This window comes from Thalia democratica, chromosome 5, assembly GCF_965202585.1.
Source record: "Thalia democratica chromosome 5, ktThaDemo2.hap1.1, whole genome shotgun sequence".
Taxonomy (NCBI): Eukaryota; Metazoa; Chordata; class Thaliacea; order Salpida; family Salpidae; genus Thalia; species Thalia democratica.
The window spans coordinates 36341839-36413927 of record NC_139169.1 but is presented as its reverse complement, the minus strand read 5'-3'; the positions used below and the strand labels follow the sequence as shown (position 1 = coordinate 36413927).

The following is a 72089-nucleotide window of genomic DNA, read 5'->3' as shown; positions in this document are numbered from 1 at the left end:
TCTTTTGATGAGATTGAGAAGTATTTACTATTGCCTAGTTGTTTTTGAATTATCTTACAACCTAACTAAGTCGACACATGCAGAAATCTTTATATTTTGTAACATAACTTAAAACAAATTTAATAATTTTAAAAATTCTACCTGATAAAACAGAAGAGTCAGTTTCTTCGGATAAGGTTGATTCGTGAGAGGAGTATCCTTCAGAGCTGATCTCATCCATAGAAGAAGCTTGCAATCCTAATCTCAAATCAACTTTTGACCTGTTAAATATAAACTTTTAAGTAATAGTACTTAGGTTGCTAAACTCCATAAACCTTAAAACAGATAGACATATGCAAAGTTTAACGGCTAAATTTTTTTTCAAACAAACTGGTTTTTAAAACAAACCAATTAATTTTTATCAAAATTTTGCTAAGATAATTTAAAAAACTTATGAAAAGCATTAACTTTAAATTTCGTTATAAAACTTTATCAGTAGCATATTATAAAAAATGAAAACAATAGAAATATATTTCAACAAATCGTAACAACAAACTTTTGTTCAGTTTTGGCGTCGACGGCCGTCTTCATTGCCGCGCAAACGCATCCGTTCACGACGAAGTCAACCGGAACGAGATCGGCGTTTATTAGGCGGTCGGCGTTGGCCAGCTTGCATATTCCCTTCATGCTGGCCGACACGAAGGCGGTTGGTCCGTACACGTTGGTTATCCAACCGGGCTGGGGGTGAAAGAGGGCCGGAGTTATCATCCCGGGTCGTACGATGCAGGTGGGAATCTGTCCGCATTCAGCCACTATCGCGTCCTCCGCCCAAGCTTTTGTTAAAGTGTACGTGTTGGGTCTAATGAACGAAAAAACGTTTTTTTTACTGTTACTTGTAAAATTATTAAAGCTGGTTTAAAAACAAACTATAAATAAAATACATTTTAAAACAATAATCTTCCAGGGTTTTAAGTGATATTGAATATTTATTTTTTTTTAATTTAAACAAAATATTAAATTAAACTGACAATCCATCGAGTATTTCGTTCAGCATTCCAGCCAGCTGCTTGTCACTCAAAAACTTCAATGACTTTTCCACGTCCCTGTAGTCGATCTTCCTCTTGTATATTTTCTCCTCTATGACGTCACAGTGGTTTTGCGAGTTGACGAAGGCGGTGCTGACGTGAACAAACGATTCCAACTGCCTACTCCTTCTCAAGATTTTCAGAATTCTCCTGGTACACTGGACATTCATCTCGTATGCAGTTCTGTTTGAAAACATAATAGTTTTTATTACTTTAGACTACTTTCTATACAATATTTTATATCATTCGGTGACCAGAAGTTTAATTCGTATGCTATCATTCTAGTTATTCTTTGCAAACATTTATAGTGATATAAAGTTTTCTAGATAAAATGTTAATACGCCAGTTATCTCGTGTTGTTGCTAAAATTTTTTACCTAATATTACTAAAATTAGTTTTTAAAATAACATATTTCAAAAAAATTATTCTATGTGTATTTGGACTGTAAAAACAAATCAAAACATAAAATTAAAACAATAATCATTTAATAAAAATTAGATATTACAAAAAAAAAATCTATCAAGTTAAAACTTTAAAAACACTAATTAATTAAAATAAATACCTGATAATTTCGTTGAACTTCAAAGTAGCAGCACAGTGAATGAAAATGTTGACTTCGTTTCTTAATAATTTTTTCGATTGGCGACTTACACCAAGATCTTCAGCCTCCAAATCGCAATTGACATATGCAAGTTTTTCCATGAAATTCGGGTAGACCTTCCTCACTCTATCAAAACACTGTAAAAAAATATTTTATTGTGAAAAACTAATACTTATGTATTTTTAAAATAATATTAATTCACTGAGTAAAAAATATTTTTTTTTTAATTTTCTTTTAATGATTGTATTCACAAAAAATGGACAATAAAAACACTTTAAACTATTTCTTACTTATTTAAACACAATATCTACGTTTTATAAATAAAGTTGTTTGCCAGAACAAAAACTTTTTGTCCCAGCATTTATTTCTTTCAATTTAAAACAACAAATTATTTTGTTTTTAAATTATCTATAAGTAGCAACTTAAAAACAAACAGGTTTATCAGCGAGCGACTTGAGGCGATCTTCAGGACTCACTCCTCTCTTGTTCCTGATCAACAAAATTATCTTTTTTACATCCGGGCAACTGTACAGCAATTTCTCAATAATCCCCTGACCCAGGAATCCGGTGCCTCCCGTCAGCGCCACGGTTTTTCCCGCGTAAAATTCAGCGATCGACGGATACGTTGTAGTTTGGTTCTGTTTAAAATAAGTACATGATATTAATGGCATTGTGTCAACATTTAGTAACTATTAAAGAAAAAATGAGCAGCTGTTAATACTTTTTAAAACTCATAAAAAGTTAAAAGAAAAATTGAAAAACTAACAATTAAATAAATTTTCATAAAAGTATTAAATGCAGACACACTAATTAGTTTAAAACTAATTAAAAACTTAACACTATCAAATTTCATATCCAAAAGCTAGTATTTATCATATGTTTTCACAGATATTCATAACATAAAAAACGTTATTCGTTTTTCAAAATTTGATTATTTTTAGTTTTAAAATGTTCGGAAGTAGTAGTGAATATTTTTACTTCTCTAAATTGTAATTAAAAAAATACTAAATTAGTAATTTTTTCTATTAAATATACCTTATATTTATTCTCCAATAAAAATTAAATTACCTTTGCAAGCATCTTTTTTTTTTGTGACTTACTTCTGTTCAAGCTTTATTAACAACTAACAAAAATATTATGTTTTAAATTTAAAGCTTGTTGACCCATTATATATACTCTCTGTTGGGAGAGAAAAAAAATCAGCGCTTTACTGAAAACTTTACAGCTAGTAAACAATTCACGTCAGTTGTTTTTTAAGTATTTTTAATTTTTAAACTGGCCACAAAGCAGCAAACATTTAAAGTAAATAAAGTTTATTAATTATAAACACGCAAAATAAATTAACTCGATTTGTTGCCACATTTTAGTAAAATTTAACTCTTTAATTCTTTAATGCATTAAAAATTAGCTGTTATAAAATTTTCTCAGTTTATTTTCTTCCATGTAGTACTAAAATTTTTCTCAAAAATTATATGAACTACCTTTTTTATAAAACAAAAAGCTAAAGCATTAAAAAAAAATAGTGTAGTTTAAATCAATATACAATTGCAATTCAAGCTTAAATTTCATATAATTTTGTTGTTTTATAACTTTCAAACTTAACCATGAGTTTTTGTTTATTCTAACTTAGGTATAAATAAAATATGCATAGTAGATTAAGAAAAGTGTTTCCTTTTTTTTGTTGCCTTTATCATAAAATTTATAACTTTAAGTTTAGGTATTAACTTCTTATATACAGTATATAAACTAGTAGTCTGGCACATATTTAAGCGTAGTAATTATAATTACATAAAAATATCTTACTAAAAGCTGAATAGACAGTTTGTATTGTAATTTTAAACAATGAATTATCTAACGATTTATTTGACGCGCTATAACGTTAAAATCATGTTAACACTAAGTTAGAGCATTTTTTTTTTCAAAGTTAAGTTTTAATAGGTTTAAGATTTTTGTTTATATCTAAAACTAATTATTGTCTTTATAAACTAAAAGTTAAAAGATTATTACTACACTTAGATTAAGGTATGTAATTAATAGTTAATAAATGTATTACAGTTTTCCCTTTTTTTTTTTTTATAATTCTTTTTAGCTTTCTTCGTTATAATTTAAATAAATAGTTTGTAAAGTTAACTTAAGCCTTAATACATTTATGAACTTTTTATCTTTGAAACTTTTTTTTATTTAACAAGCCGATTAGGGAGCAACGTTGTATTAGATTAAACTTCTGATTATCAAAATAATTATAAGTCAGTAAAGGATAAACTGAAATTGAAGTATAACAATTTGGTAATGCTAAATATTTATGTTTCAAAACTTTATAGCCAATATTTTAATAAATACATAGTTTTAAGGTGAAGTTTAATTTCATAAAAAACATACTTAATCTGTATTTTATATTTAAGTGCTTAAGTATTAAAAAAACAAAAATTAAAAGTTTGTACTTAGGTTTGTACAACTATTTCTATTTAAAAAAAATGTTATAGTACTTTTTTTAATCAGTATTTTCTATTTTAAATAAATAATTGAGAAAAAATTGTAACTTCATAGTAAACTTTCTTAAAAAGATTTTTATGATTAATTACAAACATTAAAGTGTTAAGTCCAAAAGTAAAAGTTTTACGACGTTCGTTTTTCAGAGATTTCCTGAAGTAATAAAACATTACGTAATAACAAAGCTGAATGTATAAATTATAACTTTTATATCAAGGTTAGTATTAAATTTAATAAAATAAATATATAACAAAACAAGGTTTATTGAACTTAAATTATAAAGTATTATAAAATATATATCATAAAGAAATACAGCAAAAAAAAAATTAAATTAAAAGTTTTAAAATTCACATCTGCTAAAGCACAATTTTACATCAAAATTGTTCTATTCTCTATTTTCTTTTGATACTTTAATGTTTTTTTGCTTCTAAAAAATCAATTAAAATGTTTTAAGTGCTTTTTAAAATAGTTTGTTTCTTTGTAATTGAATTCTAAACATGTTCAATATACTGATAAGTTACATTTTTTTTTTATTTGTGGTTCCAATGATTACAAATTAGTCTTAAAAGGTTGATTCATTATCTATGTCGAGTTTAGGCAACAAACACTGAAACTTAAAATAATTGTTATAAAATTACCATTATTGTTTGTTTAAACAGTAAACTTAGTAAATTAATATTAATTAAAAATTAAAATTCATTGTAAAAACTTATCATTTTTATAAGAAATCCATATTCAACGTAATGTTTCGTTTATTTTATAAACATAACACATATATACTACTTTATTCTATCGAAAATTTAAATTTTGAAACTAGTTAAATTAGGTGTGGTCAACAATTTTTATGCGCGGGCAAGACTAAATAAATAAGTACATTACTGGCCGTTTACTTGAAAATAAGCATAGTTAAATATAAAATAAAGGCAAAGTTGAAATGAAATAGAAATTTTTTAAGCACTTTTAAACTTTTTTATTTTAACTGTTCTTATGACGTATGCATGTAATTAAATAATCAAGTTCTATAAAAAGTTAAGCGTAAAATCCGAAATTATAAAGTTTACAACGTTAATTTTTAAGTGAAAAAATTGAAATAAAAGATTACATAGTTGGAAAGTTAATTTGTCTGAAGTCTGATTTATCTATAATTTAGCTATTCCAAGGTTGATTTTATTTTTTTAAATGTTATACATCTAATAGTATTATTTATTTAATTAATAAAAATCTTAGTTTTTAAATTAACTCTTGCTACAATGGTTTTTGTATAATGACGTACTTTATTTTAAAAGTCCTTCAAGTAATTTTTGTTTGAAAAGTTATTTAGTTTAAACTTTATTGTTTTTTGTTTATAAGCACTTATACAGTTTAAGTTTATTGCTCAAATTTACACTATCTAGCTATTATTTTTATAAATGTTTACCTGCAGTACTCACATATATATCGATAACTGCATGATTTATTATCAATACCAAGTTTAAGCAAACACTAGAAATTTATAGTAATTTTAGAAGTTTGCACTAATTGTTTGCTTAAAGAGAAGCAATTAATTTTAATAAACCTATATCTAAATATAGATTGTGATAATCCAATCTGTTTTACAAGAATTTAATACTTTGTTTACATTAGTACTCTAGTTATTTGTTTAAGATGTTTATGTTAGAAATAATGCAACCATAATCTGTTGCAGCTTTTTTAGAAATTAATACCAAAAAATGCGTTTACAACATTTCTAGAACAGTTGTAAAATAAATAAAAATGATTAAGAATATATTTTATTAAAATAAATAAACTTTTGATATAAAGGTTGCAGATGATACTAGCAAATTAAGTAAATTAAAATTGTTCAAAGTGTTACTAAATTAGTTTTTCTATGTTCTAACCACTTATTTTTTCTACGTTGACGTTGTATGGTTTTAGTAAAGATTAAGTTTTACAATTTAGATATCTAACACAAGATAAGACAACTTTTTTTCTCCATAACCCAATTAAATTTTGAATTTTTTTTTATAGTTTTGTACAATTCAAATAATAAATAAACTTTGACTTAAATTGCTTTCTAATACAATTAACACCAAAAAATAGTCAAAGTTAAATCAAGAGTAAACTATTAAATAATTAAGTAAATAGTTGATTGTATAAGAAAGCATCAAATGTTGAAATTCATTTACTTATTATTGAAATTAAGCAAAATTGGAATAAAAAACTGTAAAAATATAATTGTGTTTTTGGTAATAAAATTTGTTGTTCTGTATTTTACCAATAAATATAAATAACAGATGTCTGTTCAAAAAAATTAAAAAACTTTAAGAACATATTTAACATTTAGTACAGTAATCTGTGAACTAGGTACGAAGTTTCTAGGCACGCATTCTCAGCAGAAAAACGCTGTATTGAAAATACAATTTGATCATACTTTGAAATAAAAAACAAACCAAAAGTAATAATACAACAACACTATATTTGAAAATAAATCATACAGTATTAAATTTGTACTAGTAAAAATTAACACAGCCAGAAAATAAACTATAAACTGACAAATTGTGAATCAATTCTAATATTTAAAACAAACACATTATATATTTTTTTATTTAAAGTAAATATCGAACAATACAATTGAAATTTGATTAAGACTAAAACATAGGAATAAACATAATTAAAATCATAGTAATTACATACAAAATTTAGATAGAAATAAATATTGAAAATGTCATTCAAATTTATGCGACCTGAGATTATGGCAATTGTGTAAAATATGTTATAAAATAACTCATAAAATTAATAAAATTGTTAGAAACTTTTTGTTAAATCCATTACTGCCAATATTGCCTATATAAACTACAGTCTACCATGAGAACCACACCATTTTCTTCTAAGAGTATAACACCATTTAATACTTAACTGTTCTATTTTAAACCAATAAACTATTTTAGATACAATAATTTCTAAAAAATAAGTAAGCAGTAGTAAAATTCTAATCCCTTAAATAACTTTTTTTTGATTAAACAAAGTTTAATAAAAGCTTGAAAATAAGTTATTAAAAAATAATTACTATGTACAATTTTTTACAGAAAAGGAAATACAAGGTAGACTAAAAAATGTTGTTGTTTGAATATAAACGAAACATATACAAGAGTATACTTACATATCGATACATATACATTAATTTAATACTCAAAAATTATAAGAAACATTTTTACCATGAAAACAAATATGTATTGCTTTTATACTGGAAACATTTTGCTTTTGGGTATTTTGTTTTAAAATAATTTGTAAATTTTAGTGGTTTTAAACATTTTTGTGTGTACTAAATATAAGTAATTAAAGACCAAGGGTGGCAGGTCATTATATTACGTAGTATACAAGCGTTTAACACGAATAAAATTGCTTTTGAAAAGTAAAATACTTACATATGCACTACTATGCACATATTTTGATCAAGGAAGTTTACTAAAAGTGTCTACAAAATGATAAAACATACACATTTTATTATTGATCTTGATTTTGTACTTTAAGTTATTTATGTTTTTAATACAACTTCCAAATTTAAGCTATCAAAATAACTATTTTTAATAGAAAATAGTATTTTTAATACTTACAAAAACAAAACTATGATCGTATGATTCAAAATCATTCTGTGTTCGTAACGAGGTGTAAAATAACTGTATAAGCTTGTACGGTATTACAAGAAATAATTTTTGCAATGTTTATTTACATTGACAGATTATTTTGCTTTGTTAGTTATTTAGCATAAAATTAGATCTAAAGCTTAAATTGTTAATTTTATTTAGTCATAATTGCTAGCCGAAATATGTTTAAAAAAGTTTTCAAACTAAAGTCTTCAACACGAAATATGAGGAAAATATATAAGTTTTCTGGGCATGACGTTAAACTGTTCTGGTGTATGACTCGATAACCGAAAGGTTATTGTACACCAGGTCCTCAGACCAAACCTTTTGAGCGTATTTTTTTGTCGTTCAATAAACAATAATAATGTTCTATTTAGAGAAATAAAAAGTGCTCGAAGTACTTTTCTAACCTTATTTTTGAACTTTTTTACTTTTTATGATAAAATTACTTTTCGATTACACCACTTTAGAAGAAAGTTTTATTTATGCTTCTTAGTTAAGTTTCAGTTTTAAGCTATAATACAATTGTCCTTATAGAAAGTTGTTATGTTTTGTAGTAATTTATATGAAAAAAAATTGTGTTTGGTTAATTGAAAATACTGTTTGAATAAATAAGACTAACTTTAACTGCATCGTTTGTGTGAAATAGTATCACATAATAAACTATAATATAGTTTTGTTTAATTATAAATAATTAATCTTTTAACAGGCAAAACTTTCAATTATTATTTTAACAATTTTGTATGATTACAAGTAGTAATTTGATATTAAAGTAAGTAACAAGATAATTTTTGATTTTCAAAGTTTTTATATAATACTAGAAACTTAAGAAAACTCTACTTAAAAATGTTAAATTAGTTTAATTTATTGTTATTGAAATGTAGCAGTGCTAATAATGAAAAACAGAAACACGACATTTGTTTAAAATTAGAAAACAAATCTAATAATTGAGTAAATTTAGACAAATATATTTTTGATATAGGAATAATTAGTTTTGAAAATAGAAAAATTGTTCTCGAAAATTGTTTTGAATGAGCAGCATAAGTAGTAATAGAAATAATTTTAAAAGTGTATTTAGAAAAACTGTATTTTGAGTTAAAAATAATTAGAATCTTAGTAGAATTCTGATATTCTTTTGTAGCTTTTATTAGTAATAAAATACGTATATTTTCCGAAAACGACATATTTTAGCTTTTGAAACAGACACATCTACAAATTCTGCAGAATTTTCTTTTTAACAGCTCACAATTTTTATTTACCTTCAAAACATGTTTTTTATTTGATTTTTTTTTTGTTTTAATCTATCTAAAGACGAACTTTAAATACGTAATTCTAAAACTCACTTAGGATGGCCATAAGCTCTTTAATTTATGACTAGCTAAGCGTTATAAATAAGACAGAACTAAGACAACAATCAAATTAAACAACAATAAGTTCCGTTATTGCACTTATTGTTATGTAGGAACTTATTATTGTTTTATTTGATCGTTGTTTTAGTTTTGTCTTGTTTATAACGCTTAAATAGTCACCAATTACAAAGTTTATGGCCATAAATAATTCATAGAAATGCGTTTTTAAAGTTCGTTTATAGGTAACTTTAAAAACTTTTCTTTTTATTTCGATAGTTAACTTACCCTTGAGCCTTTTAGAAAATTTGTTTGTTTTTTAAATTTAACAATGTAAACATTTCTAACTTTTTACGAGCGATGCGTCTATTTATTTTAAGTCTTTTGCCGGTAATGATAAATATTATGTAAACAAGAAGCGTGTAAATTTTGCACCAAAGGTTTTAAAAACTATTTAACTCTTCTTTTTATGAAAAACATACAGTTTTAGTATTTAGAGCTAGTTTTCTTTTTGATGAATTGTTTTAAACCACTAAATTAATCATTATTTATTTGTTGTTGTTTTCTTTTATTCTCTCTAACAGTGGCGATGCATGGTATTTTTTTTCTAGTGCAAAAACTTTTACTTATATAAAAGATATTTAAAGATAACACTTATGTTGGTATTTAAAATAAAATACTTTTTGACAAAAGTCTGTACATAGAGTATAGATTTTTATGGTGTGTAAAATTGTTAAAAAAAAATTTTTAGGTAGAATATTTGCTCCAATGCTCTACTCCACGCTAGCCATTATTTAATAAACAAAATTTTAAACATCTTGTTTAACTTTTACGAGTTTGGACTTTTTTTCCATTGCCGATAATTGGCTAATCAAGTTGGTTTTGCGAATATGACATCATCACTTGACCTTTATGAAATCATCAATTGTCGACTATAGGACAACAGCTATTAACATAGTTGCCATTTGCGGATAAAATAGACTCTCAGGTTACTTTTTTATGCATGTTCGTTTGAACCTTTTAAACTCTAGAGCAGGGTTTCCCAAAGTGGACGATATCGCCCCCCTGGGGGCGATTTTAGTAAGTCGGGGGGCGATAATTAGTAAGGGGGCGAAAGGGTGGGCGATAACTAGTAAGGGGGCGAAAAGGGGGCAATTTTAAAGTTTTGGGCTGTCATAAAATTTTTACTTTTTATATTGCTATTTTACTAATTTTAGCTTGCTATTAAGTATTTGACCCTGAGGTAAAACTTAAACATAAAAAAGTTTATTTTGTTTATGTAAAATAAAGAGAAAAAAATCAGGTACTTATAACTCCTACTTTTAAGTAAATTACATATTTTCGTTCATATGTTTTCTTATTTAACAATTACATAGATCATAGACGATCGGAATCCCTCTCACCATTTTATAACCTGACATAAATGCTATTTGGGATCATAAAGTGTTTGTAAAAATCTATGTTATATATTATTAAATTTCTAGGTAAACTGGCAACCCTGTATACTTTTATTTCCAATTGTTTTTTTGAAGAGTCACTAAGTTAGACTAAGAAATAAAACTATACAGGGTTGCTTATTTACCTAGAAACCTGGAAAAACCTTGAATTTGACAGATTAGGCAAAAAAAAAAAACCTAAAAAATCTGGAATCTTTAACAATTTTAACATATTAAGAAGTAAAATTTCGATTTGACACAAAAAAGCTATCATATAGATAAAAATATAGATCTCTTCGAGGCAGATCTTTTTGAAGTAAATGACTTACAGGAAACCTTCTCAGACTTACAAACTGACCTTGAACTTAAAGTAAATTTTTCCAAATAACGATATTAAAGCTTTTGGACTCAACAAAAATTAAGGCAAAAGTATCCAATCATTTGAGAGAAATTTAGATTGCTGTTTATAGTTTTTCCTTCTAGCTATGTTGTTGAGAAAGCTTTCAGTTCAGTTATCAACATCTTGAGCAAAAGATCTAATCTAGATATTTGTAAAGGAGACTTTATTTTACGGATTAAGAATCAGATTAGAAAAACTTGCAAGCAGTCTTAAAACTCATCCTTCACATTATATTAGACTTCAGTAGCAGACATTATTTTTGGAAAGTTTATTTTGTTTTATTCGATCTTTTAAAATACTTCTTATTTAACCTGGTTTGTATTGTATTTAAGTAGTCTTTTTATAATAAAAGTTTTATTAAGTTATTAATTTTACAACAGGTTTGCATAATGCCTTATAAATATAAATTACGGTAGAGTTCCTCTTGAGTTCGCACTTTTTACCCAAAAAAAAGTGCAAATTTATATTTTCTAAAATTTAACTTAAATAAAGTCTATTACTAACTAAGTATTAATAAAACAAAAAATACATAATATTTAATAGCTTATATAGATCTGTTTTTTAATGAATGTTTGTTTTATGTTTTAGTTGATTTCATGTTTATGCATAACGTTATTGCATATAACATATTTAAAATTATCATTTTGTAAAAAAAATGGTAGTAATTTTTGAGTTTGCACTTTTTGATTTTGTTCAAAGTGTGAACTCAAGCGGAAGTCTACTGTATTTATTAAATGGTTTATGTTTTAAATCTGTTAATAGTTTTATTTTGACCTGTATAACTTTTTAGTTTATATTTGTCGTTAAACATTACACTAAAATTTTTATAGCATAGTGATTAAAGTATTTGTTTTAAATAAATTTATTTGACATATTTTTTTTTTATTACTTGTTTAATCTGTATAAATAAAAAAAAAGATAACTATTAAAGTCTTTATTTCAAAATTTTATTTTTTGGTTTTAAAAGAGTATAGATTTGAGGTCTCTGTTTGAAATGACTTCAAATTTTTCATTTAAAAGATTCTTAAACTCAATTTTATTTTCTTACTTGATTTATTATTGTTAAAAAATCTATATATTAAGGAATTTTAAACTATTAATACAACTGTTTTTTGTTTTATCTTAATTTTTAATATATTAGCAATTAGATTGTGTTGTTTATTTTAATAGTTCTAAACTAGCTTTTAGTTTTTCACTATTTTCTTCTTGTAAATTATTATTGGCTAATAACTAGAGAAAAAATAAATTTAAACAGTATTAAATAAGCCATCAAAAAGAATGCTACAGTTACAAAAAAAATGTTAACCTAATTAAAAGATTTTTTTAATCGATTACTTTCTGTTCACAGAATTAACTGTAAAACTTTTTAATTTTTTTTTTTGAATTTAAGTTAATAAAAAAGAAATTGTTAAAATTAAGGTTTAGTTTCCTAAAGGTTATTCCAAGTCAAAAACTGTTTAATGGTATTCTACTACAAAACATATAGTTATAAACTTTAAAATTAAGTTTTTAATTTTACAACTAACTTGTTTATAATATATCTTAGCATTGAAATTAATAATTTTACTACATTAACTGAAGCTGTTGATGAAACCACTTTTCATGTGAGATAATCAACCAGTCGGTCAAACTTCCTCAAACTAGATTAGAAATTATATTTTAATATTTATTTTATTATATGTAAAATAAACTGTTCATTCTTTTATAGGTTTTTAATCTCTGGTATAGTAATTTTAGAATATACCTATTTATAAAATAATTTAAGTATATTGTGCGGCTTAAATAAGTTACTTAGTATTAACTTCTAATTGTCCAAATATGAGAGATTATTATAATGTCAAGTTTAAGTTAAGATTTCAGATAGGTAACGTACGGTTAAGATCCAGTCAAATTTTGACCCACTAATTAACTTGAAAACTACTTGTGTAAAATAAACAAAATTTAGTTTTTTGATACTTAGTATTTTGAAATACACTTTCAATTTGGTTTCCAGTTCACAATAGTATTTCCTATATCACAATAATACTAAATAATTTTATTACAATTCTGCTCGAGTTTTTTAATTTTCATATACGTTTTTTTTTTTTAAATTATGCAGCCCGCAATTACATTTTTTTAACAAGTTAAAACTAGAAAAGATTTTATAGTAAATATGAATTGCTGACTACAAAAGTTGTCCAATACTATCCTAAAAGTTTCATTAGTTTCAAAACATTTCATATTTAAACAGGATTGATTACAGAATACACAAGGCTTTTTAATAATTAAGTATTTTAATACACTTTATTGGGCTTATACGAAAACAAATGTAACTTATTTTCTCAAGCCCTATAAACTACTTTGAACACAGCCCAAAAAGGCGTGCATAAGAAGTACCAGACTAAATTACATTTCGAACACAACTTTTTCGGCTCAAAAATTTGTACTCAATAGAAAAACTACTTTGTAAAATCGTGGGGGGCGATTATTTTTCAAATTTCTAAAAAGGGGGCGATTTAGAAAATGAGTTTGGGAAACTCTGCTCTAGAGTTTTTATTTTATAGACTCTTGCATTTAATTTGTTGAGACTAAATTCTTACAAAAATAAATGAAAAAAATAAATTACCTAAAACAACTAGATTTACAAAGTCTTAAATAATGGCAAGTTGCAGTAACTTATGGCTTATAAAAAACGAGCAATAAAGAATTTTAAGTACTTGCCGACTACTTGGTTTTACTTGTAACACATAATATTGTTTATGTTACTATAAAAAAATTGTCTTGCTCAAAAAAGATATAATTTTTTTTTTTTTTCTGTCTGATTTTATTAAAAATAAATCAATTCTGTCTTTTCAATGTTTAAATTAAACTGTTCGAGTTTAAGCTTTCTTTTTCAATGTTTGTACATGATTATGTACACAAATAAATCCAAAGTGTATAAGACATAGATGAAAACCAAAAAGTATTTAAAAATTTTAAAATTTATTGGAAAAATTTTTAATTTTATTTTAGTGCTAAAGTATATTGTTCATTATGGAAATAAATGTGTTTAACTCAATAACATTATTTTTATTTTTCATTTATACATTCATAAACTATTTATGCAATTTATCGTTCTTTTTAAACTTTAACCTTCTCTATATATTAACTAAACTTAATTCCAAAGTTAATTCTTGCAAATTTTATGTTACGTGTTGTTTTAAAACTTGACATTGATAAAAGACTTTAATAAAAGAAATGACGAAATGAATATTACTAAAACAGTTTTTATTGTTAAGCTTGAATGAAATTTTGTGACATTTTTCTTTATTATAACTATCATTTACTGGTATTCATTGTTGAAAGGTCAAAAAAAATGTAAAAACGTCTATGCATTTTGTTAAAATGGGTAACATAAGCCCTAATTTTCTTTTTAGTCTCTATGTAATTTAGGATAAACTAAAAGTAAAGAAATTCCGATAGAAAAAGTAAAATAAATGCAGAATGACTTTAATATATCGGTCAACAAAAAGAAAAAAATAAATTGTTGCTTAAGTAAAGTTTCTTATTTTATACTTTAAGTATTTAACATACTGTGTTATAAAATACAGTTAACTTCGCATTGTTAATTGTTGTATTAATTTCAAAATTGTTTTATTGACTTAGTTTCTTTTATATTAGATATATCCTTCTTTACTTATTTTCTAAGAATTTTTTTTTGTAGTGTTGGTAAATATGTACAAATTTAAATTTGTTTATAGGATTAATTTTTTGAATGACCAACAACAATCTTTATAAGAGTTAAATTTATAATACTAAAAAAAACTTGAAACAAAAAAAGGTAGTTTAGTTTATTCCCATACATCAAAACTAAAATTGTTTAAAGTTATAAAAAATTAAATTTTATTTAGTTTTATAGTTGCTAAAATATAAATAACTTTACATACGGAAAAGATAATATAAAGCATGCGAAAATTATCTATTGTTTGAAAATCAGAAAAGCAATTTAATTATTAGAAACTTAAATTGTTGATAGGTATATTTTTGACTCAAGAAAAAATTAATGTTTTAGTGTAAGAAAATCAAAAAAAAAACGTTTAGACTGTTTTTACAATGTAGTGAAAAAATACTATGACTTACCAAAACTTATATACAGTTAGGCAACTTATATGAAGTAGTACTTAAATTCAAATAAAATATTTTAAGTTAATTAAACATTTTCAAACTACTATTTACTATTTTTTTTAAATATCATTCTTACTCCAAAATATGGGTTAAAGTTAAAACTTTAACACTGTTAAAAACGTTTATCTGTTCGTAGTTTAAAGCAAGTCAAAAAATTAAAGTTAACTGTAAACTTGCTGGGTTTGTTTTTGTTAGCTTTAATTACATCAGCTGTATAAGTATAAGGAGATTTTGTATTTTACTATTAATTTTAAAACAGTTACAATTTTTTTTTCTAAATTTTGTAGTTGCACTTTTTGCCCTTGCAACACGGGGAACACGTCTTATTACCTGACTAATTACAAGCGTTATGTGATCTGCACGCCCTTGTATAAACCAATCATCTTATATTAGTTTAATGCGAATGAGATAATTCAGTTTACTTAATACGAAGTTAAACAAGTGAAGATTAAATGAAGTATACAATTCTAACAAACAAGCTAGTTTGCTAATAAATTGAACACAAACAAATTTAATTTAATAATTTAAACATTAGTTTATAAAATTAGCAAACTACCAATTTATGCTGCTTTTGTAAATTAACTTTTTTTAAATTTCAAAGTAATGCTGCTGATGATTGTTTTACTTGCTGACTTTAATTAAAGTATCATTGTTTATTCTATTTTCAGTTTTGTAGTAGTTTATAAAAGACTCTAGTTTATTTTTAAAGTGAAAACAATGCTAAATGGTATTGATTATTTTGTGTTGCAAAAAAACAAACAATAAATACAGTAAATGAAACTTAAATTACGAAACTTTACTGTTGAATAATAATTTCAAAACATAATTAAAAGTTTAGTACTCTAAAAACAATATAAAACAAATTTCAATATATATTTTTTTTAAAGCAATACTGCAATGTAAAATATATTTACACAATATTTTCGTAAAATAAAAATAATAAAAAAGAGCAACTATAAGGCAATTGTAATAATAAAGTTTAAAATGAGAAAACAAAGTTAAAATGAGTATAAAAAAGTTGACTTTTTAAAATAAGCCAGGAAGATGGAATGATTATCATAAAGTAAAAAAGTGTTAGTAGCGACTCTATATTATTATACTACGTTCTATCTGTAGTAATACGAAGTGTTGTCCCACAAACAACTCGTATATCCGACTGATGACGTCATAGCGGAAACACAAACATCACGCGTAACTCCGAGACAGTGGAAGAATGTTCCAACACTAAAATTTAATACAAAAAGTTAGATCTAAAACTTACAAAACTATAGTAAATGGAAGGATGAGCTGAAAATATTATATTTAAATATAATTAAATAAGACCTTTCTTAAAACTTACATGAATTGTTTCTTTTTGTTTTGTGCTTCAGTTGTTTTTTCTCTAAGAATGAATTTTCTCACACCCCTGCAATACAGACGCATGTATTTTTCCCAAGTGAAACAATTCGGATTGAAATTGAACGTCTAAGAAGTATTAAGTATATTCGTTATTTAATTAAAGTAAGAGATCAGAAGACTAAAATGAGGTTGTTAAATAGTTTAAAAGTATTAATAACAAACACATTTAAGCCAGTGTTAGATAATTATTGCAAGTAAAAGGAAGACTCTACTTAATTTAGAAAAAAAAAACTTTTTGATCTTTTTCGTTCAAAGACATCAAAAGATGTTTTGATTTTTTCCACTGAAAATCGTGGCAATACATGAAGAAAGGCTCCATAACCTCCATACCGGCTCGCAACTTTTTGTATATCATAACAGCTCTAAAAATATAGTTTTTATAGAAATTTACCATACATATATAAATACTTTTTCAAACAAACGAACATTAAGTAACAGTTTATACTTTAACAAAGCAGAATTTTAAAAGTTGAAACTTTTTTAAATTATGTTTCATGCTAATCAGTAATATAAAGAACTTTTCAAAACAAAATTATGCTATAAGCAAACTATCTTTGTAGCAGAAAACTGTGTTTTTTAAATTTCTTTACATTAAGTTCAACACTGTTTTATTAATAAATAAAAATGTTATTAATAAACTTGTTCTGCTACAATAGTAATTTTTTAATATCATTTACCTTGGTGTCTGTCCACTCAAACGAGCTAGAATGTCAACAATAAAACTCGGAATGTATTCTTTGAAGAAGGATCTCACTTCATATACAGTTTTGTTGTAAGTTACGCCAATGTCATGGGGTATGATCATGTCTGCAGGCTCCTTTTTACCCCAGATTTGTACACCGTTCACTGTTCAGTGATTTAAAACTACATTTAAAAGGTTTTGGAAAAACTTTTTTTAAAAGTCAATTATACTTATAAAAGCAAAAATATTAGTTAGAAACTTCATCAATTAGAAAACTGCTAAAATGTTAAGTTTATTGAAGCGACATATTTTGTATATAAATTAGTGAAGACAATTTACAGCTTTATACGTTTAGTTGATTTTCATGGTGTAAACTAAATTTACCTATATGTTGAATTGGTAAAGGGTTTTGTGCGCATGTTGTTATGTGATAGCAAGGTAGTTGTGTTCTTTTTTCAACACAACTTTCCAAATCAGAGGTAAACAACTCTGTTAAAAAATAAAAGAGGATAACAGATTTGTAAATAGCCTTACACCTTAAAAATGTTGTTGAAAACTTAAACTTTAAATTTATTTTTATCCTGCCTTGTTGTGTTTATTATTTTACAGTCTAGTTAAGTAATATGCATACAAAAGTACTTGAAATGATAGTTAAGTCAATATCATTGGATGAAAATGAAAATAATAATTATTGCCTAGTTGTTTTTAAATCATCTTACAACCTAACTAAGTCTACACATGCAGAAATCTTAATATTTTATTACATAACTTATAAAAAGTTTTAGTGTTTATAAAATTATACCTGATAAAACAGAAGAGTTAGTTTCTTCGGAAGAGGTTGATTCGTGGGAGGAGTATCCTTTGGAGCTGATTTCATCCATAGAAGAAGCTTTCAATCCTAATCTCAATCCAACTTTTGATCTGTTAAGTAAAAACTATCAAGTAAAATAGTTTAACTGTTAAGATCAAAAAAAATTTTGAACAGATAGACATAGATGCAAAGTTCAACGGCTAAATTTTTTTTAAACAAGCTAGTTCTAAAGCAAAAAACATTGTAACGAACCAATCATTACATTTTATGTTTCGTTATATTTCAGAAGAGTTAAAGTTAAAGAATTTCAATGTTTTCAGTGACGTCACAACTGGTATTGAGAATAGAAAATGAGAAAAAGAAGCGTGAAATAAATTTGAGAGAAAGAGTTTAAAACTTAGCTTGCAGACGCCAGTCGGGCGGATTAGTGACGGGAAAGACGCGAGTCGGGGGATAACTGCCGGGGTAGAGAACGCACACAACGCGTGTTGACGATAGGATTGCGAATCGTATGATGAACAATCGAGAAGGGTTTTGTTGATATAATGTGGATAGAAGAATTGATCGTCCAGTCTATTTTCTGTACATTTCAACAACATGTTTAGTAGTTAGTATATGTGCCTACTGGACTCTTATCAGAAGTCATTGGTTTTAGTTTCTTTTCTTTCACTTATTTCACGATGTGTTTATTAATGTTGTATATAAAATCACGTGCACTAATAACTAGTTTTTATTATTTTCATGGTAAGTACTATTATATCAAATAAAGTCTGCGTTCCATCTGAACGTCTGTAATACTTTAAATAACCTTTCTTGTTATCTTATTTAAGAGCAGCTAAACCAACCTAACAACATCGAAATTGATGACGGTTACAACATTATAAAAAAAAAATTTCTAAGATAGTTAACAAAAATCATCAATTAAAGTAACTTTAATTTTCGTAATATACCTTTATCATTAGCATACTATAAAAGATGAAAAATATAAAAATATATTTCAACAAATCGTAACAACAAACTTTTGTTCAGTTTTGGCGTCGACGGCCGTCTTCATTGCCGCGCAAATGCATCCGTTCACGACGAAGTCAACCGGAACGAGATCGGCGTTTATTTGGTGGTCGGCGTTGGCCAGCTTGCATATTCCCTTCATGCTGGCCGACACGAAGGCGGTTGGTCCGTACACGTTGGTGATCCAACCGGGCTTGGGGTGAAAGAGGTCCGGAGTTATCATCCCGGGTCGTACGATGCAGGTGGGAATCTGTCCGCATTCAGCCACTATCGCGTCCTCCGCCCAAGCTTTCGTTAAAGTGTACGTGTTGGGTCTAATGAACGAAAAAACGTTTTTTTTACTGTTACTCGTAAAATATTTGAAGCTGGTTTAAAAACAAACTATAAATAAAATACTTTTTAAAACAATAATTTTCCAGGGTTTTAAGTGATATTGAATTTTTTTTTTGTTTTCATTTTAACAAAATATTAAATTAAACTGACAATCCATCGAGTATTTCGTTCAGCATTCCGGCCAGCTGCTTGTCACTCAAAAACTTCAAAGACTTTTCCACGTCCCTGTAGTCGATCTTCCTTTTGTATATTTTCTCCTCTATGACGTCACAGTGGTTGTGCGAGTTGACGAAGGCGGTGCTGACGTGGACGAACGATTCCAACTGCCGGCACCTTCTCAGTATTTTCAGGATTCTCCTGGTACACTGGACGTTCATCTCGTATGCAGTTCTGTTTGAAAACATAATAGTTTTTATCTCTTTAGATTATTTTCTATATAGTATTTTTTGTTATTCGGTGACTAGAAGTTTATTTCGTATGCTAACATTCTAGTTATTCTTTGCAAACATTTAAAGTGATATAAAGTTATCTCGATAAAATGTTAATACGCCACTTATGTCGTGTTGTTGCTAAAAGTTTATACTTAATATTAATAAAATTAGTTTTAAAAATAAAATATTTATAAAAATTATTCTATGAGTATTTGAACTGTAAATCAAATTCAAAACATAAGATAAAAAACAATAAACATTTAAAAACAAAAAAAGTGTAACAAAGAAAAACTTATAAAGTCAAAATTTCAAAAACACTAAATAATTAATATAATTACCTGATAATTTCGTTGAATTTCAAAGTAGCAGCACAGTGTATGAAAATATTGACTTCATTTCTTAACAATTTTTTCGATTGGCGGCTTATACCAAGATCTTCAGCCTCCAAATCGCAATTGACATATGCAAGTTTTTCCATAAAATTCGGGTAGACCTTCCTCACTCTATCAAAACACTGTAAAAAAAAATCTTATTGTAAAAATTAATTTTCGTGTATATTAGATTAGTAAAATATAAGTTTGTAGAACTTTTAAATGATTTTTTTCACAAAATTTGGACATTTAAAAACAAACTAAGCTATTATTCACTTATCTAAACTACGTTTTAAAATTAAAGTTTTTTTTTGAAACCATTTTTTCCTACACTTGTTTTCTTAACTACAAAAAAACAGTTTATTTTGTTTTTAAAATATTTATTAGTAACAATTTTAAAACATACAGGTTTATCAGCGAGCGACTTGAGGCGATCTTCGGGACTCACTCCTCTCTTGTTCCTGATCAACAAAATTATCTTTTTCACATTCGGGCAACTGTGCAGCAGTTTCTCAATAATCCCCTGACCCAGGAATCCGGTGCCTCCCGTCAGCCCCACGGTTTTTCCCGCGTAAAATTCAGCGATCGACGGATACATTGTAGTTTGGTTCTGTTTGAAATAAGTACATGATATTAATGGCATTTCCTCAATACTTAGTAATTATTAAAGAAAAAATGAGCAGCTGTTAATACCTTTAAAACCTCATAAAGGGATGAAAAACAATTTTGAAAAATTTTCTATTGAAATATATCTTCATAATAATAGTAAATGTGAGAAAGCCAGTTAGTTTAAAACTAATTTAATAACTAAGTACAATCGGATTTCAAATTCACAATCTGGTAGTTGTCATACTTTTTTATTGGTATTTACAACATAAAAAAATTAATTAATTTTTTTGTTATTTGATTACTTTTACTTTTAAAGTATTTTGAACAAGCTGGAAAGACTTTCCATCTCAAGTGTATAAAAACAAATGTTTAAAACAGTAATTTTTTCTCCTAAATATAACTTGCCATTATTATCTATTTTATTGAAAATTAAATTACCTTTGCAAGCATCTTTTTTTTGTGATTTACTTTGTTCCAGCTCTATTGTCAACTGACAAGAAGATTTTTGTTTTAAATTTAAAGTTTGTTGACCCATTATATATGCTTTCAATTGAGAGAGAAAAGAATCAGCGCTTTACTGAAACTTTTGAGGCTAGTAAACAATTCCCGTCAATTACTTGTAAAGTTTAATAATTTGTTTAAACCATTGGCCATAAAGCAGCAAACATTTAAAGTAAACAAATTTTATTAATTAGAAACAAGTAAAAGAAATTAACTCGATTTTTTGCCATATTTTAGTAAAATTTAACCATTTAATGCTTTAATTTTAGTTGTTAAAAACTTTTTCCTCAGTTTACTTTCATCCATGTATTACTACATTTTTTCTTATAGTTTATTAGAAATATCTTTTTAATAATATAAACAATTCAAGCAGTTAAAAAACCACTAGTTTGTTTTAAATCAACATACAATTGCAATTTTAAGCTTAAGTTAAATATAATTTGTTGTTTAAAAATATTCAAACACAATCATGAGTTTTTTTTATTCTAATTTAAATATAAATAAAATATGTTTAAAAGATTAAGAAAAGTGTTACCTTTTTTTTTTTGTTGCCTTTGTAAAATTTCATCAGTAAGTATAAAGCTTATAGCCTTGAGTTTAATTATTCTAACTTCTTATATTAAAGTATTTAAACTAGTATTCTTACACATATTAATCGTTTCTTACTAAGTACTAAATAAATAGTTTGTATAGAAATTTTAAACAAAGAGTTTTTTTCGTATCTATTTGACGGGCTATAACTTTAAACGATATTAACACTAAGGTACAACAGTTTTATTTTAATATCTAAATTTTAAGAGTTTTGTTTATATCTATAACTACATATCTATAACTTTTTTTTTTGACACATTATATTAATATTAATTCAATTCGTTTTTTTTTTAAACTAGTACTAATTTTACTTAATGATATGCTTGAATTTTCGAATATGCAACATTTTTGTTTTTTTTATATGCTTCATGCGTGAATAAGTTTTTTAATAACAGTATAATCAACTAACATTGTTATATGCAGTTTCATATTTTATTTTTTGCTTGAAAAGGTCGCAATCTCTTGCCAGATAAACCGGTCGCGAATAAAATATAAAATTTGCATAAATCAATTTAAATAAGCTCTTTACATTTCAGTAAATTGAGCATTCTTTTTTAGTTAAGGCAAATAACTATCTATAACTAAAAAAATATTCTGTATGAACCAAAGTTTAAAAGAGCATTACTATACTTGAATTAAGGTAATTAATAGTTAATGAATGTAATATAATTTTGTTTAGCTTTTTAGCTTTCTTGGTTATCATTTAAATAAATAGTTGGTAAACTTAACTTAAGCTTTAATACTTTATGGGCTTTTTATTTTTAAAACTTTTTTTATTTAACAATCCGATTAGGGAAAAACGTTGTATTGTATTAAACTTCTGATTTATTAAAATAACAATAAGTCAGTAAAAATTTAAACTGAAACTGAAGTATAACAATTTTGAAATGCTAAGTATTTATGCTTCAAAACTTTGTAGTCACTATTTTAATAAAAACATAGTGTTAAGGTTGAGTGTACTTTCATAATACAAAAGAACTTACTTAATCTGAAATATATATTTAAGTGCTGGAGTATTAACAAAAAATAAACTGAAGTTTGTTTTGTAGAAAACAGAACAAAAATTTAGGTTTATACAATTGTTTCTCTTGAAAAATATATTATAGCATTTTGTTTACACAGCATTTTTTATTTGGAATAAATTAACGAGAACAATTTGTAATTTTTTATTGTAAAATTATGTATAGAATTAATATGATTAATCACACAAAATAAATCGTAAAGTCCAAATGTAAAAGTTTTACGACGTTCGGTTTTTAGAGATTTCCTGAAGTTGTAGAAAATTACGTACTAATAAAGCTAAAAGTATAAAGTCTAACTTTTAAATCAAGATTAGTATTAAATGTAATAAAATAAATGTATAACAAAACAAGGTCGGAGGAATAAGTGTAATCAAACTCTGTGATATAATTATTTTTGTTTACATTGAAAATAAAATTTTCAGCTCATCTTTATTTTTCATTGTTTTGACTTAGAGGGACTCTTAGTGAAAGTTAATATTTATTAAGTCTAAATTGACTCCAAACACAAATTAAAATAAAAGTACTAAGAATTAATCAATGTATGAAAATAGTATTATTTAAATTTAAATTATACCGTAAAACTTAAGAAAAATAATTTATTTATAAAAAAATTTGAAGGTCTAATGAATATTTTTATGGCTTTTTTATGTAATTGTTGTACTAAATTTAATTTTATTGCCATAATCCAAATCTTAATCGACATAAACACAGCAACTAAAAATATATTCTGTAATAAAGAAAACTTAAACAGTAAAAATAGTAATATTATTTTTATAAGTAATTAGTAGTCTATTGGTGTATAGCTCGATGACCAAAGGTCTATTTATATACCAGGTTCCTTTGACCAATTTTTAATTTGTTTTCAAAAAACTTGTCCCATGTACAACGTTGTTCTAAAATATCAACTTTGCAGGGATTCGAAAAACTAGAAAAAAAAAAGTTTTTTCATTATAAAGCGACTTTATTACTTTTATGGTGTTTGAAGTTTCAACTTTTAATTTTATAGTCTATTTTTTAAAAGTACTATTTCTCGTTAAATTCGTAAATATTTACTTAAGTCACTTGCAATATCTATGACTTTAAACAGTTTTTTTTATAATCAGCGAATTTTTTTGTCATATTGTGTATTAAACTTTAAACGTAAAGTATTGAAAAACGAACTTAAAATGAAAGTTTTCAAATTAATAGTTGTAAAATAAATTTTCACATCAAAAATGTTTTTTTTCTGTATTTACTTAAATACTTTGATGTTCTTAAGCTTTTAAAAAAGCAATAGAAAAATTTTTGTGTTTTTAAAAATTTTGTTTTATTGTAACTGAACTTTTTACACGTTCGATTTACTTATAAGCTATAGTTTTTTTTAATTGTAGTTTCAATGATTACGAATTAATGATAAAAGCTTTATTTATTACCAACGTCGAGTTTAAGCAAATACTGAAACTTTAAATAATTGTTGAAATATTACTTTTACTGTTTGTTTAAACAATAGACTTATTAAATTCATATGAAATAAAAATCAAAACATTTCGTAAAAGTTTTATCCTTTTTATAAGAAATCCATATTCAATGTGGTGTTTAGTTTGTTTTATTATCATAACACATATATACTACTACCGAAAATTTAAACTTTAAAACTAGTTCAATTAGATCTGGGTAACATTTTTATGCCCGGGCAAGATTAAATAAAAAAGCCTTATTTTGGCCGTGTACTTATAAAAAAAATGTAACAGTTAAAAAAAATAAACGCAAAGTTGGAATCAAATACATAGTTACTTGTTAAGCAATAAAAATCCTGAACTAAAATTCATACTAGAAGCACATTTAAAATTATCATTTGTCAAATACATTGATTCAGTTTATTTATGCTAGGTTTTTTTAACCTAAAAAATGATTTGTTACAAAAGTTAATTAGTTGAATATGTTAAACAATACTTGTTTTATAGCATACATATTTATAAACTGTTTTTAATTTAAACTGTTTTTTGAACATAGATGTGTGATTATCTAATCAAGATCTATAAAAATTAAAGTGTAAAGTCAAAAACTATAAAGTTTTCGACGTTAATTTTACGAGAGAGTAAGTTGTAATAAACTATTACATAGTTACAAAATGAAATGTCTAAAGTTTATTTTACTAGTAATTTAGTTATTCAAAAGTTGATGTTAATTTTTTTTTATATGTTACAACAATTATAAGTATATTGTTGATTAGTTAAGAAACATCTTAGTTGTTAAATTAAACCCTTGTTCCCAAGTATTTCGTAAAATGATGTATCTAATTTTAAAAGTCCTTCAAGAATTATTTGTTTTAAAAGTTGTCTAACTTAAATTTTGATGTTTTGTATTTTTAAGTAGTTATACAGTTTAGTTATATTGACCAAATTTACATTATCAAACTATTAAAAAATCAAATGTTTATTTCCAGTACTCACAGATATATCGATAATAGCAAGATTTATTATCAATACTAAGTTTAAGCAAACACTATAGACTTAAAATAATTTTAGATGTTTGCACTAATTGTTTGCTTTAAGAGAAGCGATTTATTTTAACAAGACTATTTCTAAATATAGGTTACGATAATCTAGTATGTTTTAAAATAATTTGGTATTTTTTTTATATTCCTTTTTTAATTATTTATATAAATTTTTTATGTTAGAAATAATGCAAACATAAGCTGCAACAGCTTTTTTTAGAAATTACTATCAAAAATTGCGTATACAATATTTTTAGAACAGTTCTAGAATATTTAAAAATAATTGAAAACTAATTTCACTAAACTAAACAAACCTTTGATATAAAAGTTGCAGTTGATACTAGCAATTTAAGTAAAATAACTTTCTTTTAAGTGTTACTAATTTTGTTTTTCTATGTTCTAACCACTTAGATTTTTACGTTGACGTTGTATGGTTTTACTTAAGTTTCTGTTTTATTATTTAGATAACTAACACAGCTTTATTTTCCACAACACAAAAAAATTTAAAAAAATTTCAAAAGTTTAGTACAACCGCAATAATAAATAAACTTTGACTTGGATAGCTTTCTAATACAATTAATAACAAAAAATAGTCAAAGTTAAATCAAGAGTAAACAAATTAGTAACTAAGTAAATAGTTGATTGTATAAGAAAGCAACAAAAGTAGAAATTCATTTACTTAGTATTGCCGTTGTGTTGAATTTTAAAAATGTGTTAAAATAAATTTGTGTTCTTGGTATTATACATTTGTTTTTCTATATTGTTTACTATATTGTTCTATATTATAAATATATTTGAAAAAAACAGTAAACTCATTAAATTAATAAAGTTGTTAGAATTTTTTTTGTTAAATCCATTACTGCCAATATTGACTATTAAAACTACAGTCTACCATGAGCACCACACCATTTTCTTCTAAGAGTATCACACCACTTAATACTTAACTGTATTATAAACCAAGACGATCAGTTAGAATGCAATAGTTTCTAAATAATAAGTATGCAGAAGTAAAATTTTATTCCCTTGACTAATTTTTTTGAATAAAATAATTTTAATATAAGCTTGATCGATGTTTTTAAAAAGATTTTTTTATTTTAAGTTACTAATCAACCATAAATACTGTGTAAATGTTATAAGGACAAATAATACAATATAAAATAAAAAGCTTTGTTGGTTGTATATAAACATAACACACAAAAATTGATACTTAAATATTAATATTTATAACCAGAATATAGCAAGGTGTTTACATGATTTTATGTACCAATTAATTGCTAAAAATAAAATGTTATCCATTTAAACAGTTTATTGAGCAATGCTTTCAAAATTTAACTAATTTGCTTTTCAAAACAAAATAAATAATCACAGAAATTAATTAATCAAAGAAATTACGAGTAAACTAAAGAAACAATCAATATAAAACTAATCACATTAATCATAAATAATAAAATAGATAATTAGAACAAAAATGGACTACTTAAAAATGTTTGGTGTAACTCTAGATCCTTTATCACGACCTAGTTAAAGTAGGTCCTGATAAAGGATCTAGAATTACACTTAACATTTTTAAATAGTCCATGTTTGTTCTAAATATTCATTTTAATTTTTTTGATTAATTATCATTAGTAGATGAATTTCTTTTACGATCATTAGTAGGTGAAGTTCTTCTATGACCATTAGGTGAACGTCTTCTACGATCATTAGTAGGTTAACGTCTTCTACGATCATTAGTGGGTGAAAGTCTTCTAAGATCATCAGTAGACGAATTTCTTTACGACCATTAGGTGAACGTTTTCTACGATCAATAGTAGTCGAATTTCTTCTACGACCATTAGGTGAACTTCTTCTACGACCATTAGGTGAACTTCTTTTACGACCATTAGGTGAACTTCTTCTACGACCATTAGTGGGTGAATGTCTTCTACGATCATTAGTGGGTTAATGTCTTCTACGATCATTGGGTAAACGTCTCCTACGATCATTATTGGGTGAATTTCTTCTACGATCATTAGGTGAAAGTCTTCTTCGATAGTTAGGTGAACGTTTTCTACGATAGTTAGGTGAACGTCTTCTACGATGATTAGTAAGTGAACGTCTTCTACGATCATTAATAGGTGAATGTCTTCTACGATCATTAACAGGTGAATGTCTTCTACGATCATTAGTGGGTGAGAGTCTTCTACGATCATTAGGTGAACGTCTTCTACGATCATTATTGGGTGAAAGTCTTTTTCGATTATTAGTGGGTGAAAGTCTTCTACGACTGTTTTGAGCTTGACTACTATCAGTTGCCACAGCTGGTACTAAATTTGTTTCCGGCTTAGCAAAATTTGTGTCTAGCTCTTCGAATTCGCTAGTTTTTGTTTGACTAGGAAAAATAGTTTTTTGTACAACTTTGACAGTTTTCTGTTCAGTTTTGACGATTTTCTGTTTAGCTTTGACAGTTTTTGCAATTTCTTCAGGTAGATACTGTGCAATTTGTTGATGTGTACAATGAGTGCATTTTACATCAAATAATTTTTTGTCTTTGTGTTCACCTTTTGATTTTCTTAAAATGAGATCCAAAAATGATTTGGTTTCAGCTTCTAGGCTAACTTTCTGCTTAACGCCTTCAAACTTCTTGAATTTTATTCCTATAAACCATTTCTTTGAACACCATTCATTTTCGTCATTATCATTTGTAGGACTACAGTTCAAGTTTATATGTAATTCATCAGTAACTTCTTTCTTTTCAATATTTCTTACAAGTCTTTTCATCTTTGATTCAACAAATCCTTCCCAAGAACTATTCTTTTCTTTGTCTTTTGCGAATATACTGACTACCAAAAAATGATCGTATTTGTTGAAGAATTTGGCTTTATAAAACAATGATTTCCATTCAGCTTTATTTGCCGAAATATGTTGCATTATTTCAAACCCACGCTTCAATTCTTTGCAAATAACTTGTTTTGATGAGTGACTGATGCTGAAAGTTGAATTAAACTGTGGATATGATGGAGTTATGATGGGCATCACATTCCACTCGGACTCTCGATTCCAGATACAAACACCTGGAAATTTTTCGTCTTTGACTTCCTTCAATGTAACAGGTTCAGGCCAATTCCTTTAAATTAAAAATTGTTCGTTTGAACAAGAAAAATCTTTAACTGTTTTATTTCCAAAACAAAAGTTTTTTTGAAATTTTTAAATTTACTATACCAATAAAATTATCGAAAAATTTTAGTATAAAAATGTACTTTTTTGTAATATTTTGAAAAAAATCAAAATTTTACCATGTGCTGAAAGTTTTGAAAAGCAAATTAGAAGAAGCATTTGGAAATTTTTGACAAATTTTGACTACTAAAAATGCACATTGAACACCTCCCAAATATCCCATCATATTGCTGTATATTCCTCTATCTGCAAAAATTTATGCTATAATATGTATACTATTTTTAAAAGAGTTGCATAAAAACTTATCAGTTTTTCTAAAGAAAATAATACTTTTAGTGATTATATTATACGTTTTGTTTTTAAAAAAACAATTTAAGAAATCTCAACTACAAGGGAAATATAAAATATTCATTTATTAGTAGTTATGTAAAATATAGTGTTATGTAAATTATTAAAATTCATATATCGATTTTGTAAACTTTTTTATAACCTAAATTATTTTTAAGTAACCTTAAAAAACTTATTATCAAAATCTATTTTTTAGATATTGGAACATAACTGACCAGTAATTATACAACAAAATATACAAAACACACAAAGTTCAATAAAAGTTCATGTATTTCGAGCAACTCTCATCAGTAGAGTACAAAACTAACAAGAGATAAAATTTTACCAACTTTAATAATAACCAAGTAATTATAGGTAATCAAAATATTTATATAAGACAAAACCAATTAGTAACAACTAAAATCATTTAATTAATTTACGTTGTAATTAATCTACAATAAAATTATACATCAATACAATGAATATAACACTTATAAAGTGTTACGAAAATAAACAAACAGTATATAAAAAATATTTTTGCAAAAACATGAAACAGTTTTCCTTAAAATATGCCAATAGCTTCTAGTTTAATCAGATCGAAAATATTACTAGAGGATTCAATAATTTAAATTTTTTTTAGATTGTAACTGTTTGCACATGTTGAATGAATTAACCAAATGTCTGCCAAGGATGAACGTTTAGATGCATTTGAAACATTGACTGGCATATCATCCTTCTTTTCTGAAAAGTAAAAGTTTGCTACACTCTTTGGGACATGCTCCTTAATCCTTTTCCTTTGATATTTCGTTGTCAATCCAATATAGCTTTCTTTACAACAGCAGCTGTATTGGTAAATTATCGTACTTTTATTTAAGATTGATATTAGATCTTTACCGGCTGGTGTTTACAATGGTTTTGAGGTGAAGAGGATTCTAGGGTTTGCTTCATAATAAGTATTTTTTATCAATTGTCTGTTTTTTTTTAACTTTTCTGAGCTTTTATTTATGTCTGGGAGTTTTAAATTACTACACATTTTTCAGGTCTTATCTTTATTTTATTCAAATTTTTCAAATTTAATTTAGTTATTTCGTTAACTAACTCCTGTATGTACCCTATTTCGATTAATAGTAACTTGATTTGTTTGATTTCACTTAGTAGCTACTCTGAGGGACAATTTTTATGTGCACGATAACACAGAGTTCTGAATAGATTCACTTTTCTCTTTAAACTACAGTTTCGTTGAAAGTTCAAAAACAACCTGTAAAAGTTTTCTTTTCATACACTGATGCTAAAAATATTTTTTTCTCGTTTAACTTTACGTTTCCTTGTTTTCTTCTGTTCTTATCTAAAAAATCTTTTGAAACTTGCAACATCTGGCGTTAATTCTAGTTTTATTTCTGTAATTTACTTTTAACAAGGCGAAATAGCCGTGGTACCCCGTCTTGGGGCCAACATTATCTAAGATATTTATGGGTTAAATTCTATTTGGTACCTATTAAGTTAATATTATTCCTGTTTTCAATATAAATCATTGTACCTCAAGTATGTTGATGATTGCTTTGTGCTGGTTAAAAGCAAGAAAATTATGGATAAATTTTTCATTATTTTTAATAATGCACATAACTCTATCAGTTCACAATGGAAAAAGTGAATAATAATTAATAATAAACTTGCTTATTCAGATGTACAAGTTAAACATAAAGGAAATAGATTTTTAACATCGGTGTATAGAAAGTAACACCTTTACAGGTTGGTTTTTGAATTTTTAACAAAACTGAAGTTTAAAGAGAAAAGTGAAACTAATCAGAACTCTGTGACCACTATTAACACAAGCCGGAAAAGATCCAATATCAATCCTAAATAAAAGTATGGTATTTTACCAAAACAGCTGCTGTTGTAAAGAAAGCTACATTGGATTGACAACAAAACATCTAAGGAAAAGGATAAAAAATCATGTCCCAAAGAATGTAGAAAACTTTTGCTTTTCAGAAAAGAAGGATGATATACCGGTCAATGTTTCAAATGCATCTAAACGTTCATCCTTAACAAAACATTTTGTTAATAACTCAACATGTACAAACAGTTATAATCTAAAAATCTTTAAAATTATTAAAACGTGTAGTAATGTTTTCAATTCGATTTAACTAGAAGCTATTTGTAATTTATTAAGGAAACCTGTTTTATATAAACAAAAATACTTTGATTACACTGATTGCTTATTTTCGTTAAACTTTATAAGTGTTGTTTTAATTATATTGATTTAGATTAATTAAAACGTAAGTAAACTTTAGTGATTTTAATTATTACTAATTGGTTTTGTCTTTTATTAAATTTCTTATTACTTAGTTACTATTTATGTTTGTAGAATATTGTCTCTCGTTAGCTTTGTACTCTACTGATGAGAGTTGCTCGAAAAGTATATTGTCTTGTAGAATTTTGTGTGTCTTGTATATCTTATTGTACAGCTATTTTTACCAAAAAAGTTTTAGGTTACAGTATTTAGTACAGTCTGTTAAAATGTTTGTACTAAAAGTTTAATGTTACTGAATGTTTGAATATTAAAAATAATTTAACTGTAAAATATAAACTAAGTTGTTAGGCAGCCAATAAAATTTTTTTACAACTACTTCATATATTTCAACCAATATTAAATTTATTTTATTTGACAATTTTCTAAACAACACCAACTTTTAGCCCAAATCTTGATAGCTCTAAGAGTGGTTTTAAATTGTTCTTTGTTCGCAACTAAACTCAGTATTTCTCTAATGTTTCTGAGACCGCTTATACTTCTATAACACTTTTGTTTCATATTTCTTACTACTTCATTATTAGTTATATCGACTTTCCCTGATAGTATGGAGTCTAGTTGCACGTTGACTATTCGCGCAAACGATATATCCAGCTGTAAAACTTATTATTCTATCATAAGTTATTGAAATTAACTTCAAAGTAGTAATTTTTTTATAATTTAAATTTTAATGATGATTTATTTAAATCAGCGTTTCTAAAAATTATCATAACGCCAGCTTTAAAGAAATATAAAAGGCTATGGCCCATTATAGCAAGATTTCTGAAAAAACTAATGTTAAACACGCCTAAGAACTTAATATTTTTACTCTGCATCATCATTTACTCTTTATCATCAACTTCAGAATATCTAGTGTAATTTTTAAAGAATGGTATTAAGTCTCCACTCTATTTTATAGCTTATAACAACTTAAACTTCTAAAAAGCTCCAGTAGTATATAGAATATGCTTCAAAACTACCCTTTTATAGAAATAAGATTATTTTCTTCTTATTAAACTCCCGAATAGTTGGTGTATGTTTCAGATAACGGCCTTATGGGCCTTTTTTTGACCCCTTAGCAGGTTGTGACCCCTTAAACTTTTGAAATGACGCCAAACTTTCTGAAACTTTAAATCAAATAAATATAGAATTAAAGTATTATTAAAAATACCCGTAACAAGTCTTAAAGAACCATGAGTGTTTTTAAATATGATTTAAAACGAAAAGTAACCTTAATGCCGTTGAAGACTGTCTTTATAATTGGTACGGTTGTCTCACTAACAAACCTAATCGAACTTATTTCCGGTCTTTTTATCAGCATTCCATAGAATATATAAAAATGATCTCTGTAGATAGGTCCCGAAACCACAAGAATCGCATCAATGTCAGAATTTTTTCCTGAAACACCAAGCGAAGAGGAACCAAATGCTATTAGTTTACCCTCTGCTTTTCCATTGTTTTCATCTGATATTTTCTGTAAATTACTTAATGTTTATTCAGTACACACCAGTGGCGTCGCGTGGTATTTTTTTTAGGTGGTGCAGAATTCAAAAAAAAATCCCTAACTTTAAAACTCTTTTTTTATCTTAAATAAAGACTTTTTTCTACAACAATTACATTAAATTGCTAATGTAACTTAGGAAATTTTGTTTAAAAATAAAACATTTATTTTTTCAAAAAAAAAATATTTAAGAATACAACTCAAAAAAAAATGTAAATACTTTGAAAATTAAAGCAAATATAGGAATATTAAAAAAAAAAGTTAATTAATTTAAATAACTCAAAAATTTTTAGCTTACTTATGAGTATTGATTTTTAAGAAGGCTTGAAAGTTAAAACTAACAGTAGAAAAAATTTAGACTAAACAAATTGTTATTATAATGAAAATACAGCAACTTTAATATTTTTTTTTATTTTGCCTCAACTTTATTTAAAAAATATTTGATTAAACATCATACTATAAATGGTTATTTCATTAATATTTAACTTAACAAAAAAATAAATGTCTTATCAGACTTGGCAAGGAAATTAAAAAGTCTACAAACAAAAAAAATTTCTTCACTACAAAAAAAGAAACATTTTCTTCACAATTTGATCTCATTTTATGTAGTTTTTACAAAGCTACAAGATGCTTTTTACAGATTTTAAAAATTCAATATATTTTTTTTAGATATAGCTGGTCAAAGTCAAAGGCAATAAAATGTTCCTTATGGGAGGCACAAACTAAATCAGCGCTTAAAAAGAGTGTTCCCCCCCCCCCCTTTAATGCCCTTAACATCTACTTTAGAATTATTTGACTGAAATTATTTTATAAAGTTTAAATTTACTACAACTCATCTTTTATAAATATAAAAAATTCATATTAACTTTTGAGATATGGTAACTCACAGTCAGAGGTACAAAAGAATCCTTATTAATATATTATAAACTCAAACAACAAATAAATCAAATCACTAAAATCATATCTTTTTTTTTTATAAGTTGGCCTCAAAATCTTTAGATGTTTCTTTTATAAAAAAAACAAATTGCTGAAATAGATATTTGAAACACTAAGAAAAAAAAAAAAAAGTTTTTTTTTTGTGTATATAAAAATATATATTGATACTTAAAAATTTAAATTTATTTTTAACAAAAGTAAACAAATTTTATAAAACTTAAGATGAAAAAGTTTGATAAAAATTGCTTCAAGAATGATGGAGAATATAGGTTTTCAGTAAAATTGTATTCTTTTGCTGTTTTGATTTGCTCCTTGTATAATAAATCTTTGTACTCTCTGGCTTTGACCGGTTGTAACTAAAAGTTCAATTGGAAATTTCAAGTTTATTAAAGAGTAACTTTAAGCTTTTTGAAAAAGTTAAAATAAGAACAACATGTAAAAAAGTGCCTATAAACCTTCCCCCCCCCCTTACCCCTCACTATTTTGCACTTTTTTTTTTTACAAACATTAAGATTTTTATAAACTTTTTTTTTGGAGGTTTAAAATTCAATAGTTTTTAAGGGTATCTTTTCTTTATTTAATTTTAATATGTTTTTCATTTTGATGACAGTATTTTTCTCAGGCGCTCAACTTTTTTAAGTTTAATTTCTTATTTTGAATCTTTAAAGAATTTTAAAGATAATTTATAAATAAGTAACCCTTATAGCAGTAAAAAATTGGTTAGTTAGTTTTCATGTAGCCATAGGGGTAAAACACTTATTTTTTAATTTTAAATAAGCTTGTTATTTTCAGAGTAATAAACTAAAACTGCTTTAGTCAGCCTGAATATTTTATAATTTGGTCTGTTTTAATTTATCTTGGGTCATCTTGAGTTTTTAACATTTCTAAGTTATCCTGATTATGAGGCAAGGCAACCATGTTTCAACAATTTTATCTAAAACTTTTGCTTTCTTTATGAAAAAATTAAACCAAAAGTCATATAAAGTAGACTAAATTTTCCTAAAATGTTAAACTACTTTAAGTAATCAAAGTTTCTAAGTTAAGGCTATTTACTTTATTTAAATATGTGACTGTTTCAATGTTACTAATTTTCATTTAATATAAATCTAAATTATTTTTCTGTAAGTGTGAACTAGAAGTTTATATTAAACTTCTTTTTTTTTCAGAACTTAAACTTTACATTTAAAAATAATTTAATTAAATATTTTATTAATTTTATGATAACAATAATCAGTTATAATTAAGTTTATGTATGCAGATTAAAATAAAAAATTGAATTTCTTGGACTTTAGCGATTTAAGGTTCTTATCTTTTTTATTTTTAAATATTTCATTCATGACAAGTTTTGTTCTTTTATTGTCCAGTTTTAATAGAAGTGATCTGTTAAATTTAAAAATTCATGTGGGTACATAAACTCAAGTTTAATCCTTTGCAGTAGCTTAGCTTTGTTTTTATTTCATGTTTACAATAGCTTGTAGATGATACTTAAGCATGTCCTGTTTTAGGGAATTTTCAATTTAGTTTACTTACCGCAAGATATTGATTTTGCGGTAATTCTTGAAGAAATTTTGCTTTTTTGAGTTCATTTGCGGCAGTCAGCTAAGAGTTTGCGGCAGTGAAGTGGGCAAAATGGTCGTTTTCAAAATTGAAGTTTTTAAAGAGATTTCGTTCTAAAAAATAACGAAAACGCTACAGATACTTTTTTTTTCTTATAAAATTTTAAGGTGGTGCAGTTGCGGCAGTGCAACACCCCACGCGACGCCCCTGGTACACACTAAACAATTTAAATGTTAATTTGAACTATTAAGATAAGTTTTTTAACTATGACACTTTATATAACAATAATTTATGGAACCTTAAAAAGAACTAAATAATTTACAAAAGAAAATTGATTGAACAAAATAACGATATGTAATACAAGATTATGGACTACAAGTGTTCTAGTAATGTTTTTATATTTAGAAATGCACTGTAGTATCTTGTCCGATCAGATTTTTGTTTTTATTTAGTTTATTATAATATACAGTTTTTTTTTTTTTAAAGATTACAACTGATTCATTTCAAAAAAAACTTAACTTATATTTCATATACTTGAAAAACGACTAAGCGTAATTTATCCTAACCTTGTCATTATTTTAACTTGTTTAGAAAATCCTCTACCAAGGTTGCATTAAGATGTTCAATCACAGCTTTTCTAGCTTCAACTGCTTTTTCTTCTTCGTATGCTGAAGTTTTACTCAAAAACTTGGATAGTTCCTTAGTTTGCTTAAGATCTGCCTCTGTGTTTTTAAATTTTCTATTGAATAACATAAAACATACAAATGCTTAAAACTCTATACATAAAAGTAGAACGAAACATGTTATAAATTTTTCTATAGATTTAATTACTATTAGTTATCCTTTTATTAAATCTTGATAAAAGTTAATCAACTAACTAAGGATTTCACAAACCTGTTGGACTATTATGCATCGTTTTGTTTGACACTTCTACTTCTCTCTTTACTTGATTCTCAATTTCGCTTCTTTTTAACATTATTACTTATATCCTGAAATTTTTGAAATTCGTTTTATATTGACATACAGTAGGTAGGCACATTTATGATGGTTTTATTAGAGAAGGTTTAAACAAAAAAATAAAAGGAATAGTGTATTTAAGGAAAATTTTAGTAAAAATGTACTCGGCGTAAATTTATTTTATCTAAAATACTAATTTTTAATTGAAAATCATTTACTATTTTTCTTTATAAAATAAACAATCAGAAATTTTCTGAGAGATATATAATATCTTTACAAAACAAAATTCAATAATATAGTAATACTGACTCTATATAACACAATTTGAACTACAAAGTTCAATTTAAATCAATTTTTGTATCTTGAACTCTGACAGTTTTTTCAATGTAGAGAAACATATTTAATATTCAAAACGTATAAAAAGATTAAAATTTTAATGTAATTTAAATTTAAGCAATAAAAAATAAGAACGGGTCAAATATGCACGAAGGTCATTTTTGCAGAGAGTAAAAATAAAACAAAAAATAAAAAATAAATAAATAACATTTAAAAAATTAAACAAACAAAAAAAATAGTTCAAAGAAAAAATAATAATAGCAATATTAACATAGAAACTAAGTTACTTACTAAAGGTAAGGATTAGGGGTAACAGTGAAAATTAATATGAAATTATTAAAAGAACTTGTGCAAAAGTGACCCTTCATGCAAAGTTCCTTCATGCAAAAGTTTCTTCATGCAAAAATGAACTCTCGTGCAAATATAACTCTTTGACAAATAGTGACTCTCTGTACAAAATTTTCTTGGTAAAAAAGTGTCCCTTTATGCATACTTGAAATATACCCATAAAAAACATATCTAAATTTTCTAACCATTTGTACTTAATTCGACTAATTAATTTTTCAGAAAGCTTTGATATGATCTTAATTAATGGGAAACTTATTATAGTTTTACATAATAAACTTTTATTTACAATATTAATTAAATAAAATTCCATTGCTTCATGCAGTTTAATTTCCGGAGTTTATATAGTTACACTTTACTGACTAATAACAACTAATAAATACTTCAAAACACCTAATAAAACTAAATAAAATATAAATTATAACACTTTTATCATTATTTATCAAAATGCCACTCTTTAAATCAAAGTGAGCAATATAAGATTACTTTTATTTTTATTTTTTCTTAGTTTTCTACTTAAGATCTGCAACAATTTTTTCTTTTATTAAAAAAATACAAATGAATTTCAACTGATAACCGACTAATACTAAAATTAAAACTTCTTTTTGAATAAGACACCTTTTTATCCTTAAAGATAATAATTAACCAAATGATACTAAATTAAATTGTAAAAAAAAAATTACACAACGTTTCTTATAACTAGAGGTGAATGATGTACAGCGTAGCTGTTAATATTCTAAATCTTTACAATAAAGAATTAAAACAGTTTTTTTATTCAGTGAACCTTATATAAGCATGACATACATGGTATCGGGCTTGAGCTTTTGAGCCAGAAATCTTCTGTATTAGCCAATTTAGTTTTCATTCATCATTCTTTTGTAGAATTAAAAAATTAGGTTAAATTTAAAGAGAAACTTAAAAATTTTGTACAGATGTTTGTGAACTAAAAGTTACATAGTAATAAGTTAAAGTAACGTATAATGTATTCCATCAAGTATAATAAATTGTAAAATATTTGATAATAAATACCGATTTTGATTCATTTAAGATGCAGCTTAATCATCAGAGTTATTAAAAATATGTACATTTTAAATTTTTTCGTAAGAACTTTTAAAAAGTTTTAATAAACTGGTAAAAATATTTTATACATCTAACAACTTCATACTCACAATGTATAAATAAATATTTATGTAAAGTTGTCAATTATCAATGATTTCTATCACTTTTTTTTAAAACTAAAATGAATATGACATGGCTGCCACACATTCTGGTTAACTCAAACACTTCTTTTCATTTAACAGTTCTGGATGGAAACAAAAACCTGATTTTTAACAAAGCTGCAGCACATCTAGTTACAAGGTAGCTGTTTTACTTGAAAGTACCTGGAGAAACAAGAAATTATGAACAACAAAAAATAAATTTAAGATTAAATAAGGAATTTTAGATAAACTAAAAATAATTCTATAAATTTCTGAGTTTTTTTATTATAAAACAAAAATAAAGCATAGTTAAAGTGTAATTTCCACCATATCTTAACTTTAATTCCTTCTACTAAAAAGAGACAAAAAACTTATACTTTAAAAAACCTAGAAGAAATTTATAATTAATAGATATTTTTTTTCTTTTTTAAATAACTTCGTTATTTTTAACTAATCGATTCAGTACTTTTGGTTTCACAGTATAAAATCCTAGTTGTATAAATCTACAAAATAAAAATGCATTTACTTAAGGAGAAAAATTAAGTTAAAAAACTTATTTTTTTTTATCTTGAATAGTATACATATAAGTTTTTATTACACTATTATCAGTAAGTTTTCCACATTTAAGGTTACTTTTTTAACCTGCACTCTGTCTTTTAAAAATAGGTGGGTTAATTCTAATTTGTTAAAAGTTACAAATACCAGCTTTTCAAAGTTATCATTTTCAAACTCAGGTAAGTCAAATATTTTCCTAAATCTCACACTAAAAACTTTATGGACTTTTACAAAATATAATTTTCAAGATATCATGTCCAAGTTTATTGTTATAATGTATTTTAAATTTAAAGCTTTATTTATTCTTTTGTTTAGTTTTGTATTCATACTATTGTTTTGAGTTTTTTAGACTGGTATTTTTGCTTTATAAAATCTATTCAAAAATTTTATGCAAAGAATTAATATCAAAGTCTGATTAATAATTTATTTGAAGTCAGTAGTTTTTTAATATGGGGACAAGGGTATCATATAATTTTCGTTGTAAAATTACATTAAAAGATTTTATAGTACTAGACATCGGTAAAATATTTCTTGTTAAGTTGTGTGTATAAAAATTTTCGTTTCTATTTTCTGATAAAAGAAAAATATAAATTATAAATGTACTTATTTAAATTATTAAGGTTTTGTAGAGTAATGTTTTTTTAGTTATTCATATTAATTAAACTCACAAATAAGCTACTGTTTACTGTTTAAAACATTCAAAGTAATTTTTGATGTATAAGTAAAAAAGCTATATTTAATATTGATATAATGACTTACAAACTTTTATTTGGAAGGTAACATTTTGCTAGTCTCTAGTTTAATTATATCTTAAATTCTTAATACACAAAAAATATTGACTTTTGCTTTGTTAGTTTTTTATAATATACTTATTTTTTTAAATAGTTATTTTTTTTCTAGAACCTGCTTTTGTTTTAGATGTTTATATTCTAGTTTATATTTTTTAAGGTTCAAAAATAGATTATAAATTAAATGTGTTTAATTAGTTTTAAAAAGCATTAGAAAAGTATAAGTTATCTCTATTCTAAAGATTAAATATTAAGTTTTTATAGTCGTCAATGTAAGAAACATAATGACTATTGCAGCGGTTTAAGACTATGCTATACTTTTTCTTTGAAGAGATTCTATACGGTTAATATATAGTACGAGCCACGAGGACTAGATTGGCAAGTTACATTCAAATATAGAGCGAATTTATATGAAATGAATTTTTTTAAGATGGTTTATATTAGTATATAAAACAGTAAATATGTTTCATGTAATAAACGAATAAAAAAGTAGTTGATTAAAGGAAACTAAAACTTGATTGAGTTTTTTCTACTAGTTATACTTTAATTATGTATAATTTATTTATTATTCTGTTAAAATGTTTTTTTAGTACTTATTTCGTTTTTACTAACGTTATTTCAACTCATCATAATAATAAAAACTTTAAAGAAATATTTGTCAATTAAAGTACTAATTTAAGTCGTAATTGATTAATTTCTTATATTATATATATTTAACTTAAGGTTGTTTTAAAGAAGAAAACCTACGCGAGATTAAATTACTCTTGGACTTGTTATACAAATAAAGATGTCTGTTCGATTATTAGTGACTTTTTTTGATCTGGGACTAAGTACGAATTTATAAACGATGTTAAATCAAGACGGTCAATCGACGTAATACACTTTTGCGGTTTGTTATATGACATAACTATTTTGTGAGGTAGGTTATATCTAAAAATCATGCTTTTCCACTTAATATAACACAAGTATTAATGCTTTTTTTGAATTCCATTATCTTAAAAGGTCTATGAAAGTTGTATAACAATTTGTTCTAGTTATCATGTTAAAAATTAAAATTATCCTCCTTTAGTACGTTAATATATTAGTCAGCAATAATTAAACATTAACGTCAGACTTACAATGTAGTTTTTAAACCGTAATATAAAGGTATTGTATCTTAATATTGTAGTTGTAAAGGTTTATTTTTTAATTTGTTTATGTTAAAATTATTGTAGTCACTGAATTAGAATAATATCTAACTTAGATATAGTTATAACTGCTTACTTTAAAATCCTACAAAGAAGAGTTCAAAGTATTGTAAAGTAAACGATTTAGTAAACTGTATATGATTAAAAAAAAAGCGTCTGTTATAGTAAATTGAAAAAACAAATAAATATAAAACAATATTAAACATAAGTTGGAATTATTTGTAGGATGAAAAATCATAAAATGAGGTTATAAAAATAAATCAAAATTATGTTATATTAATACTAAAATTAAAATTTATACTACAAATATATTTTACGTAACACATTAAAGTCATTATGTTTTAAAGTAACTAAAAGTTATTTTTTTTTTAAAGTTTCAATAAATTTATTAAGACTAGTTTGTTTTTGAATGAAACCAAGATTAAAACTTAAAATAAAATAAACAAGTAAAATAGGTTAGAAACGATCAGGCTAGAAGTGATCGGGTTAGAAGTGATCGGGTTAGAAATGACCGGGTTAGAAATGATCGGGTTAGAAGTGATCGGGTTAGAAGTGATCGGGTTAGAAGTGATTGGGTTAGAAATGATCGGGTTAGAAGTGATCGGGTTAGAAGTGATTGGGTTAGAAGTGATCGGGTTAGAAGTGATTGGGTTAGAAGTGATCGGGTTAGAAATGATCGGGTTAGAAATTATCGGGTTAGAAGTGATCAGGTTAGAAATTATCAGATTAGAAATTGTAGCGAATTAGAAGATATCGAATCCCTAAAAAAATTTTTGCATCCAAAAGGTACAGAAGTTATTTTTGTATTGCGAATAAAACTATACCTGCTGTCTATCAATTTTTATCTAAACCATCACTAGATTTCTACATTTTATTACTTTATTCATTAAAAGGTTGTAGTTAATAGAAAAACCAAACTTAAACTTTTATCTGTATTTTTCCTAATTTTACAAAAAAAAACTTTTGAAATACTTTTTGGGTCTCAAAAATAAACTTATAAAAAACTAAACAACTATTTACACTGAAATTTAAAGCTTGCTAATATTGTTAAGTTTTTTGTGAAAAAATACAAAACAATTAAATAAAAATGTTTGTAATATTCTTTATACTAACTCGAAAACATACATTGAAGAATACTTCGAAAAATTAAAATGAAATATTTAATAAAAAACTTTTGTTTTTGAAAGAATGCTTTTTATTGTTCGAAATAAAACGTTTTGTTTAAGCTTTGCTAACACATGTCTTAATATACTATATAACAAAAAGCTAAGTTGAGCTAGCTGTATTTAGTAGCAAACAAGTTTATTAGTGTGCATGCCCAGTGGGCAGTGTCTACGGTGTTAAGTAAAAATCGGCTCACAAAATGGCAACAATCAGTAATTCTAATCAAGTTCTGCTTTTTAGGTATTCTTGCTTTATTAAAAACAGTGAAAAAACTAGTTCTGTAAATAACTTTTTTTTTCTGATTAATTTTAGCTGTAGTTATTTTGTTGCTTGACGGTATTTAACTGAGAATAAAAGTTATAAGAAAATGTATGAGCAAATTCGAGGAAATTATTACAAAAGTAATCGTATGATATATGACTATATACGATAGGTGTTATTACAAAATAAAACAAAGGCAGTTTACATTAGATTTCATTAATAATAATTTATATATATATTTTTTTAATAAAAATTTTGATTTAAGACATTTTCGTATTAAACAAAACTATTCTGACTTTACATAATACTTAAATACAGTTTCTTTTTTAATGATATGCAACTTATTAGTTATACTTCTGTAAGTTTAGCATGTATTAAGTTCATAAGGCTTTTAGTAGTTTTACACACAATTTTCTTAGGATTTAAAAAAAAACTTTTAAGTAAATCTAACACTATTTAAAACTTTTTAAAGTTTATGTCCTTAGTCAAAGTATACTTTAAAAGTTTGTGTTTGAAATCAAACAATAGCTAATTTACCTAATTTTAGTTTTACTACAAATTTTGAACTATAAATGTTGCTAAAAATTAAAAAGTTTTTTTTTTTAATTTATCTACAAAACTACATTCAGAAATACTAAAAACATTAACAAACTTAAAAACTCTTGTAAATTAACGTTTTTTAGGGATTTTTTAACTAAAACTACTTTTTACAACTTTAACTTAAGTTTAGTCTTGGTCTGAAAGTTTTTTTCTTCTTTTAAACTACTTATATATCTTGTTTAAGGTTTTACGTAATTACAAAAAAATAAAAACTACAAGTAAAATATACTTAACCTTAAGAGTTCAATTTTTGTTTTTATTAAATACAACTTTATTTTAATTATTATATCAATGCAGTTCAAGTGCAGATTTTATGTAAATAATAAGATTAGTAACTATGAGCAAAACATTAAAAAGTATTGAAAAAAATAATTTATTTTTTTGTCTGTTTTTAACAACATTTTTAACTAATAAAAAATTATCGTTTTTTTTCGTCTTCTTTTTCCATTAATGTTTGTTCATTAACCTCCTGACGAGTGTGAATGTTTCAAAAGGTTTTTCAGCTGGAGCCATGTGACCTGCACCCTGTGAAATTTAAAACTTTATAAAAATTTTAACCTAATTATAAAAAATCATAACATATTTTTGCAAAATAATCTTACCCGCTTGTTATAAGTTTAAAAGTCCTATAAAATGTTTATTATTTATTTTTATAACTTTAGAGCTAAAATGAGAAATATTTACAATCTACAAATATAATAAGCTAGTATAATTTTTTTTACAGTTAGTTTATATAATTTCTAAATTTGTTGAACCTTAACAGTTGCGAACCAAAGATTGCCGAATTTTTCGAGAAACCCAGCAATATTTTGTGAATTGTTTTTCGTCACATACCAAGGAGATCTGTCTTTTGTTCTCTGCAACAAAATGTTTAACTTATAAAATTTAGTAAGTTTAAAAACTATACAAAAGTTGTGAGAATTATACAAAGTCACAATTAAAAATAGTAAAGTGATAAAGTTAAAAGAATACAAAAAACTGATGACATGTTCTTAAAAGAACATTGAAGAATTTTTTAGTGGTTGCTCGCTATTAACAAATTTTTAGTATAAAGTTTTGTATTAGTAAATTAACAAATGTACTAAAGATTTAAATAGATAACATAAAAATTCCTTCATATCTAATTTTTGAAAATAAAAAAGTTTATAAAGCCTATCTAACAAATTATAAAACATATAAAGCTACATTAATAACTTAAATAAAATTTATATAGGAAAAAAAAAACTAATTTAGACATTAAAGTATTCAAGTTGATAAGTTGTATTTATGAAGTTTTTAAACTAATTGCTTTTTTTTTCTGTAATAGCATTAACGAAAACTAACTTTTATTCCTGTTTTTGATATAAAAGTTTCTCCAGACAAAAATGGGCAGACTAAATCAAGATCACCAAAATAAAGTAGAACATCAACTCCCTGGACAAAAAAAAAGTTAAGACTTTTATCATGGCACTTAATCTTTTTTAATTATACAAAATCGTAAGTTATAATAACAAAATAAAACTAAATAACTTTAATAATAGTTAAATGTGACAATTTTTTACGCTTTATTGAACCGTTAATAACTTCAACTAACAGCTTTATTAATAGTCTTTACTTGATCTGAAACATCTGAAACATCTGAGACTGTGCGATTATACTTCATATTGATATAACTTCTGTATGTAAAAATGAAACATTGAAATATTTAAAAGGAGTTTTTTCAACACTACTTATTTAGCTATAAAACTGTAGGTTACTACAATATAAGTTTAGCTTTATTAGAGATTTTTCACTTTATATGCTAAAAGTTTACGAAATAAAGCAGTCCTTTAAACATATAAGTTTGAATATAGAACTTATAGAAATTGTTTTTCAAACCTGCATGCTTCGAATTTTATATTTTCAGCATGAATTGCTTTCTTAACGTCGTCACGTTGAAAATACTCTTGGTATTTTATATTTGCAAGTTGGCATGTTGAATAACTCTGTTTTGCAGTAAAAATTTTTTAATAAAATAAGTTTATGTATACTATAAAGTCTAGAATCAAGCGTCACACACTTTTAACTATAATTTTTTGAAGTATTTGTTTACGTACTAAGTTTACGTAAAAGACCTCGTCAGTGCTTAAAAAATCTAAAAAGATATGAAACAGTCATGGAAAGTAGCATTTAAACAATTAAATTAAAATAAAAAACTACTTTTTTACTTAAAATTTTCTATTAAAAAACTAAAAGAATAAGTTTTAATATTAAGGTTGAATTAAAAGTAGAGTTTATACTTTAGTTAAGTTTTAAAATCAACTTAACAACAATGATAATAATGAAAGCTGTATCTAGCTTATTTTATTTTAGTTAATGTTTAAAGTAAACATTGCTTAAGCAAAAATGTAGCTAATAAATTGAGCTTAAAGTTGAGATGCATTTTAACGCACTTATAACTATGCATCTAATATAGTATATTCAAATAATAATATGAAAATAGTTTAGATATTTATTATAACCTTATAGAAGAACATATACGGTTAAATGATTAAGTATGAACAAAAAATATACCAAAACTTTTTATAAATCACCAATATCTATACCAGGATTAATGTAAACAATTAGAAAAAAATTTACTATTAATATTTTTTGCATATCATAATAGTTTTGGTGCTTAGTACTAAAATTAAATTCTCTAATAGTAGTTAAAGTAGTTAGAGAGTTTATTTTTTACATATAAAACTTGTTTTATGACGAAAACAGTATATAGTATATGGTAGGTACTTACTGTTTCAATATTAAAATAGTTATCCCCAGATTTTTTTTATTTTAATTGTAGTTTTTTTTGTTTCATCAGATTGCTTTAGTAACTTCAAATATTTTTCTCCTGGTAACTTTCCATTTTTAATGTTTTCAACGGTTAGTGCCTTTTTGAAAATTTTAATTGTTGAAAAACTAAATTTATAAAATTGTTCGTAATCATTTAAATGCAAACCCGTATACAAGAAATATTATGTATTTAAATATCTTACGGGCTCTTTTGCTAATAAGTCCAATCGTACTTTAGCTGCATCCATCATAGTTTTAGGTTCTACGTCTTCATTATCTTCGTGCACATTATCATCCACCAAACCGAAATCAATCAGGTCATTGTAATCATAACGGTCAGATGGAGAATTGTCGTCATAATTTGTCTAAAGTTTATACAACGAGTTTTATTTGAAAAAGCTTAAATATTTTATTTGCTTGCAATTAAAGTGTTAAATAAATGATTTCGTGGTTGTTCGACTAAATTGTTGATTATCTTATCTTACGATTCTTTATTTAGATTATTATAACAGGTTCTGCAAAGCTAACAAACAGTTACTATAACTTAACAGTATTTAAGCACAACAGTCAAAGACCATGTTGATCAACAAGTACGCTTAATGAATTATAATACTTAATCACAACTAAATGCAACTACAGCTGGAAAAATGGAAGACAACAACTATTTGTTATTTACTCATATATAAATCATCTGTTTACAATAATTTGAAGTTTTGACATTTATGCTATGGCTAAGTTTATGATGTTTTTAGTGCGGGTGTCTAGTTTAAAAAAAACCACATAATTGTTTAAAGTGTTTTTTTCGGGTTAATAGAGTTTTAAGCAACTATTAAGATGTCATTTGTTCTTTATTAATATGTCTAATGAATGACTTATGATGTGAATAGGATTGAAAGAGCTATATATTTTATATTTTATCCCTATTTATAAACTAATGTGGAAGTTTTTAGTAATCTCAGTTTTATTTTGACTTTTTTTATTATTTTATACAAAGTTACAATTTTCAAAAATAAGTAAAATAATAAATTCTAACAGTTAATTATTTTTCAAATACAAAATATTAAAGTAGAATTTCGTATTCTTTTAGCCTTTACTTTTACGAGGTTATAAATTAAAATCATTACTAGTTTTCTAGAGTAAGAATTTATTTTCTTTTAATTTGTACCTTGTTTTACAGTTTAAAACTATTGCAAAAGTTAATATTCTGTTATGTTTTTATGTAGCAGTAAAGTTTAATCTTAAGTTTAACGTATGTTTTATTTTTGTTTGTATTCTATTTTGTATTTTAAGCCTATATTTAATTTTTCTTGAACATAGAATATAACGTTTAATTTTTTAAAAGTTATTAGTATCCTAAAAAATAATTAGCATGTCTAAACCTCTTTTCTATTCAAGTTACAAGCTTTTTAAGACCTTGAGAATTCGGATCCTAATTTGAAAATATGATCTGGACTAGAGTAATGTGATAAATGTATAGTTTATTCTTGAACGATATATTTACTGTGTAGTTTTAGCATTATTCTTCGTTTTATCTTTTCAGTAGGTGCAAAGGTCAAGACAAACCACTCAAACAAAAATCTTATTAAAAGCTTTTACTGCTGCATGTTCGAGCAGATAGTAATTTTATTTTATTGAAATATACAACGTTTTTTTAGTATTTTAAAATAGCTTATAATTAAGATATTTCAATGAAATTTTAGTTTTAAACAAATTTACCAACGTAATTTTGTTTCAAATTAACTTAGTTATTTTAAGAAAGATTTAGTTTGCTAACATACTAATCTAAAGCATTAGAATACCACAATATATTTAATTTTGCATATAAACTATTCACTCAATTATTTTGTTTTTTAGGCAACGATCAAAAAACTCTTTTATACTTCACAAAACTCAAAAATATTCTTATAAAAAGTTTATTTTTAAAGATTACTAATTTAAAAAAATATTTATTAAAGCAACAAAAATGATGAAGTCACGTGTTTTGTTGGTGCTTTTTATTGCAGCTTTGTTTGCGAAGAAAATAAGTTCCAGAACAATAAATCCCGAAACAACATTCACGAATGACAGAATATCCTGGCTTCCAGGCGTTCAAAAGATGCCAGAATTTAACATGTACTCTGGGTACTTGGACAGCGGTAACGGAGACCAGCTGTTCTACTGGTAATTATTTACGCAAAAAAAATATATGAATATTACAATTTCGAACCTAAGTACTGATTAGAATTTAATAGTTTGTATTTTTTATACTTTTTGGTTTACTTTATCATTCAAAACAAAGAATGGAAAAACTAAATATGTATGCAACTGTAGGTTTTTAAATAATAACAACGATAAAAAAATACCTAGATTTTTTTCTTTATTTCCTAACTTTCAGCTAATATGTTTCCTTCAATCTTTAAATTGAGCAAAAATCAATTTTTTTAGGCACTTTATCAAAATTAATTTTCATTGGAAAGAATAAAAACCTAAAGAAGCTTTTCAAATTAACTAAAACCTAATTCAAATCAACTATGACAACACACAGGTTAAACGAAGCGGAAAGCGGAAGTGAGGAAAAACTCATTTTGTGGCTGAATGGTGGTCCAGGTTGTAGCTCCTTGTACGGTCTCATGAAAGAAAACGGTCCATTTAATGTTGGTGTTAATTTTTGTTTATTATTACAAAGGCTTTAACTTTTGTTAAAGTTTAAAACGAAAAAAGTTTAAATTTATTTATTGTTTGTGTTTTTTGGGTATTCAAGCGTTAATTTTTTAGCTATTTCATGTTTTTTTGTTTCAGTAACTTAGTCTAACTATAAAGATTTTTAAAGTAATACTTAAGGGGAATCTTTTTTAAAATTTTATTGACTGGTAAGATAAAGCTTAATTTCTATATGTGTCGGCCATGGGTTTCGATCTTGTAAAGTTCAAATCAGATAATTTTCAAAGCTGACATTGGGAATCTTACGCCGTCAGGCCATACAATTACTCCTACTATTAATTTTACTTTTCTTGAAAACTTAAATGACATATAATACATACATTACAAATTACACAGTACAACTCAGAAAAGGAGGCATTGGAACCTAACAAGCACAGTTGGAACCGACTGGGTGCCACTTTGTATTTTGATTCCCCCGTTGGTACTGGCTTCTCATACACGAAAGGAAACACTAAAGCTAGTGATCTCAATGATGAGAGGGTTAATTATTTGAATTTTTAAATTATATTAAAATGTTTTGGAAGTATTGTAAGCAATAAATAATGTTGCTAAGCTAATAAAGGTTATAAAGTAGTTGAAACCATTAAAATGTGTTTTGTAGTATAATTAATAATTCTAAATACATTATCTCTTTATTCTAAAAAAGAGTTCTAGAAAAAAAAAGTCAAACAATAAAACCGGTTATAACAGGTTTTATAAATTCACAACCAAACAACAACTTACTTAGGTTGTTTATAAAAAAAAATGTTTTAATTTTAAGTGTTTAGAACTAAACTTTAACTAAAAACCTTGTTGTTTTACGTAAGTTTAAGCAACTATAAGCAGTCTTATTGAGCATTAGCTATAAAATCAATGTATATCTGATTTGCTAATTAAATTAAAAAAACACAACTTGTAACATTTACGTACTGTACTTTCTATTTAAGAACGTGAAAACCTTGACGTAAAATAAACTGACCTTCTAAATATTGTACAGCATAAAATTTCAACCTCACAGACAGCGGAATCTTTATTAAAAGCTCTAAAGCACTTTTTTACGTTTTACCCGAGATTTGAAAATGCTGAATTGTATTTGAGCGGAGAAAGTTATGCTGGTATTTATCTACCCATACTGGCTGCTGAAATAATAAAAGAAAATGGAATTATAGCAAAAAACTTAAAGGTATAGTTTTATATTATACTGTTAAAATGTTATATTGTACTGTTTATCGAAAATATGCAATTATTATATATCAATTGTTTGTATCGCTTTTTTTAAAAGAAGGCTTAAAAAGTATTAAGCAAACCAATGAAAATTTCACCAATTACGAAAAAAAACAAATATAAATTTTATTAATTTTAAATTACATAACATTTTACAAAATAACCAAGTTATGCAATATGTAAAAACTCACAGTTTACATCTTTCTAAAATTAAACTATTACCTAATTTGATTGAAACAGTTTTACACAAAAAACAAAACCGTTTAAATGCAGGGCGTTCTTCTTGGAAATCCGTTATTAGGCATGAAAGTTGCGGACGAATCGAGATACGACTATTTTTATTACCACGGGTTCATTAATCAACCACTTTACGAAAAACTAAAGAGTTGCAGCTCAGGACAAAAACAGCATGATTGTTATAGAGCAGTGAGTTTTGATATATATGTATACAGCTCTTTCAATTGCTTATCACATTAATATTTTAGAACATAAGTGCACATGAAATTAGTCAAAATATCTTTAAGAATTGTTACGTAATTAAAAAAAATTATTCAAAGAAATAATACAGAGTAAACTTGCTTTAACAATCAGAATTTTAGGAATAATAGATAGAGAAGTGTATCACTAAACAGTTTTTTTCGTTTATTTAAGGCTAGGATTAAGTTTAAATTTTCGATCACATGCTTTTCAAAATTACAAAGAGTACATTCATGTTGTTTAAGTAAATAAATAGATATACATGTTTATATTTATATTAATAAAATATACAAAATAAACTTTTGCTTGGAACAGCTGTTTCTGCGTTTAATATGCGTCTTCAGCCAAGTATTTTATTCAATGATAAGAAAATTTGTAGCGACATCAACAAAATTATACAAAGTTATGTATTACGTAATATTAGAATTTTATTTGATTTGCTATAATTCCATTTTCTTTTATTATTTCAGCAGCCAGTATGGGTAGATAAATACCAGCATAACTTTCTCCGCTCAAATACAATTCAGCATTTTCAAATCTCGGGTAAAACGTAAAAAAGTGCTTTAGAGCTTTTAATAAAAATTCCGCTGTCTGTGAGGTTGAAATTTTATGCTGTACAATATTTAGAAGGTCAGTTTATTTTACGTCAAGGTTTTCACGTTCTTAAATAGAAAGTACAGTACGTAAATGTTACAAGTTGTGTTTTTTTAATTTAATTAGCAAATCAGATATACATTGATTTTATAGCTAATGCTCAATAAGACTGCTTATAGTTGCTTAAACTTACGTAAAACAACAAGGTTTTTAGTTAAAGTTTAGTTCTAAACACTTAAAATTAAAACATTTTTTTTTATAAACAACCTAAGTAAGTTGTTGTTTGGTTGTGAATTTATAAAACCTGTTATAACCGGTTTTATTGTTTGGCTTTTTTTTTCTAGAACTCTTTTTTAGAATAAAGAGATAATGTATTTAGAATTATTAATTATACTACAAAACACATTTTAATGGTTTCAACTACTTTATAACCTTTATTAGCTTAGCAACATTATTTATTGCTTACAATACTTCCAAAACATTTTAATATAATTTAAAAATTCAAATAATTAACCCTCTCATCATTGAGATCACTAGCTTTAGTGTTTCCTTTCGTGTATGAGAAGCCAGTACCAACGGGGGAATCAAAATACAAAGTGGCACCCAGTCGGTTCCAACTGTGCTTGTTAGGTTCCAATGCCTTCTTTTCTGAGTTGTACTGTGTAATTTGTAATGTATGTATTATATATCATTTAAGTTTTCAAGAAAAGTAAAATTAATAGTAGGAGTAATTGTATGGCCTGACGGCGTAAGATTCCCAATGTCAGCTTTGAAAATTATCTGATTTGAACTTTACAAGATCGAAACCCATGGCCGACACATATAGAAATTAAGCTTTATCTTACCAGTCAATAAAATTTTAAAAAGGATTCCCCTTAAGTATTACTTTAAAAATCTTTATAGTTAGACTAAGTTACTGAAACAAAAAAACATGAAATAGCTAAAAAATTAACGCTTGAATACCCAAAAAACACAAACAATAAATAAATTTAAACTTTTTTCGTTTTAAACTTTAACAAAAGTTAAAGCCTTTGTAATAATAAACAAAAATTAACACCAACATTAAATGGACCGTTTTCTTTCATGAGACCGTACAAGGAGCTACAACCTGGACCACCATTCAGCCACAAAATGAGTTTTTCCTCACTTCCGCTTTCCGCTTCGTTTAACCTGTGTGTTGTCATAGTTGATTTGAATTAGGTTTTAGTTAATTTGAAAAGCTTCTTTAGGTTTTTATTCTTTCCAATGAAAATTAATTTTGATAAAGTGCCTAAAAAAATTGATTTTTGCTCAATTTAAAGATTGAAGGAAACATATTAGCTGAAAGTTAGGAAATAAAGAAAAAATCTAGGTATTTTTTTATCGTTGTTATTATTTAAAAACCTACAGTTGCATACATATTTAGTTTTTCCATTCTTTGTTTTGAATGATAAAGTAAACCAAAAAGTATAAAAAATACAAACTATTAAATTCTAATCAGTACTTAGGTTCGAAATTGTAATATTCATATATTTTTTTTGCGTAAACAATTACCAGTAGAACAGCTGGTCTCCGTTACCGCTGTCCAAGTACCCAGAGTACATGTTAAATTCTGGCATCTTTTGAACGCCTGGAAGCCAGGATATTCTGTCATTCATGAATGTTGTTTCGGGATTTATTGTTCTGGAACTTATTTTCTTCGCAAACAAAGCTGCAATAAAAAGCACCAACAAAACACGTGACTTCGTCATTTTTGTTGCTTTAATAAATATTTTTTTAAATTAGTAATCTTTAAAAATAAACTTTTTATAAGAATATTTTTGAGTTTTGTGAAGTATAAAAGAGTTTTTTGATCGTTGCCTAAAAAACAAAATAATTGAGTGAATAGTTTATATGCAAAATTAAATATATTGTGGTATTCTAATGCTTTAGATTAGTATGTTAGCAAACTAAATCTTTCTTAAAATAACTAAGTTAATTTGAAACAAAATTACGTTGGTAAATTTGTTTAAAACTAAAATTTCATTGAAATATCTTAATTATAAGCTATTTTAAAATACTAAAAAAACGTTGTATATTTCAATAAAATAAAATTACTATCTGCTCGAACATGCAGCAGTAAAAGCTTTTAATAAGATTTTTGTTTGAGTGGTTTGTTCTGACCTTTGCACCTACTGAAAAGATAAAACGAAGAATAATGCTAAAACTACACAGTAAATATATCGTTCAAGAATAAACTATACATTTATCACATTACTCTAGTCCAGATCATATTTTCAAATTAGGATCCGAATTCTCAAGGTCTTAAAAAGCTTGTAGTTTAAATAGAAAAGAAGTTTCGACATGCTAATTATTTTTAGGATACTTATAACTTTTAAAAAATTAAACGTTATATTCTATGTTCAAGAAAAAATAAATATAGGCTTAAAATACAAAATAAAATACAAACAAAAATAAAACATACGTTATACTTAAGATTAAACTTTACTGCTACATAAAAATATAACAGAATATTAACTTTCGCAATAGTTTTAAACTGTAAAACTAAGTACAAACTAAAATAAAATAAACTTATCATAAAATACAAATAAATTCTAACTCTGGAAAACTAGTAATGGTTTTAATTTATAACCTCGTAAAAGTAAAGGCTAAAAGCATACGAATTTCTACTTTAATATTTTGTATTTATAAAATAATTAACTATTAGAATTTAATTTTTTTTACTTATTTTTGGAAACTGTAACTTTGTATGAAAAAATAAAAAAAGCCAAAATAAAACTGAGATTACTAAAAGCTTTCCACATTAATTAATAAATAGGGATAAAATATATAGCTCTTTAAATCCTATTCACATCAAAAGTCATTCATTAGACATATTAATAAAGAACAAATGACATCTTAATAGTTGCTGAAAACTGTATTAACCCGAAAAACCCACTTTAAACAATTACGTGGTTATTTTAAACTAGACACCCGCACTAAAAACATCATAAACTAAGCCATAGCATAAATGTCAAAACTTCAAATTAAGATTACCAAACCAAATATCAAGCTGAACCAAGGACGTGTTTTGACTGGCTTCCTATTTTCTATAAGTCCCTATAAAAAAAATAAAAACAAGAAAAATCTTTAATAATTTCATTAAAAATTTAATTTGATCAGAATTTTTACATGTGCTAGCAGTTAGAAATGTGCTTTGTTGCCAATTTTAAATAAATTACTAATACTGTATTTATAAGATTGAAAGATAAAGAAAGTTTCAAGTTTTGCAGATCCAGTTCTTAGAATCAGCTAAAACATTTTTAAAAATTTAAATGTAATGTCATTAAAGAATTTAAACTTTAAACAAGCCTATTTTAAACTGGTCTTTTTAACCAACTTGTTCAGAAGTTTTCATTTAGATATGCTTAAATAAGTAATAATGTTTACTGTGCGTTATTTTTTATTTATAAAATTATTTAAACTTCAAAAACATTTACGCCAATTAAACTACGCCAACTTACTTGAAGAAAATAAATTTGTGTGAAGCCAATTTTTAAGAAATTTAAATATATACAGAGTTGCCACTCGTTTTTTAACATTTTTTCCAGATTTTTCAAATTTCTTCCAGGTTTTTATAAGTACACATTTTTTGGTTTATTTTTATTACAAAGTTAAATTTAAGGTAAGAAACTGTGTTAAATAGTATAAAAGATTAAAAAAAGGTACTGTTAAGTTAATTCAAAATCAAAATGTGTTTTTTAATAAAAAAATTTTTGGTGATGACAAAAATTTTTATCTATATGATAACGTTTTGAGTCAAACCAAAATTTTACTACTGAACATGTTAAAATTTTTAAAAATTCCAGGTTTTTCTAGGTTTTTTGTTCAAAATTCCAGGTTTTTCCAGGATTTTCTCAAAGTTTCTTAAATTCCACGTTTTTCCAGGTTTTTTTTGCCTAAATTGTCAAGTTCCAGATTTTTCCAGAATTCCAGGTAAAGTGGCAACCCTGTATATAGCAATTAAATAATGGGTTTAATAAAGCAGATTTCCCAAAAAATTTTACTATGAAGTCTTCATAAAAATTAAAAAAAAAAATTTAATATTTCACGTTTTGGTTCTTGAGTTCACTAAATACTGTCCATGGCATTAGTATATTAACATTTCAAAGTTTATTTTAAAATTTTATTGAATTAAAAATAAAACAAGTTTATAAACTAAATAAAATTAACAACTAAAAAAAAAATTAAAAAAATTCTAATTTTAAATAGAAATTCCATAGGACACTATTATAATATTGAAATGTTATTCTTAGATTACATATAGTTTATAATTAATTGTTACTCTTTTAACTATGATTTTTTAAATAAATTGCTAGTATTTTACAGTAAGTTATATCAAATAAAAAATCTTTTTTTTTTCTTTTTAAGCATTATTTTTGAGAAAATCTATTTTAATAAAATTAAAAGGAAGGGTAACTCTAAATCTTTTTATTAATAGTTATAAAAATATAATTTAATTTTTCATTAAAATTAACAATTTTTGCTTCATAGTATATTAATTACATAAATATTTCATTTTCTATGTATTTTTTTATTTAGAACTAATTTAGAAAAAAAAAAATTATTTGTCAACAAAAATAAAAGCTACCCCTTTTTTAAAAGCCTAGGCACGCTTCTGAGCTGAAATAACTTTAAAGTGATCTTACTAAAATTAATTTAAACATCTACAAAGGAATTTTGAATGTTCTCGTAGGAAAAATCCAAAATGTTACAGAAATAGGTTTTTGGGCAAAGATACAAGGAAACAGGTGAAATGTGCACGAAGACAATTTCATACTTCGTAAAATGCACGAAGGGACACTTTTACCAGAAGGCATATTTGCACGGAGGGTCACTTTTGCACGAAGAGTCAATTTTGCACGAGAGTAAAAAATAAAGTAATAAGAGAAAAAGATAAGTTGATAAAAAAGTCAAACAGAAAACAAATTTACCGATCGAGGGTAAGAGTTAGGGGTAACAGTGTAAGTAAAAAAAAATAAATAAAAATAAAAAGTAAAAAAAAGCTATTGACCGAGGGTAAAGGTTAGAATAAAAATACCTTTTAAAAGTTACAAAAAAAAAGTTTAAGAATAAAAAACAAATTATAAAAGAAACAAAAGAGAAGCAAAAAAAGTTACCGACCGAGGGTAAAGGTTATGGGTAATAGCGATAGTAAAAAAAAACTATTTGTATAAAATTTGTAACAAAAATAAATAATTTGATTTTTTATAAGCCCTGCAAGTACGACCACTCGTGCAAAATTGACACCATGCAAAAGTGTCTTCGTACAAAAATATCCCTTCGTGCAAAAACTTTTAGTGATCTTTTAGTGACAAGGTGATAATAATTGAAAAGACAATAAAAACTCTACTGAAAAAAATAGAGATGAGACTCAAAACATAGTTAGTAAAAACCTTAAACTAAACAGAATCTAAATGAAAATATTATGCTAAAAATATGCTGTAATATCTTAATATAACCTTTTTCTAAATTGTAATAATATCAAAAGCTGTATAATTAATTATATAGAATAGACATAATGTTTAATAATTATTAACAATAGTATAATATAAAATAATTATACAATCTGACCTCTGGCCATAGAATACAAAAGTAGCTTAAACGCTGAACTTTTTTCTAGAATTAGCTTTATTTCACAGCAGCTGTAAGATTATTGTAAGCATTTTGTTACATTATTTTTAACAAAATGCCGACCAAAAAATCTCTTAACTTACAAAATTTTGTAAAATAAGTCAGCAAAAGTTTGTAAGCTTTAGTCAAAATGGTAAATATGGCTATTGATATTCTAAAATTTCATTATAGATCTAGGGTAAATGGTAAACTGGTTAAATGACACTTTTAGTTCAAAAAAATATAGATAAAAACATGATTTCATATTTTAGAAACAACATTATCTAAAAAACTAAAGTTTTTTTCATCAAAAAAATATATCACAAGTAGGTATAATTTTAATATTTTCAAGTTGATTTTAAAATACTTAAAAAAAAAAGGTCCATCTATAGGATTGTATAAACTTTATACTATAAAGTACTATTTACAAGTTTAAATACACATCACAAGTTTATTGAAAATTTTATAATCTATTTAAACAGACTTGTTCATACATAATGCTTCTATTAAAAATCCAATGTTAACTTTTGTAAAAAAAAATTGTATTTTTTAAAATTATCATTATTCATATTTTAAAAATGAACAATAATATCATTTACAGTAACCTCTCACATGTTACGCACTTGTGACGTTATGCACTCTCGTTTAGTTACGCATTTTAGAATTCTAAAAAATACAAAAAATAAAAATTTTAATTATCTTTAATATTACACAAATTGGGTTTATTGTATACTTTTAATTTAAAATATGTTTTTAAATGCTAACGCACCTCTCTTTATCTTTAGAACTTGTAAACTTATGTTGCTTGACTAATTAGTAAACATTTAGTTATACCTCAGTATATCAGAAATTTTGTTAAAAACAAGAGATTAGATTAAAATTCTGAAAGAAGTATGAATGTGTTAAATAATGAAAGTATAATGAAATAATGAGAGTTTGAAACACAAATAAGTTATACAGCAGTCTTATCCTATGTATGAATAAACATCTAAAAAAGAAATTTAATGAAACTTCTCAGCAAAAAGTAGCAGTGATACTTAATAAATATAGAGCATACATATAACACAAATCTCAATTGTTTTTTTTTGTAAACATATCACTAACTTCATTTGACGTTTTTTTAGTTTAAGTTCTTCTGTAACACTTGCTTTGCACAGCAAGCGTTGTAAAAACATAAACAATTTTTACTAAACATTTCTTTTTTCAAAAAAAGAAATTCATTACAGCACCAAATGCATATTTTTGAAAAAGGCTATAGAAACAAATTTAATATAGACTCCACACCATTTCTTAATTGTAGTAAACAAATGCTTAATTATAAATTGAGTTTGCTAAGTAGAATAGAATATAAATATTAAATATCAAATAAGTCGCATATAAATAAACATAGAAATTATTTATTATAAAAACTAGTAAAATTTTTCTACGAGTAATATTATTTTATATAGATTTAAATCCTTTTTTTAGTATATATACAGTTTTATCTTTTGTTTTCATATTTAGAAATAAAGTAAACAAATTGTTAAAAGTGGGAAAGTCCCTAGTCTGCATTTAACTAGAAGCAATATCATAAAATTGCCATTATAGTAAGTATGTTTGGTACCTCTCGTATCTTTACGATCTCTCGTATCTTTACGCACTTTTTCTGTGAACACAATGTGTGTAAATAAGCGAGAAGTTACTGTAATAACATATTTTACAAAACTATTTATATATTTTTAGTTTTTTGAAAATATTTTCCTTTTCTACTCAGAAAAAATCTCAAAAACAAATTTTATATTGACAAACAAATGATTGAAAACATCTCTTTTTAAAACTGCAGTATACGCCAACAATACTATATATAACTATACTATAAATGCTATCTTTTCAAAGAGTTTTATGTTAAAAGAGTAAAAGTTTCAATAGAAAGTTTCTTCTCGTGTTATTTATTTTTCTGTTTTAGTATTACTTTTTAACCAGGAAATAAATTAAGTAACTTCAAAAAATAAATTTACTTGTAAAAGCATTATATTTTTTAATTTCTTTTCAAGTATCTTTACATTTTAAGTTAATTCTAAAATCTACAAAAATTTTTACTGATATTTTTTTTTCTAGTTATTTTTATTAAATAAATCTTTATATAACTTAAGTTTTTCATAGTCTACAGTTTTACTTTTATAGAGTTAACTAACTTTATTACAATGTTCAGTATACATTTTTTTTTAAATGTGGCAACACAGAAACCTGTCCTAATGTACTTAAAATAAATATTAGTTTGAAAAGTAACTTAAATTTTATTAAGTATACAATTTTTAATTCAAAAGTTTTGTTTATAAGATTTTTTACTCCTTTGATCACATATGTACTAGTTAAATTATAACTTATTTATTGTTCGTTTCGTAAAAACTTATTTGTCATATTTATTTTCTTATTTACTATTTTTTAATATGTTTAAACAAAGCAGTTGTATAAACACATCTCATGTGAAATTTGAAAATAATTTTTATTCAAATTTTAATAAACCTCTATTTTTGGTAAGATAATTAGTAATATGTGAATGCTTGAAACTATTGTAGATTATTATGATCTACTTAGAAGTTTTATTTAAAGTAGAAGATTATATTGTTACTTTTGATATATTATTTTGAGCTTAAAATGCACACTTAATGCTGCATCTTTCCATCAAAAATTTAAGTTATTAGTAAGTTTAATATCACAAAAGCTTTTGTAGAATTGAAATTTATTAAACTATAGATGTAAGCTCTATCTTTATGTGAAAATAACCTTTTATGAGAACTAGTGTAAAAAATATTTTTAATCAATTTGATTAGTCATTTTAGTTTCACAGTTGATTAACTGATGTTGTTTACGTTTTTTTTACCAGTTATAAACTTATTTTTTAATTATTGACAAAAAATAGTTAGATAAAGAGCTTAAATAATATTTTCTTTTATAAATTAGTTTTAAGAAGTACCCGTGGGAGCTTTTTTTTTTAAGCTTTTTTTTAGTATAACGATTACCAAAGAATATTGTAAGATCAGCTAAATTTGAAAAACAAAGTTCTTCTGTGTATTTATTATTGTGAAAATAAATTAATTTTACTCTTTACATAATTACATTTTTTTTATTATGATAGATTTTAAATAATAAAATTTCTATAACTCTCGAAATAAATATACAAACTTTTATTCTTTTTTTTATATTATGCATTTTTTATACTATAAGTACAGAGATGAAACTTTAATTTTGTATATTTTTTTTTTCATAAATAAAGTTTTTGTAAGCAATTTTAGTAGATAAAAAGATATTGTTTGATCATGTTTTTTAAATTGATCTGAATTAAGCTAAATTACTGACAAACAACTTAAGTTAAACAAACGACAAATAAATAAAGTTTTATTAAAAATAGTACAGTGACATTAAGTATATTAGCATCTGAGGCAATGCAAAACTATATTACAGTGATTTAAAGACAGTGAAAAATACTATGTTTGCAATTTCTGATTAAAAAAGCAATAGCTTAACCAGTTAAGTACATAAAAAACACTTGGATACTTAACAATTTGAAAACAAACAAATTCACACTATTAAAAGTTTCCAAAGATTAAAAAAATACTTTGTAATACTCGGCTTTCAATACTTTGCTATAAAATAAACTTTTAAGAAATTATTAGATTTTGCTATAGTTTTTTTAAAAAAATAAGCTAATTTAAAAAAAATGTTATTTATACTGAAAAATATAACATACTAAAATCCAGCAAACATGTGTCTGGGTGGAATCGGGTTTCTTCTGCAGTCATCAGGTTCCGGCTGATACCTGATTCTGTATTCAGAAGCTTGTTTGCTGATGTCTTCAGATTCCTTCTGTCTGACCATTACTGCCCTTCTCATCTGTTAAAAAAAGTTCAGGGTACTGTATTAAAACAATTTTAATTCCGTGTACTACTTAAGCATACTTATGAGTAAATAGTTACTTCATTTAATAATAATGTAAACAATGTTACAAATGCGAGTTAACTATTCTATGTATAACAAGGTTTCATAAGAAAAAATTCCGACCATATCGTATAATAATATAATATTTAAGACGCACTATACAATATTGTTTATGTAATGAGAATTAAAATCTACTCATATATAAAAATAAAACTAAGAAGTTACACATTGAAATTTTTCAAAAAATAACTAGGTAAATTGTTTACTATTTATAATACTAAATTAGTGCATCATGTCACAATCTAATATAAAAAATATCTAAAGCTTATCTAAAAAATCAATTTCAATCAAATATAGTGTATAGATAAAAAGTCTAAGAATACTATAATAAAAACAATTACAAATATATAAATTAATACCAGTTCGTGTGATTGCTCAGAACTACTAAAGGTTTTCTCATTTGAAAACTGTGGAAAGTCTTGTAATCCATGTTTTATTTGAAAACCTCTCGTCAAAACCTCGTTGTTAGCAAATATTAACCTGTATCAGAAAGTTATAGATTAACTTATTAAATGCTATCTTTAATACATACTGTAGCAAAAAAAAACAATTTTTTATTACTATAAATTGAATTTTTTTAAGCATACTATTAAAGTAAGTTTAGGAACATTTTTAATATACAAACTATTATTTATGTACATTGTAAGGGCAAGATACATTTTTAAAATCTTTTATAGTATAAAACTTAAGTTAAATGACTTTGTAAATAAATCCAGTTATTTAAAAAAATATTATTGAACATAAACTACGATAAAATATAAAAGACTAGTTATAAAACGAAATCAATTACTAATGTTACGAAAAGATCACGAATCCCTAGAACATTAATAATGATTGCGCTAATAGATATAATTCATTGAGATTTAGAGTTATAAACCATTGTACTTATTTAACTGATGTTGCTAGATTATAAGTTTCTTTTCAATAAACTGAAAATATTTAAACAAAATGAACTAGATTATAAACTTCATTTATTTATTTAACCATTTTGTATTATAATTATTATTTGGATTGATTACATTTTTACTTGTATTAATCTAATTTCAAAATACACGGTTTCTAAAGTTTTTAGTTGAAAAACTTTTTTTTTTGTTTTTATGAGTCTGCAAAACCTTTCTGATATAAAGCAATGAAAGTGTATAAAAACTTATTACAAAATAAAATAATTTTTACATTCATATATTGTTAAATAGAAAGTATGTTTCAAATAAGTTTATCAACTGACTAAGTTATTTCAACTTCATTAATTAAAAATTAAGTAAAATTTCAGTTCAAAAACAGTGCACATACTTCATTTATTTACTTGTACTATGCACTTTCTATTAGAAACTATAATCATATCAAAAATGTTTTCAATTACAAACAGGTTCCTAAAAGTTATAAAACCATTATGACATTAAAATTAATTCAAAACTAAAAACAGCTGATTGATAGTATCGCACCAGAAGAATACCGCAGTATTATAAAATTGTTATATGATATACCAATTTCTAATGTTTACATATTGTGAGTTTAACATTCATTACTTGAAATTTAATAAAAAAAGCACCAGAAAATTTATTCGTTTCAGCAATATTTTAGGTCTAACAACGTTATTATTAATTAATTTAAACTTTTTTATTTGTTTCTTTTTACTCTTATTTATTTTTTCAGGGGTCGCACAGGCTTTAGGAAACACTACAAACACACCTTTGTCTTATAAAAGTAAATTTGATGAAACAACCAATGGCTTGCATTTAAAACAAATTGAAATCTAGTAGAGAAATATAATGACAGTAAAAGTAACTTAAATATAAAATAAGTTGCTTGTTTTATTAACTATAATGCAATTATGTATAAGTTCTTAAATTTTAGCAGCCTGTCCCTAGTGACCAAAATTTTCAAAAAATAAAAACCTAAAGTGCAAACGTCTCATCGAAGTTTTCAAAAACAAATTTATCTGCAAAATTGTTGACATAAAAAAAGAGTTAAAACTTGTTGCTTCAAATGTTAAGAGTCTAATGAGGAAAGAAATGAATGTCAAAAGTTTCAAGTTGTACACAAAAAAGAACCAAACTAAAGTAATTTTACTCGAGTAAATTAAAGCAATCTTAGTACAATTACAAACTGAAAAAATTCTAAACTTTTTACAAAAGTGAAAAAAAAGTTCTAGAATATATGAATGAGAAGTAGCAAATTAAGTGTTATTCTATTATAAAAATTATACCCTGTGTTAGGTATCTCAATGTAAAATAACCATTTCCGGGTAAACTTGTACAAAATGGTATGTATGCTATCAAAAAACATAAGTCATTTTTAAAATTTGACCAAAAAACTCTAAATTGTTATATCTTTCGAAAATAAAAAACAATGTTTTTCAATGTTTTTAAGTTTAAATTTTAAACAACTTAAACAATTTGATATAATTAGTATTCTACTGTATATAAAAATATGTTATTGTAGCTACGTAATGTTATTTATAGTATGTGAAACAAATCGTAGTAAAACCATAAAATATATTTTTTTCCGACAAAAAGTTCAAAATAAGTTAAACTAAATGTACAAACTTGACTCAACATTTACTGCAAATATTCAAACTACTTAACTTATAAATAATAATTTTTGAATAAAAACCCAGCACTGAAACATTCTTATAATTTAGTAAACTTAAAAAAAACTAGACGTGATCAATAACCAACTAATATTTTATTTTGCTTTTCTGTAAATAAAAATTTAAACTCATCTGTACCAAAAAACTACTGTATTTTTACCTTATATTTAAAATAACACTAAAAACTTTCAAAAAAATATTTTTTCTGCATCTGTTTATTTTCAAATGGTGTTGCTAATCGCTTTTTTTCTTCTGGTCATTCTTTCAAATGCAACGTGATTTTCTTTTTGATAACTGTAATAAAATAAAAAGTATAAAGAAATTGTTTTTTTTAAATATCATCTGCAAAATGCAAAACGTGTTCCATCTAATACTAACTAAACACTTGCAAAATTTTACTACTGATAATTCATCAATTACTCGAATAAACTTTATTGCCTTGAGAGAAATAAAAATAGAATTTTAACATAGTTTCCTTGACAAGAATCTTTAGCTTTTTAAATAAAATTAAAACTTCCTTGTTCAATTGTACTTTCTAAAAGGCAACATGTTGTTTTGTGATAAAAGTATAAAAAACTAAAATATGCTTATTGAATAGTAATTTGTCAAAAGATACACATAAACTGATTGTTAAAAATAAAAACAAACCTCATGGGAGGTTGATGCTTGGTTACCATGGGAATAGGGAGGTGGTTGCCAGGTAATTCCGCCGGGATGTCGTTACGCGGACCAATCGTGTACCCGGAATTTGGCGGGGATTTTTTCTTGTCTCCGTCGAACGTAGTGTTAATCTGATTTATGTTGTTACTGGTTTGGCAGTATTTTGATCATTTAATTGATATTTTTTACTTGTATAAATTATTTATTTTTTAAATTCACAAACACAATTAGTTTACATCGTAGAAGCTTATTATGAGAAAATAAATTATTTTAGTCTTAAAAATTAAAAACATAAATTTAATAGTATTTAGCGAGAAAGAAATATAGATGTGACGTATCAGAATATTTGTTGTACAATATTTACTTATTAATATATAGTATTTTGTAATCTAAAGTCACAAAAATAAGTGCAGTTACCTGTCACATAATTAAAAAGAAAAATTTTAACTTTCACATTATAAAGTATTTTTTTATATGAGAGATTTAATTTGATAAAAAAGACGTTAACGTTTTTTAAATTGAAATGGCAATTGCTATAGTTTTGTTGTTTTTTATTTTGAAGGATTTTTTGTACAAATAATTATTTAAACTTAAATGTTTTTAAACTACTCTTTGGTGTTAAAGTAATTAATTACAAAAAACTTTATATATCCTAATGTTTAAATATAGTTTTTTTTGTCACTGCTCGGAACTGTTTTTTTTAAATTTTATATCAGTTTTTTGCAGAAAAAAATTCAAAAAATCATTTATTTGAAAAACAGTTTAAGGACCAAGTTGCAACAGTACATCTCAGGACTTTCACCTGGGTGCAACAAGCGAGATCACGCAGTGGTGTTTGTAACAGTATAAAGTGCTTAACTTTTTGTAAGGTAAAAAATCGAAATAAGAAAATCGACAGAAACTAACGATGCTGATGGGGGGAAGGGTGACGGCCGGATACTTCTTGAGGGACGCGGTCATCGGCTCGTCCTTCAGTATTTGCTCCAGTTTGTCGGCGTGCCTCGCTCGTTTCTGCTTGTTCTTCAGGTAGAACTGCATGCGCGGGTTGTCCACTACGAACTTGCTTTCATCTTTCCTGGAAAATTGTTAATTATGTTTGTGTTATAAAATAACTTCAACTCTTTGGTTGCATAGCTAATGTGTACATGCTTTAAAAATACTATTTTAAAACATTGTTAATATAAAGTTTTTTAGACAATATATTGTTAGGCAGAAGTCAAATGTATTGTTTATTTTAAGTGCATCAAGTATATATACTTAAAATTTAACTTCAAAATGCATAAAACTATAGCACAAGAAAAAGCCAAACGTTGAAAAAAAATTTAAGCAAAAAGTTATAACTTATAAAATAAAACTTTCTAAATACATTTAAAACAACCTCTAAAAGACACAAAAGAAATTTCGTACAATAAAATCTAAACTGTTTAAAAAATTTGTATGAATTTTCTTAAGTATCTGATATTTTTAATACTTAATAACATCTTTAAAAAGATATAGCTTATATTGCTGAGATTTTGACGCTAAGTAATATTTAATTTAGTAATTTGTTGATACGAACAAAACGAACTTTTCATTTTTACTTTTTTCAATATAAGGTTCATCACCAAACAATGACTTCTGGTGTTTGTGTTTTGTCTTTCCTACATACTTTTTCATTTCTTTAGATTTGTTCCATCTGTTTTGTAATAATTAGATCAGTTATATTAGTTTTAAGGTGAAAAAACGTCTTACAAAACAATTTCGTAGATTTTTAAAACACAATTTAGATATTTTTTATCAAGACTTCAAATTAAAATTTCTTCAACAGGCTAAAAAATTAAACTTATCGAAAATTAATATTACTAATAATAAGTAAAAAATAATTAATAATTCTCAATTGTGTTTCATTTTAACTTTCAACCAACTCGTTGTGGCTCCTCCATAGCAACGTGGGTTGCAGCTTGTTGCTATGCAGCAAGTTGTCCCTGAACGCCAACTTCAGCTCCTCCAACCGGCTCTCGTGCAACTGGGGCTTCCCCTCCAACTTCAGAGGGATTTTGAACCCGTCCTGGGTCCTCCACCTCCTCCTGGCAGCCTCCTCCGTAACACTCCTCATTTCGTCGTGGTCGTCCGGTTCGACGATGGACGAGTTGAAGTCCTTGCTGTACGCGAACCTGAACGTTTTCAACTTTTTATCGCATAATTTTGTGTTGCAGAGAAATTGAAACTTCAATCAATATTTTTAATACAATATCACAATACCTGCAGTTGTAATTTTATTGAACACTTTAAAATTGGAGGTTTTTATTAAATTATTTTCATTTGTGAAACTGTAAAAAAAAAATTAAGCTACTTTCGGTTTTGAAAAGAGAATTACTGACACTTGATTTGTGCTGACTGTTCTTGACCATTTTGAAAGCTTAACTTAAAGAAAAAAAAAATCGAAGCGTCACTTTTGCGCAAGTAACTCACAAAAAGCTGGTGTCTATTATTCTTAGGCTTAGAGAGCGACTAAGGATAAAATGAGTTATTAAAACAATATCTTGGTTGATTTAAAAATTAAAAAGTTTAGTTAAGAGCAATAAAAAACAAAAACATTCCTATAACACTTTATTACAAAAAAAATTAATTTCCATAAGTTTACGGGATACACAGAAAAAAATATTTAAAAAATACTTAAAAAGAAACAAAAATCATATATTTGAAAAAAAAAGTTTTAGCTTTTTTTACTAGATTACTTTTATCGTGCAAGCAAAAGCTATTTAAATTTTAATAGCATAAATTTTTCAAGCCCTAGTAAAAAAATTAAATCACATATTTTATAAAATTCTACGTAGAGTAACTTTACAATAACTTAAATCTACCATTAAAACTTTATTAACAAAAAGGAGTTTGCAAAATCAAAGTAGCACCTTAAATGTTCTACAAAGCGACAAACCTGGAATTAGGATCAAGGTTTTTAAGGAACTTCTTCATCATATTTTTTGAAAGTTCATTTGTATTTCGTTTCTGAGAGCTGTAAATGTGACTACCACCGTCATGAATAAATCCCAATTTATTTTTAAATTTTGTACTCTTCAGTGAATTTTCAATAGAAATTCGACGCACTTCGTTCTAGAAGACAAGTAATTTTCAAACTAACTTTTTCAAGTTTAAAATAATTTAAAGTACAAACATATTTCAGTTAATACTAAAATTATTCAGGGAACTTCAAAAATTTTCTAGCCACTATGGGAACCTTCATAAAAAATTTGAAAAAAAAGGTTAAAACTGAACATTAATATTCACAAACAAGGATTTAATAAAAGTTGAAACTTTTTTGAAAGATCTCGAGGTAGTTTTGGGAAACTAACAATGTTGTTTTCAATGTGGTTCAGCGCTGGCTTGTTCATTTGGAAGTGGGCGAGCGACTTCTGCATTTCCACGGAATACTCGTAATCCGTGCTCTTCTTCAAAATTGACTTCAAATGAACTTCCTCGTAACTCGTTTTGCTTTCACCTTGAGTTTATACAAGTCATTGCAAAATGTTTTTCGCTACTTGGTTATTAAAAGCAGAGTTTAGAATTTTTTTACTTATTCAAACTTTATGCACGTTTACTTCAACTTGAGTAGCTAGTTCAGTCGTTTGCCAAGTTTTTGTTGGAATAAAAATAGATACTTTTGTTTGTTCGTATATTTAGAAAATCAAAGTTGTAAAAAAATTATTGCTCAGACAGGTGAAACTGTTGTAAGTTTTTAAGAAACCTTTAAAATAAGAAACAATTAAGAGTTTGAGTACATTTTTTAATAGATAAATCTTCTGTAAGAAACCAAGACCTTTATATATATCGTTTTACTCAAAGATGGTTAATAAAACTTGAGGAAAAGGTAAAAATTTACGACACAGAGCCATATTTCAATCAGAGGGATTAGGCTAGTAATTATAGATATAAAGTTTAGTACAAGGTATAAATAAGAGTAAAGTATTGAGATTTAGGAGTTAAGGATTAGGGTAAACACTTTAAATTTTTAGGTAATGAAATATCACAGTCTGAGGGATGAGAAATTAAGTACAATTAAGTCTGTAAAGCTAAAATTTATGAGGTTTATTATATTGGGGTCAAGGCCTACGGTATGAGGTTAATTGTTAGGTTAAAGTAAGAGTTTAAAATTTTGGATTGGAGGGTAGATGTTTGGATTATTTGAACTTAATTTTATATATATGAATTTGCCAACTTAACCAAAACAAATATAAATATCGACAGAAACTAGATTAAAATATGTATTGTGGCAAAAAAAAAACTATGTAAGTATAAAAATGTAAAATGTAAATATACAATCTTTTAATAAGGTGAAAAAAAAATCTATTGTAAAACCTAATTAATAAACTTGTTCATGGCATTTATGGGTAAAAATATTTATATTTTTTGTTATTTTAATTTACTATTTATATTCTGCACACAAAAAAAAAAAATTAAAGCTCCCAAAAATTAGTTTCTACATATAAAATATATATTTCAGAATAAAATAAAATAAGTTTAGAATAAAGTTTTTTTTATTCAAGTTTAAAAAACAAAGTCATATTATTTTTTCAACACATATAAAAACAAACTAGAGTTTGCCAACTTGACCAAATAAATATTTATACTGACAGAAACTAGATTAACATATGTTTTGTGATACGATAAAAACTTTAAAATGTAAACTTTAAAACTTTTTTAGGTCAAATAAACAGTTGATCTATCGTAGATCTAACTAATTATTTAAATAAATCAAAACACTTGTGCGTATAGATAAACATATTTTTTAAATTATTTCATTTTATTCACAATCTTTTGTTTTGCAAACTAGATAAAACAAATTAATGTTCCAAAAGGTTTGTTTCTAATTAAAACAAATATTTCAGATAAAAAGGATAGAAATAAGTATATCAACCATACTCATATATATTCAACATATAATACCAACTAGTGCCGGTGTCGTCAACTTGGTGATCTTCGAAGTCTTCATACGTCACCGCCACTCCCAGCTCCTCGTTCAAACTGTGTATCATCTCGTATGAGGGAAATACCCCAGATGACGTCATGTTGCGCAACCGGTGCATCTTCGTCATCTGAAATGTGGAAGTAGTTAGAAAGGAGGCTTTTTAGTGTTTAATAACGAAAATATAGTGGTCTGAGTTTTGAAAACCAAGTAAAAATCACTTTAAACCAAACGAACTGTTTTCGATCTTAAAATCGTATATTAGAAAAAAAAGTCTTGTCTGTCAAAAGTATATACGGTAAAAATAAACTTATTGCTCTGGCGGGATAAAAGTTTTAGTTGCTGATTCAATAAAAACTTATTAAGTTTAAAAGTGAACGAACATTTATAACTGTAATTTTAAGACTGCTGATAAAAAAGAAGGTATCAGTTACAGTTCTAGTAAGCAGACATTTAATAGTTAATAGTTTGAAATAAATAATATATTTTATTAAAACTTTTCAATGTAAAAAATGGTCAAAGGGCTACTTTTGAAATAAATATACAAACTTGATCGAGTTTCAACAAGCAGTCAAGGCACGGTTTCGGCAGGATGTCCCTGACGTACAGAAGCGGTTGACGGACCACACTCGACAGCGACTGGTACAACCTGATCCTGGTCAAGTTGACGTCCAGTTTCTCGTATATCCGTTTGTTGTAAGTTATCGAGCTGTCGTGCACCTCGATCATCCGTTCATTTTCTGTTTGGATAAAAATTATATATATATTTGTCTAATATTTTTGATGACTTTTAGTAATTTATCTACTTATACCCGGTAAAAGTAAAGATCAAAGAAACTAAGTTAACACAAAATTTGACCTTGTTGTCAAAGATTTGATCAGACTAATTTGACCATAACCTTTCAGTAGATTGAGACACGGGTTTTGGTCTTATTGAAACTCATGAGAAATTTATTCAATGTTGTGAGGCAAAAGACAAAGCTAACGTCACTGATTTTACCAGCAAACGGCAAACTCATCGTAAAACAATGATAAACCCTTTGTAGTTTGAAAACTGCAAGTTTAAATTATAAACGGATTATACTGACCGATGGGCTTGAATAAGAACGAAGTCCAGGTCTCAGTCTACCAAAATGTTGTGGTATTGTGATCGAAGTAATGTTTATACCTTTATGCAAATGAAGTAAATTGGTAAAAATAAAGCATGTGTTTTTGTTGATATTCAGAATATTGCTACCAAGCTTTGATACATTCGTAGAGCTTGCATTCTTTGAGTGAACAAAAGTACATACTAGCTAAAGTTAAAACTAATTTGGCACAACTCAAGCCTCTATTTAATACATACTTATGTACTAAGTGAAAGACAAACTGTATTCTTAAAGCAATTAGAGTTTTTAACTTGTTGAAGTATAAGGTCGAATGAAAGAAACGATTAGAAGGCCACAACTCAAAAAGTAACAGATATTTGAATTATTAAAAAAAATACGGTTGTAGATGTATTAAATAAGATTATGATATTTCAAAAAATACAAAAGTATACATTAAAGAAAATTTTTTAAATTTCTAAAAATTAATTAGTTTTAAAACTTTTTTTAGTCATATTTCAAAATATACTTAAAGTTTCGCAACAAAAAAAGCCTTTGTTGGTAATTAAAATGGTTACAACTGTTTTTTTTTTTCCAAAAATAAACTTTAATTTTTGAGACATGCCTCTTAAAATATTTTATTATTGAACTTTAATTGTCCAAACTTGAACAGTCGTGCATCGAGGTTGAAATAATAAACCAGGGTGCAATTAGTAGTTTATACATTAAATTTCAATCGGTCAGCACATCGTTAGTAATAAAGCTCTTATTTACCAAACTTACTTTGTAGCTCTTTTTAAATTATAGTAAAGTATTAAACTTTGCATCACAAGATTTGTTCATGGCAGCTCATATAAATAGGCTTTATTACGTAATACTATAAAAAACTATCAGTAAAAATATCAAGAAAAATAAAAACTAAGTAAAAGTAGTCTTAAAAACAATAAAACATACTTGAGAAGTAGTTGTTAGTACTTCAAACTAACTTAAAGCAAAATGATATAGTTATAAAGAATAAAGTATTTTTAAAAACATCTTTAACATAAATTAGCCCGAGTGAGTACCCTACATAACATAGAATTAAATATACTGATAGCTTTGTATTAATCGATGTTTTTAAAACAATATGGTGCAATTTGATACGTTTATAAAGTTTTCTAAACAATTATACTAACCATTACTTTTCTCTCTAGGCACATCCGACAGGAGATTTTTTATAGCAAAGTTTTGCAATCCTTCCAGCACAAACAAGTGAATTTGCCCATCTATCAAGTGGAAGCCAGTCAGTATATCCAGTGTCTTGCTCGCTTTCTCTTCACTGTTAAGTTTATATAAAGTTAAAAAAATTTATAATGTATATTGAAACTTTGTCAAAGTTATGATAATAGAAAAAAGTTTGAAATAAAAACTTTTGAAAAAGTTTTAAGTTTAAAATTTTCTTTTTCATTAGGTGTTAAAAACGGGAACGGGTCTAAATTGCGCGAAGACAAAAGTGCGCGAGGTTACTAAATTGCACGCGGGGACTAAATTGCACGAGAACAAAATTGTACGAGTGTACAAAATTGCACGAAGATACTTTTGCACGAAGACTAATTTGCACGCGGGCACAAAATTGCACGAGGGGACAAAATTGCACGAAGACTATTTTGCACGGAAGGTCGAATTTGCACGAGTTACAATTTTGCACGGAAGGTCAATTTTGCACGACAGACAGTTTTGCACGGAGGGTCAATTTTGCACAAAAAATATCAACTTAAAATAACTAAATAAAAATTATAATAAAACCTTTATGTTTTATAAAGAAAATAATAAGCATGTGCTAGTGTAGTTCATTCTAATTTAACCAGGTTTAAATTAATTTTATTTAATTTTTTTTCAATATGTAAAACCTTTTTTTTATTTAAACTAAGTTAATGTGTTTAAAAACTATTATAAATTAAAATTTTATTTTAATAAAAATAAAACTAGAATTTTATCATACTTAAAATAATCCTTATTTAAAAATAGACATGTATTGATGTAAACATAAATTATATTTTAATTATACTAAATTGAAATATGAAATAAAACAAGATTAAAAAAAAAATTAATAAATAAAATTTTACATGGGTAGGTGTTAAAATTGCGCGAGTGTACAAAATTGCACGAGGGGACAAAATTGCACGAAGATACTTTTGTACAGAAAAAACGAGCATGCGAAATAGTGAAACAATTAAATAAATTTAGAAAAGAGAAAATCCGTCTTTTGAAATTTTTATTATGCATTGTACTAAAAGTTCTGTTACGGCTTTGTAATTCCATAAATTATACTTAAAATTGTACTTTTTTGTTTTATATAAAAGTTTTAACCCTAATTTATATATCATTATTTTATATTTTTCTAAACTTTATCTTAGTTGCATCAGTATTTGCACGCGTTTTAGTCTAATTAGCTCTTAAGTTTCTCCTGCTCTGTATTTTCTCTTTATCTAACTAAGACTTGCGAAAAAGCACTGTCAGAAGCAATTTTATTTTTACATTTTTAAAAGAAAAAGGAAATATAAGCTTTAGACTTAAATGAAACAAACAAAATAATACAACAGCTACAATTAGTTAATTTCTATTTTTAACAATAAAAAAGGTTTAAACAAAACTCTTTTTTTGGTAATTGTATTTTAATAACGGTTAGAATCTAATTTTATAATCTAGTTTTTATTCTTATTTATATAAATTTTTTTGATAGATTTTTGTTTATTATTTAAGTTGTTTATTTTGACTTTTATATTTATTATTATTTCATTCAAATTTATTTAGTTATTTATTTCATTTAATTTGACTTTTTATATTAATCTTATTAACTTTAGTTTTGGACTTTTATTTAATGTATTTATTATTTAATTTTTAGTTTTTGTAAATCTTAAATATTTTTTGATTTTTTAAAACTTATTTATTATTAAGTTAGTTGAGTTTT

General features: G+C 25.4%; 5 protein-coding genes across 5 annotated transcripts in view; 1 reads left to right on the top strand and 4 right to left on the bottom strand.

Annotated features, from left to right (window-relative positions):
• Positions 1-2336, bottom strand: part of LOC145836471 (fatty acyl-CoA reductase 1-like) — a 3999-nt gene extending 1663 nt beyond the window's left edge. Inside the window, exons 1-5 of the mRNA XM_082944269.1 lie at positions 2100-2336; positions 1627-1802; positions 1008-1247; positions 536-838; positions 142-260 (exon numbers count right to left, since the gene is read on the bottom strand). Coding sequence (XP_082800395.1) covers positions 142-260; positions 536-838; positions 1008-1247; positions 1627-1802; positions 2100-2336 — 1075 coding nt within the window. The remainder of the gene's footprint in view (positions 1-141; positions 261-535; positions 839-1007; positions 1248-1626; positions 1803-2099) is intronic.
• A 13873-nt stretch (positions 2337-16209) lies between these two features.
• LOC145836470 (putative fatty acyl-CoA reductase CG5065) lies at positions 16210-20735 on the bottom strand. The gene is made up of 9 exons (XM_082944268.1): positions 20544-20735; positions 20105-20280; positions 19486-19725; positions 19014-19316; positions 17986-18104; positions 17568-17672; positions 17179-17347; positions 16759-16863; positions 16210-16327 (listed from the first exon to the last, which is right to left on the bottom strand). The coding sequence occupies exons 1-9, from the start codon at positions 20733-20735 to the stop codon at positions 16210-16212; spliced, it is 1527 nt and encodes a 508-aa protein (XP_082800394.1).
• A 26507-nt stretch (positions 20736-47242) lies between these two features.
• LOC145836469 (uncharacterized) lies at positions 47243-49810 on the top strand. Its single transcript, XM_082944267.1, has 5 exons — positions 47243-47439; positions 47804-47912; positions 48316-48459; positions 49456-49608; positions 49751-49810. Exons 1-5 carry the CDS (start codon positions 47243-47245, stop codon positions 49808-49810), a joined length of 663 nt encoding a protein of 220 aa, XP_082800393.1.
• A 269-nt stretch (positions 49811-50079) lies between these two features.
• Positions 50080-51983, bottom strand: LOC145836468 (lysosomal protective protein-like). The gene is made up of 4 exons (XM_082944266.1): positions 51787-51983; positions 51315-51423; positions 50768-50911; positions 50080-50250 (listed from the first exon to the last, which is right to left on the bottom strand). The coding sequence occupies exons 1-4, from the start codon at positions 51981-51983 to the stop codon at positions 50080-50082; spliced, it is 621 nt and encodes a 206-aa protein (XP_082800392.1).
• Positions 51984-59613: 7630 nt separating this feature from the next.
• LOC145836467 (uncharacterized) overlaps positions 59614-72089 on the bottom strand; it is a 26676-nt gene continuing 14200 nt past the window's right edge. The window contains exons 17-28 of the mRNA XM_082944265.1: positions 70315-70457; positions 69143-69222; positions 68604-68825; positions 68040-68184; positions 66445-66590; positions 66030-66205; positions 65017-65265; positions 64680-64787; positions 64019-64187; positions 63101-63243; positions 60222-60342; positions 59614-59757 (exon numbers count right to left, since the gene is read on the bottom strand). Coding sequence (XP_082800391.1) covers positions 59614-59757; positions 60222-60342; positions 63101-63243; positions 64019-64187; positions 64680-64787; positions 65017-65265; positions 66030-66205; positions 66445-66590; positions 68040-68184; positions 68604-68825; positions 69143-69222; positions 70315-70457 — 1846 coding nt within the window. The remainder of the gene's footprint in view (positions 59758-60221; positions 60343-63100; positions 63244-64018; positions 64188-64679; positions 64788-65016; positions 65266-66029; positions 66206-66444; positions 66591-68039; positions 68185-68603; positions 68826-69142; positions 69223-70314; positions 70458-72089) is intronic.

Bases quoted from the DNA above. Each gene is read 5' to 3' on its own strand.
- LOC145836469 (XM_082944267.1), top strand. From the start codon at position 47,243: ATGATGAAGTCACGTGTTTTGTTGGTGCTTTTTATTGCAGCTTTGTTT. The intron at 47,913-48,315 runs GTTGGTGTTAAT...CAAATTACACAG, and splicing joins AAGAAAACGGTCCATTTAAT to TACAACTCAGAAAAGGAGGC. The intron at 49,609-49,750 runs GTGAGTTTTGAT...GAAATAATACAG, and splicing joins AGCATGATTGTTATAGAGCA to AGTAAACTTGCTTTAACAAT.
- LOC145836468 (XM_082944266.1), bottom strand. From the start codon at position 51,983: ATGACGAAGTCACGTGTTTTGTTGGTGCTTTTTATTGCAGCTTTGTTT. The intron at 50,912-51,314 runs GTTGGTGTTAAT...CAAATTACACAG, and splicing joins AAGAAAACGGTCCATTTAAT to TACAACTCAGAAAAGAAGGC. The intron at 50,251-50,767 runs GTTAATTATTTG...TCAACCTCACAG, and splicing joins GTGATCTCAATGATGAGAGG to ACAGCGGAATTTTTATTAAA.
- LOC145836470 (XM_082944268.1), bottom strand. From the start codon at position 20,735: ATGTATCCGTCGATCGCTGAATTTTACGCGGGAAAAACCGTGGGGCTG. The intron at 19,726-20,104 runs GTAATTATATTA...GTTTTCAAACAG, and splicing joins AAATTCAACGAAATTATCAG to AACTGCATACGAGATGAACG. The intron at 16,864-17,178 runs GTAAATGATATT...CTATATTTTTAG, and splicing joins TTGAGTGGACAGACACCAAG to AGCTGTTATGATATACAAAA.